This window comes from Myotis lucifugus, unplaced genomic scaffold (genome assembly GCF_000147115.1).
Source record: "Myotis lucifugus unplaced genomic scaffold, Myoluc2.0 scaffold_87, whole genome shotgun sequence".
Taxonomy (NCBI): domain Eukaryota; kingdom Metazoa; phylum Chordata; class Mammalia; order Chiroptera; family Vespertilionidae; genus Myotis; species Myotis lucifugus.
The window spans coordinates 3,765,250-3,836,785 of record NW_005871135.1 but is presented as its reverse complement, the minus strand read 5'-3'; the positions used below and the strand labels follow the sequence as shown (position 1 = coordinate 3,836,785).

At 44.0% G+C, this 71,536-nt stretch overlaps 2 protein-coding genes and 1 pseudogene across 3 annotated transcripts in view; 2 read left to right on the top strand and 1 right to left on the bottom strand.

Moving 5' to 3' along the window:
- The first annotated feature begins 13,264 nt into the window (after positions 1-13,264).
- Positions 13,265-50,090, top strand: LOC102418670 (N-acetyllactosaminide alpha-1,3-galactosyltransferase). 2 transcript variants are annotated; one of them, XM_006091114.3, is made up of 8 exons: positions 13,266-13,417; positions 25,444-25,559; positions 32,533-32,621; positions 35,404-35,439; positions 38,223-38,288; positions 38,774-38,860; positions 42,909-43,046; positions 47,615-50,090. In XM_006091114.3, the coding sequence occupies exons 3-8, from the start codon at positions 32,542-32,544 to the stop codon at positions 48,306-48,308; spliced, it is 1,101 nt and encodes a 366-aa protein (XP_006091176.1). In that variant the 5' UTR covers positions 13,266-13,417; positions 25,444-25,559; positions 32,533-32,541; the 3' UTR covers positions 48,309-50,090. The 2 variants fall into 2 exon arrangements, with proteins under 2 accessions (XP_023611715.1, XP_006091176.1); XM_023755947.1 differs by lacking the exon at positions 35,404-35,439 and having other exon boundaries at positions 13,265-13,417.
- On the bottom strand, positions 23,007-25,287 carry LOC102425144 (annotated as a pseudogene).
- A 7,842-nt stretch (positions 50,091-57,932) lies between the features above and the next one.
- The window catches only part of LOC111822959 (N-acetyllactosaminide alpha-1,3-galactosyltransferase-like), a 16,400-nt gene continuing 2,796 nt past the window's right edge, over positions 57,933-71,536 (top strand). The window contains exons 1-5 of the mRNA XM_023755949.1: positions 57,933-58,315; positions 59,019-59,101; positions 60,432-60,464; positions 63,619-63,669; positions 70,165-70,296. Of these exons, the coding sequence (XP_023611717.1) occupies positions 59,025-59,101; positions 60,432-60,464; positions 63,619-63,669; positions 70,165-70,296 (293 nt within the window). The 5' untranslated portion in view covers positions 57,933-58,315; positions 59,019-59,024. The remainder of the gene's footprint in view (positions 58,316-59,018; positions 59,102-60,431; positions 60,465-63,618; positions 63,670-70,164; positions 70,297-71,536) is intronic.

Genomic DNA, 71,536 nt, shown 5'->3' with positions numbered 1-71,536 from the left:
TAGGTGCATTCATAGTATAAATATAATTGTATTCGAAATGCATGCTTTCTACCCTTTATTTTTATTTTAGTGTTTATTTTACAGATATTTTAAAAGTATTTTTCCCTGGCTGGATAACTCGTAGCTCATTTGGTTAGCGTATTGTCCCATATGGACCCCCCCTCCGCCCCCCGTCAGAGCATATATAAGAATCAACCAATGAATGCATAAATAAGTGGAACAACAAATTCTCCCTTCCTCTCTCAGATCAATCAATCAGTAAAGTTTTTTAAAAGTATTTTATTTTTCTACTTTTTAAAGTGTAATTTATATACAATCCAATCCAACCATCTGAAGTGTTTACAAGTTTTGACAGTTGTTTACACCTTTGTAACCACCACCCAAAATAAGATAAAATATTACATCATCCTAGAAAGTTCCCATTTTCAATTGATTTTCCCTCCGCCCTTCTAGGTAACCACTTTCTGATTTTTTCACCACTGATTAATTTTGCCTGTTCTTGGGCTTCATGTAAATGGAATCATACTGTATGTCTCACATCTGGCTCATTTCACTGGACAAAGTGTCTTTTAAATTCGTCTGTGTTGTTGGGTATATGAGTAATTGGTTCCTTTTGGTTGCTGAGTAGTATTCTATTGTTTGGATGTACCATAATTTGCTTACTTAATCTCTTATTAATGGACATTTCGGTTATTCTCAATCTGTACTGTTATTTCTTATAGAATTCTTTTGTGGACATTTGCTTTTTCCTAGTAGTAAAATTGTTGAGTCACAAGGTATACCATTTTACATGCCATAGCAATGTATGTGTGATTATTCCACATTCTTGACAAGAATTGGTATTATCAGTCTTTTTTATTTTGACTGGGCAGTGGTATCTTTACCTTTTGTTTCATGATGAATTTTTAAGAGTTCTTGGAGAAGACAACATGAGCAGGGAGCAGAATATGAAATAAGATGATGGTGTGGAGGCTGCTAGGAGCCATGACCTGGGAGGAAAGCAATTAAATGATGGTTGGAACTCTGACTTTAGGAATAGGAATTTCTGGCTCAGGAGAGCTCTCTATATTACCTGAGATTTAAAGACCTGGTATTTGTACTCTGTAAACTAGGCAATTTCATCCAGACTTACCGCTTTAAATGCTACCTCATCTTTATCTCCAGTTTAGATCTCTGTTTGGGGCCCTCAACTCATTGTTTAACAGCCGTTTGTGCATATCTCTTCTTGAATGCTCAAAGGCACTAGAAACTCGGCAAGTCTGAAACAGAATTCATTATCTTGTGTTGGCCTTCTGTCACTGGATAAATAATGGAACCACTAGCTGAGAGACTAGTAAATAGAAATGTTTGAGGTGGGGAGATAATGAATTTAGTCCCAGGCTAAATTGTGCTGAGCAATCCAGGAAGATGAGGACTGGAAAATGCATTGGGCAATTTGGAGATTACTGAAGTAAATACTGAGAGCAGTTTCAGTGGAATGTGGGGCAGGCAAGCTAGATTGTTGATAGGTGAGAGAGAAAAAAGTAGAGATGATAAGTATATTCAACTCTTTCCAGAAGGTCAGGAGAAAGATCCAGCTATAGCTGTAGGAAAACAGAATGAAGGAGATAATTTCAGATGGAAAAGATAAATGAGATATGGGCTCAGGGGAAGGATTCAGTGCAGGAGAGGGAAGGGATGGACAATAGAGCAATAGAGGAGCAGGAGGGAATGAAGAGGGTTGGCTCTGAAAGGAGGATGGATGTTCCCACCTCTGAGATTAGATGTGAATGAATGAAGATGAGAAAGCTCATCAAAATTCCCTGTTGACTCTCCATATGCACAACTAATCATGACATGTAAGGTTTTTCACCATCTGCTCCCTTATCTCACATACAAAGTGTGTATCAGTTAGCTTAGTGCAGCTATGCTGCATAACAACGAACCACCCAAGTCTTAACTTGTGACCACAGAGGTTTACTCATGGTTCACATTACATGACAGCTGTAGGGCAGTTGCAGCTGCATGGTTTCTGTGGCTCTGCTCCAGGTGCCAGCCAGACAGAAGATCTGCTCCATTTGTCTTCTCATCACAGGACCCAAGCTGAAGGAGCTATTTGTTATTTTTGTGGTGAGAGCTGGAAGAAGAAGGAGGTGATGTGATACCTCTTAAAGCCTTCACCCTGTACTGGCAGACTGCCACATTTACCCATATTCCATTGGTCAAAGCCAGTCATTTGACCAAGTCCAAAAATCAATGGGTCAGAGGTATATACTCTGCTTATTGGCAGGGAATGGTACTTGGAAGCCATAATCCAGTTGACCACATAGATTTGTTAATAACTCCCTGATATAGATCCCCACTTATCTAAAGGAATCCCCATCACAGCCTAGGCTTTGGTACAATTGTTCCCGTTTCCACAAGCATGGCAATGTCCTTTCAAGTCTCTATATCTTTGCACACATGGATTCTTTGTCTGGGAGTCATCCCCCTACCTTGCCTTCCTGCATCTAAGTCATAAAATCTATGACCTAGTTCAGTTAATCCTACCTCTTTACCAACTCTTTAAATCGTTCTTTCATTTCCATCCCCACTGTTCCCGCTCAGTTGAGGTGCACCCCTCTCCAGCCTGGATCTCCGCTCTATGCCCTCTCTCCACTCCAGTCTTATGTTCTAGTACATCTTGTCACCGAAGTCTTCTTTCCAGACATCAATTGGGTTTTTCAGTCTTTCCAAGCCTCCCCCTGACCTCAGGATAAAACATATATTCTGATAGGTGACAGTCAAGGTCCTGAATGAGCTGTTCTCTACACTTCTCATCACCCTCATCACCTCACTCCTTAGAATTTCTGCTCCAGCCTCAGGGAACTACTATCATTCATGAAACCCTCTCCAGGTTTTATGCCTCTGGGCTTTCCTCCCTGTGCTTGGAATGCCCTCCCCATCTCCTCCCCAAACCCACCTGCAGATTCCTGTTCATCTTTCAAGACCCAGCTTCATCATCATCTTCTTTTCGAAACCAATCTCTTCATCCTGCCTCCCATGAATTAGGTACTCCTCATGCTCCCCCCAGCTCCCTGGGCATCTTCCAACACACTTCCCCAGTTATATTCTGTTGGGTGTCATGGAGCTGCTGGAGCAGCGGGCACACTGTTTGGGACCACTCCTTACTTGACCCACTGTGGTGAGTAAGTGTGGCTCTGGAGGCCCGCTGCCTGAGTTAGCATCCCTAATGACTATCAGACGTGGGGCAGGGCCCCTCACATGTAGCCCAGGCTGAAAGGGCTGCTGACAGGAGCCTTCCTTCCTCTCTGAGAGAGGGAGTCCAGGTGAGTTTGTTCAGGAAGTCAAAGAGTGATGTATGTCTGGTCCATGGACTGAAAGCAAAGGGGTTATCATCTAGTATATTCAATCCAGAATTATTTCTAAAAGCACTTCAGTTCGGAGTTGTGGGGCTGGGTGAAAAGATTAAGAAAACAAAAAAACCCAAAAACCCTCATAGACAGCAGTATGGTGATTACCAGAGGGGAAGAGGATGGGGGAAGTAGAGAGGGTAAAGGGGAGATAAATGGTGATGGAAGGAGACCGGACTTGGGGTGGTGAACACACAATACAATATACAGATGATGTATTACAGAATTGTACATCTGGAACCTATATACTTTGGTTAATCAACGTCATCCTAATACATTCAGTAAAGCCCCCAAAATACTAATTTTTAAAAATGTCCTTCAGTTCTAAAAAAAGGAAGTAAAAATATGTCATCTAAATCTCCAGCTGAAGAGCTGATCTGTTCAGCTTGTCCAAGTCCAGGGTGGAGGCCAGAGAACTCGGCCGCATGCCATCCAGAACTGGCTGCGGGACGTGCCCAGATGAGCTCCTGGGGTCATTGCATTATTTTTATTGCCAGAGAGCATCTTATAAAGGAGAGGTGTTGGTGGCAGCAGGGTGGAGATCGGAGGCTTAGTGCTCACATTTGTGAGCACCCAGGGAGCCCCACGCAAGCATTTGCAAGGGAGCTGGGTGAAGGGCGTGTGCTTCCTGTGGTTCCCTGAAGCCCTGTGACCTTGGCAGATGTGAAAGGCGGGGAAAAGTGTGGAGCTGCCACTTGGGCCAGGTCCTCACTGGGAGAGGGAGTGACCTGAGACGGAGGAGGAGAGCCCAGAGAGAACACGTCTGGGAAGTCGGAGGAAGAGAGGGTTTCTTGGTGCCTGTGGTCAGCATGGTTGAATGTTGTCATGAGGTTGGATGAGAGAATGGGCCCTGGGATAGATCAGCAGGTGGCTATGGGTTGACAGCAAGACCCTGGGGGAAACAGAAAAATAATGATAAGATTATTAACATTAGAGTTCTCTGCACTAGTGGACAGTTTAAAAAGTGAGATCATAGATTCGTCTTGCTTGAGCCTCACAAAAACCCCATGAGGTCTGTAAATTGGGAGTTATTTTACATATGGCGAAACTGAGGCTTCAAGTTTTAATGTTTTGGCCAAAGTCTTTCAAGAATGAAGTGGCAGAACTGAGGCAGGAGAGCCCTGTCCTGACTCCAACCATAGTGTGGTTTGGAGACTTGGGTGAGGTGCAAGGGTTGGGGGATGGTTTCAAAGGTAGAGGCAGCTTCAGAGAAAGATGCTTGGATACAGATCCATGCCCAGCCCAGGAGAGGGCCCTGCCTGGCGCTGCTCGGACAGGATTCAGTCAGCGAGAGCACAAAGCAGCAGCCGGAAGAGGCTGCGGAGAGAGGGGCTGGGACTTGTGATTCGTTAATACAGCTAATAAATGTTTCAATTCCTTCCCGGTCTGGGCGCTCTTGTCTTCAGGAGCCTTGCTTTAAGTTCCCGGACATGGCCCCTCGTAGGGTGGGACACTGAAAAGAGCTCTGAGCTGAAAGTGAGCTGATCTTGTCTCACCCCGTGCTGGTGCTGCCAGCGATGGGAACTGTTGCAGCCTCAGTTTCCCTGCCAGCAAAATGGCACGAGGCTGTGATCTAGCGAACTTCTCTCTGAGCAACACCTGCTATTAGACAACAAGTCCAATCCTGTAGGAAATGAACACTGAAACCAAAAGCCTACAAGGAGAAGCAGCTGTTGTGCCTGGAGGGATCCCACAGTTTTGGCCCCCACTCGCCAGTTTGGGCACCTGTTCCAGAGATTCATGTCTGAATCCGATATTTATTCAACATTCACCAAGCCACCATCATACATTCACTCACTTATTAACATGCCCGGAATTTATTGAGCACCTGCTATATGCCGTGCTAGAGACCGGAGACACAGCAGTGGACACAGTCCCTGCCCATCCAGGGGCTAGGATTTAGCTTGGGAGATGGTCATGAAACAACCAATTGCACAGCTGGAGCCGTGAAGGACAAGGGCAGAGTGGGTGTCACAGGGGCCAGGCTTGTGGAGGTGGTGGTCAGGGAGAGCTTCCCTGTGGAAGTGACCCTTAAACAGAGTTAGAGGGTGAAGAGGGAAGTTTCAGGCAGAAAGAAGAGACGGAAAAACCTGTCATTCTGACATTCCCCTGGCTGTTCCAGAAGCCAGACGGCCCTGATGACTGGAGGGGCACCGAGAGGACACAGAGGAGGGAGCGAGCCTAGGGCGATGGGCCAGTTGCCCAGAGGGGTGACTTTGAGTTTGGCAGCATCTGCATGCAGAAGTGCAGCTGCCCTCTTCTCTCCTCCCTCAGGGAAACCACACGTCCTCAAGCAGCTGGCCAGCTGCCCCTGAGAGGAACTTGCTTGGCATCTGTGGGGAAAGACAAGACACTTCTCAGACTCAGGGGCAGGATTTTCTTTAAGGGGCAAATGCTCCCTGAGAGCAGGGACTGAGTCTGGGCTTGCTCTCCGTTGACTAATTCTGTGGTTGTCTATAGAGGAGACAGCCTGGTCTTAATCAAGTTTCTGAACCGCTGACCCTCAATACTCTCATGGGGTCTTTTTTTATAGCAAATTTTTACATGTTAGCCAGAGCTGCGCAAAGGAAAGGAGAACTACTATTCCTATGTGCAGATTTCACTGAGTGCTTAGGAAGGCATTCTGCAGCATGAAAATACTCAGGAAACATTTGGGTTTGATATATGGAGCAGCAGATGAGAAGCTGTCCTGGTCAGAAATCATGGTCGCAAGCAACAGATGGAGATTCCAGCTCACTGAGGCAGAAGAGGCATGCATTGGAAGGATTTTCTGGTTGTTCACAGTATCCCTGGGACAGCGGGAGAACCAAGCTGGCCAGAACCACTAGAAGTCGGGCAGTAGACAGCATGGTTAAGGGTTCGCACAGGAGCTAATTATAGCTCTTGCTGCCATGGAGCTCCTGCAACATTTCACCGGCATCCAGACCTTCGTGCCACTTCCTTAGGTCACTCTCCTGCATTCCAGGCGCATCTGGGTTGCTCTGCTCTGGTGGTGGGAGGGGGCTCCTGGCACTAAGCTCAGCAGTCACGAAGTCCACCAAAGCCACCAGAGATGGGGGAGCCCGTAGTGCCACAGGATCCTGCAGGTGTAAAGAGCGTCCCAGAGCTGCAGTGCAGGAAGGAAGTCTGGGGACCTCTCGGAGCGGCAGCCTAGTCTTGGTCAAGTTATTAAACCGTTCAACCTCAATAGTCTCATGTGTAAAATGGGTTGGTGTGGATTTTAGAAGTAATTTAACTGTCTCCTGCCTGACGTGTGGCACTATTAAATGGCACCACTGTTATCATTAGTAGTAGTGAAAATAATAATAACTTCACTCTGCTGCTAGGAGAACAGTTATGTCCTCAGAGGAAGGAAGCCCAATGTGTGGCAATCTAGAGCAGTGGTTCTCAACCTTCCGAATGCTGCGACCCTTTAATACAGTTCCTCATGTTATGGTGACCCCCAACCATAAAATTATTTTCGTTGCTACTTCATAACTGTAATTTTGCTACTGTTATGAATCCTAATGTAAATATCTGATATGCAGGATGTATTTTCATTGTTACAAATTGAACATAATTAAAGCATAGTGATTAATCACAAAAACAATATGTAATTATATATGTGTTTTCGATGGTCTTAGGCGACCCCTGTGAAAGGGTCATTTGACCCCCAAAGGGGTCGAGACCCACAGGTTGAGAACCGCTGATCTAGAGGAATTCAGAGGGGACCATACACATTTATAAAGAGATTCTCTTTAGCATCCCTTTAAATCTCCTCTGGATACTCACAATAGGATTTAATTGATCAGAAATAAATACATGAATGAACCACCATTTTATAGACCTTGATAGTGTTGAAGAGATTCTTTGGTAGGAAGAGACAGGCCTGTTTAGAGATCCCAGATTTGCTTCCTCATGGTGGAAGCCTTAAAAAAGGAAGAGGAAAGTTCACACCTACGTGACAGGAGGCTCCTTGTACCGCCCCCCCCCCCCCACACACACACACATCTCACACCCTCTCGCTGGAAGAGCACAGACTGCTATAAACACGGGGCCTGGGTTCATGCTGGAGGCCCATTGTGCTGCTCCACGGTTCATGATCGGCTCTTTGAAAAATGAAAGGTGGTAGTTGTCACATTTCGTAATATAAGTATTTCCACCATAACCAGTCTCGAGCTGCTGCTGCCTGAGGAACCAGGAACATACTGTTATTTTCCTCTCTGCCTAGATGCAATTGAGTTCAGTGACCTCAAGAGTTTACCGTGTCATAAAACTATTAGGAAGCAATGAGTTTTGATGATTACCTTTGTTCTTAATAGAATTCATTTAGCTGTAAGTTTATATAACTTAATTTTTAATAATGGCTGTGTGAGTTTATATAATTTAATTTTTAATGATGGCTGTGTTTAACAACCTGCTTGCCAAATTCCTAAAAATTTGACAATTGGCCCTTGCAAGCCAGCATGAGCCAACTCCAGCACGCTACCGGGTTGCAAGGTCCTTGGGGACCCCGGAGAGAAACCAGCACAAATAGGCCATCCCCAAACTGCAGTGCCCTCACCTCACCGCTGTCACTGTAGCATGTCCGTGTCTTTTATTTGCTTTATAACCCCTTTCACCACCTAAAATTATTTCCTTATTGAATGATTTGTTAAATTTTAATGTTATTTATTTGCCAACTAGAATGCAAGCCCTAGTGAGAACAGAGTACTTCCCTGTTTGGTTCACCACTGAACACTTATGCATACAATAGGCCCTCAGTATCCTTTGGTTGACCCAGTGAATGGAGGTAGGGCAAGGAGCCTTCAAGGGTTCAAATCCTGCCTCTGCTCTAAAGTACACTTGCTTTGAGCCTTTTTCTTCATCTGTAAAAGGGTTTGAGCAGAAACCCCCAGTGTTCCCTTCAGCTATAAAACGTCTCTATATCTGATAAAGACCCTTCTGTGCAGCATGGCCAAACAGATCCTCCCCTGAGCATCTTCGAGGGTCGGAGCTCGCACACTGGTTCTTAGGTTTTCCTCTTTTCCCCTGTGGACCCTTTTAACACAGTGCAGATGGCTTCCCTGAATGTCCCTGCCTATTCCCTGTGCAGCCTCTGGGCTATCTGAAGGAAAGCCAGGCTGCCCCAGCCTGTTCAGTGGCAGCAGATATTGGGAGGCCCAAGGCATTTGCCACTGGGTGACATGCTCTACCTTGAACACAGAGCCCACTGGAGCCAAATGGGTGGCCCTTAAGGGCAGGACAATGTGTCTATGGGCAGCATGGTAGAAGGCCAGTCCTTTCCTCCTTTCTTTATTCCTAGTGCTCCATGGACTGATACTTTGGTAAAATACAATAACAATGAATTACTATCCGTTTCTGTGCCTCCTCGTGGAGGGACAGACAGCATCTGTCTGTAGCGCCTGTTGAGAGGCACACCCCTGGGGTCGTCCCTTGGGGATGTGGTCAGGGCTCCTTTCATTCTCACAGCAGTTGGCCTGGCAGAAGCAGGTATTGGAGTCCCTTCTCTTTGCAATCTGGGCTGGCACCCGGACCTTCCCGTTGAGGACCCAAGGGAGGTGATGCCACCCACATCTTTATGTTTCTGGGGGTCAGAGGCCAACAGTCCTGTCAGCCAGAATTATCTGTTGGGTCCGAGATGACTAGGTCCAGCCCCCTCTTTATCCGAGAGGTTCAGGGCAGAGGTAGCCACAGAGATACTGCCGGCCCGGCCTCTGTGTCTTACTGCTCTCCTCTCCTCTCTGAAAGGTCGTCCTCTCCTGGGGGAGCCGGGGAGGGGCCGGACCCTCCCTCTGCTACTGCGTCTGGGTGTGGCCTGAGGCTTTGGCCCTCAAACCTGGGGCACATCACAGGGTTTTCTGCCTTCCCCTATGGTTTCGTTTCCTGCCATGTTTGTCTCAAACTGAGATTCAGATGTGCTTTCTCTGAGGGATGGGGCTTGGACGTGGTCTACAAGGGCTCTCCTTGCCCTTCTGCAGGTGGTCAAACCAGGAAAGGGACCTGCTGCAGAACCAAGAGTAATTATAAAACAAAAAGAGCTTGCACTTCCTGGGCATTCACTCACTCCAGATGCTATTCTGGGAGCTTTACAGGGGCCCTGCCTTTTCATCAGTGTTACAAATGAGGATGCTGAGGCACAGCAAGATTAAGAAATTTCCCAGGCGCCGAAACCGGTTTGGCTCAGTGGATAGAGCATCGGCCTACGGACTGAAGGGTCCCAGGTTCGATTCCGGTCAAGGGCATGTACCCAGTAGGGGATGTGCAGGAGGCGGCTGATTGATGTTTCTCTCTCATCAATGTTTCTAACTCTCTATCTCTCTCCCTTCCGCTCTGTAAAAAATTAATAAAATATATTTTAAAAAAAAAAAAAAATTTCCCAGGCCACATGGTAAGGGAAAGGTTTGGGGCTCAGACACGGGCAAGGAGATGGTGCCCTTCATTATGGCACCACACTGCTTTCAGAGAGAAGACATCAGAGTGAGGGGGAGCTGGCACAGCCCCAACTTCATCCCCCTGGGAAACCCAGGCCCAGGGAGGGGCCGGAGCTTCCATTAGGTCACACAGGGGCTCGCTGGAGCCCAGGAGCCCTGCACTCCATCTCCTGCTGTGTCTTGGGGTTTTACCACCTTCAATCAATCATCAGAGTAGCAGTCTGTTACTCTGCAGGGATTGGAAGGTAAACCCTGTGAATGCACCAGGGTAGCGGCGGCCTGGGAGGCCCAGCAGACACCGACAGCGCCCTCCCCACACACTGTTTGTGAAAAGTCTTGGGCATGGAGCCCTGGCTTTAGCTGCAAAGTTTAGAAATTCTGCTCCCCCATCGGTGCCCCTGCTGCAGAGAAACTAGCAGCTATGTGGCTCCTGGATGTCACTTCCTGTTTGTGTGCCTGGGCTGAACTAAGAGCTCAAAGTGAAGGGCAAGGGGAGGGTGGAGCCTTCCTTGTAGGAATTACGATTGTTAGAGGTGGGAAGATCCTAGAAGATTGAGCCCAAGTGTTTCGTTTGATAGACAGGAAAACTGAGGCCCAGAGAATGTAAGAACCTGTCCTGGGTCACATAGCTTGCTGGAATCACAATGGTTTTGGGTTTGGTTTGGTTTATTTTCTTTGTTGTTGACTTTTTTTGGGGGGAGGGGTGGATGATAGAATCACAGACTGTGAGTTGGCAGAAATCTAACAAGGGCCCCAGCCACCTCCCATGTTTCAGATATGAGAGTCTGAGAAACAGGGTGGAGGTGGATGGAGAGGGTAGTACTTTCTTAAAACTATATAGAGTTGGCCTTTGAATCAATGTTTATGGAATCAACATACAACAAATACCATGGATTCTGTGACTCAAATAATCACACATGTGCATCCAGATAGGGGTTGTGCCCTAAAGGACAAGAACAGGGTGCTACCCAGGAGAATTGGGAGGCCCTGGGGAGAATTCCTTAGGAATGACAGTGTGGCTGAAACCAAAAGCACAGGTGGAAGGTGAATGGCTGTGAGGGGGGTTGGGAAAAGGTGTCCCAAGAAGAGGGAAGAGCATGTGTGAAGGTCCTGAGGCAGTATTCTCATTTTGTAGATGAGTTGGGAAACCTATTGTTTTTAAAGGAAAGAGGCAGGAGGTAAACAACTAACTAAACAAATGAGTTAGTGGCCCAGCTGGTATTTCCGGGACATCTCCCCAGCTCACGCCAGGGGAGTTTTAGAAAACCCTAAAACTGGCTGTTTCCTAACTGTGTGGCCTTGAATATACCAGTTAACCTCTCTGAGCCTCTGTTTCTTCATCTCTGAAGTGGAACCTGCTTTTCTGCTCTTGGATCTCACACACATTGCCTGTGAAAGGGCCCTGTGCCTGCCAATCAATGTGGGAGCTCGAGCTTCCCTCCCATACCTCCTCCAGGGCCTTCCTTGAACCTCAGGTCTGAAGGATCCTCTTTCCACCCCATTGTTTTACCGTAACCCTGCAATTTGCCACTCAGCATTAACTACACTTGGTACAAGCCAATGCCCTGCAGTGCCCCACCAAGACACGTGTAAATGTTGGACAGTGAACTTTTAGGACATAAAGAAGGAAGTTTATGAGCACCTACTATGCATCCAGCATCTTAGCAGACACTCAGGCAGCACCGTTTAACCCTCACAACAATCCTGCAAGGACAACTCTGCTGCGTGCCCTTCTTCCCACTGGTTTGATAAGGACACTGAAGCGCCAAAGGCCATATAGTCAGTGAAGGGCCACACTTGGGTGTAGCCACAGTGTCCTCCTCCTTGAGGCTACCTTTTGGTCTATCTGCCCTTGAGCCAGCCCTGAGCAGAGGGCGCAGGGGCCAGGGAAGGTGAACCATTGTGGCTTGGACAGAGGGCACCCTGGCAGGCAGACGCACTGGCTGCCCTGCAGAGCAGAATTCTTTAAATGTTAGTTCCACATTTCTCTGGGGTAGGGTGTGTTGGAGGAAATGGATTTGCATTGTTTATAAGTGGTGAGCCCCTTCTGGTTTCTGAATTCATTTTACACAAGAACATTTTCTGGAAACCGGAGGATAGAAATTCACTGACAATGTCACTCTCCCAGCTGCAGTGAGTTAATATCCTAAAAGAACATTGGCCATCCCCACTTTTCTATAGTTTTCTTTCTCCAGTTTGTGTTTGAGCTTTTTCAAGCCAGATAGTTTCCTGGGAGGCTTATTAGAGGATTTATTTTGGTTCCGTTTTTATTTGAAATTCATTTAAATATATACGACAACAACTAATCTTAGGAAGGAGGACCACTCTGCCTGTCATTTCTTTTGACTGAGCGGGTTGGGGCATACTTTAGTTGGCATCCTTGAATATTGGCATCCTTTTATTAATTAAGTACAGAAAGTATTGCTTACACTTACATGAATTACAGCAGTGCAGTTTTGGAAAGTGTCAGAGAACCAGCAGATATATTTAATTAAATAGCTTTTTTGTTTGGTTTTAAAAGTAATATATTCTCATTGTAGAACATTTGGAAAAAGCAGAGAAGTAGAAAGGATAAAGTGATTGCTCTCATGATCTCATTGCATAAAAATTCATCACTATTACCACACGACTGTAGTTTATTGTGGTAAAATATATATAGCATAACATAAAAGTTACCATTTAAACTCTTCTGCTCTGAATTTGACTGCTCTAGGTAACTCATCTAAGTAGAATCATACATTTTTTGTCCTTTTTTGTGATGGCTTATTCCACTGAACATAATGTCTTCAAAATTCTCCCATGTTAAAGGGTGTGTTGGAATTTCCTTCTCATTTTGTAGATGAGTTGGAAAACCTATTGTTTTTAAAGGAAAGAGGCAGGAGGTAAACAACTAACTAAACAAATGAGTTAGTGGCCCAGCTGGTATTTCCGGGACATCTCCCCAGCCCATGCCAGGGGAGTTTCAGAAAACCCTAAAACTGGCTGTTTCCTTACTGTGTGGCCTTGAATATACCAGTTAACCTCTCTGAGCCTCTGTTTCTTCATCTCTGAAGTGGAACCCGCTTTTTTTTTGCCTTTGGATCTCACACACAGGCTGAATAATATTTCATTGTATGTATGTGCCATATTTTGTTTATCCATTCATTCATCAATGGGCATTTGAGTTGTTTTCTACCTTTTTGGCTATTGTGAATAATGCTGGTTGGGCATTGGTATACAAAAACCTCTTTGAGTCTCCTTTGAATTCTTTTATATACACACCCAGAAGTAGGCTGCTGAATTGTATGGTAATTTTATGTTTAATTTTTCGAGGAACCACCACCCTGTCCAAGAATTTTGATGTGTAACATCTATAGTTGAGATCATAGTCTATGTACAATTTTGTTTCTGATTTTCTCACTTAATTTTCCATTTTATTAACTATTTCTCAAAAACATTGTTTGTTACAGGTTGCATAGTATTCCATTGCATTGCTATGCCATATTTCCCCCCTCCACTCATTGATTTCTGGATCACAGCAAAATATTTTAAATGATGATGATAAAATAACTTGCTTCTGGTAAACAGCCTACTGGTCTCTGTTCATACTTGTTTGAGAAATACTCAACAAAGGTAGGTTCCTGCCTTTAAGGAATTAAAAAATTTTTCCTTAGAGATTACTGGGGGTCATCCAAGTAAGTGGTTTTAAAAGTTCTTTGTAGCCAGGGAAACCTGACTACAAACAAAATACCAGATAAAAGCACAGTGTGTGATAGCAAGCAGATAAAAGGAGAGAAGATCTAAGAAGGGTGCATAGGGGCTCAGAGATTTGCTCTCTCTGACCTTTGCTTCTCCTCTCTGAGGGAGAGTCTGGGAGATCTAGGGAGATTCTGGGGTTCTCTGGCACACAGTTTGAAAACCACCAGTCTGATCCAGCACTTGAAAGATGGGTAGAATCTTGAGAAAGAGGGACTTGCCTGGGGTCAAGTTCATTTTTGTACACTTATTAATTTTCATCTCTACACAAAGCAGCCACTGCCTGCATGTTGGAATCACTTTGGGAGCTTGTTAAAAATACGGGTTCTCAGGATTCTTCCTTCGTCTCCAAAACGGGGGATGTGGAAGTGACCAGGACTGGAGCCCCCAGCTCCACAGTCCACACTGGCCTCTGTGGGGTGCTCGCCATTCCAGCTCCCTGCATTTACAGGTGCTTGCCCTTCGACCCCACCCATGGAACTCCTACTCATGCTTTGAGGCCCAGTTCAAAAATAGCCTCTTCCTCTTTGAAGCCGGCTGCACAGCCCCATGCAAGACTGCTGACTCCTTCCTCTGTGGCCCCAGAACACAACATGGGACATCTGTCTCCACTCACACTTCTTTCTGCTGTGTGTAATAGCTAATTGCTTCCAGGCCAAGATCCCTGACTAGAATGTTAGTTCCTCTGCATTCCTCACAGTGCCAGGCACACAGTGGGTGCTTTGTGGTTGTTTGTTGACTGAACTTGGATCTGGTACAGCCCCATATTTGGAGGATAAGATAGCCAAGGCTCAGATTGTCAACAACTTACAGAAGGTCATTCAGCCCATCAGGGCAGTGCCAGGACAGGTACCTGGTTGTCCTGAGGCTCAGCCCTTGGCCCTGGCAAGGAGAGCAGCTGTCTGGCCTGAGCAGGGAGCACGGGCCCTGGCTACCTTGTCTCTGAGTCCCACAATAGCCCGGGTTGTCTGAAATCCAGAGGGCTCTGCCTGGTTTGTGATTGGTGTATCTGTTTGGATGTCTAGAATTTACTTTATAAAACTTTAGATCATAGTCTGTGTATAATTTCATATCGGTCATATACAGTAGGGAATACTATGTAAGCACTACCTGGACTGAGCCAGTGTGCAGATGCTAAGAAAGCAAGTCCAGTGGGGCGGGGTCAGCCAATCAGCTCTCAAGGATGCAGAGTCTGGGGTGGGGGCCAGCCAGCATCATAGCCGGAGGTGGCTGCTGCAAACCCTCCTGTTATCCCAATTTGCAATCAACAACTAATGCTTTTCTAATTAGTACACTGGGGGCTAACATTGTTTTTCAGTTGGGGAAAGAAGTGACTTGTGTATTATGATGAATGTCACACATGGGCTTACACTACTGAAATAAAAGTATTCATGATATCTATGTATTTATGATGTGTGGATGGGTTAAAGTAGCTAGTATTCATTCCCATCCTTGCATGAAGATGGGATAGGGTCCCTTATCCAGTACCAGCCAGGAACTCAGGGTTCTGTGGCATAGATGGGAGACAGAATCCTGCCCCTGGAACCCTAGCACTTGCCTCCACAGGGTTGCCTAACCTTCATAGTGCTGTGGACTCCTTTCACATCTGATGAAGCCTGCAGACAGTCCCTTTCTGAGAATGTTTCAAAATGGAAAAATAAAATGGGATTATAGAGGAAATGAGTCATATTGAACTATATAGTTATAATATTAATGAATTATGTTCATTATAATTTCAGCTCAAACTGAGTTGCTTCCTTAACTGTAAAATGGGGATAATTCCAGTACTTACCTCACAGAGTCTAGTGAGACTTGAATAATGAGTGTAAAGTGTTTAGAACATGGCCTGGCATGTAGTAAGCATTCTATAAATGGTAGCACTTGCTATTATTATTATTATTATTATTATTATTATTATTATAGATTTCTGCTCTTCAGGAGTTCACAATTAAAGGTAGAATGAAAGGTGTAGGACTATAGCCCGATGAAGGGCTAGAGAGAGTGAAATGGCTACTGACTGAGAGTGCACCATGCTTTTGTGTCAGCCCAGCTTGGGTCAGTTCTGGCTCTGACCTTAGCTATCTGAGCATGGGCAAGAGATATCCCCTCTCTGAGCCTCGGTTTTCTCCCCTGTAAAATGGGGATACTGGTAGAATCTACTTGATAGGGCCACTGTCAGCTACACCTCCTTCCCTTCCATCAGCCAGTTAAATCATGTGTCCCTCATTAGCCACATCTCCCTCCTTAACTTTCTGTACTCCCCCGTCCCCCTGCCAATGAATCCAGCGAATTGCCATCTCTGCCACTGTCCCTGGGATGCTGAATGGGATTGTGTAGACGCTCTGTTACAACCTCAGCAGGGTCGCAGGGCTGCTTGGCACCCTGTGTCCTGGTCCCTGGTCAGTGTCCTCGTCTCTTGTCTCTCAGTGCTCATGGCATCTGCTCCTAACCTGGGTGGCTCTCAGGCTGCTAGCCCCACCTGCTCTCATCATGCATCACCTAGCTTCCTATTTCATAGGAAAGTGAGGCCAGACAGAACAACACTCTGAACTTTATTCTCCTTTCAAATTTGACTGAATGTTCACCCATCTTTGGGACTTAAGGATAAAACAATTCTACAGGACAATGGGAAAGTGTTCTTGCCTCTACTTCACTTTCCTTTATTCTTGCAGGGTTATCATGATAAGGAGGGTAAAGGTTTTATAGGGAAGTGGGTAGACTAATATCTAGAGAATATTCTACTCTGTGTAAGATGGATGGAGTAGGTTATGCTGCAGTAACAAACAACCCCTAAATCTTAGAGGCCAAACCCACAAAAGTTCATTTCTGATTTTAATTAATATGAGCATCCTGGATCAGCTGGGGGCTGGTCTTCATTTAAGAAGCCAGGCTGATGGAGCAGTCACCTTCTTGAATATACTCCATGGCAGAGAGAAAGAGAACCCTAGAAGGTCTTTCACCGGCAATGAAATGCTTGGGCTCACTCCTATTAGACTAGTCACATGGGCCTATCCAACCACGAGGGGACCAGGAAATGATACCCTGCTGTGAAGGTGGAGAGCCGGAAATGTGTGGTAGTACCTTAGGAGTACCCCAAGTAGAGTATTCCCTCCGTGCCTAGCATGCTAACATCAACTCCGCAAGTTGCTGTAGTCACCGACCTGGTTGCGCAAACAGAACAGTCTCTAGGCTTTCCACTGACTGCCGAGAAGCCACATGGAGAGAGGAAAAAGTCCAAAGCCACCTCTCAGCCCCAAGTGCTAAGCAAAGGAACAATAAGGCACCTACAACTGCCAGTGTCTCGGCAAAGAATGCAGAAGCCAGGAAAAGAGAGCAGGTGATACTGCTAAGAGCTCTAGGGGGCTAGACCCATGGGGAAGGCAGAGGCAGTGGGGTCCAATCAGGGTTTCCACACCACATTCTTCATAACAGACCCATGTGATGTTTCCTAAGTGGGGCACATATTTTGGTGTTTTTACTCCATTTCTGAGCTATTTTATGTTTGTGTTTGAGTGAGGGATGTTCTTTCTAAATCGAATATCTGCAGTCCACACACAATGGTCACCTTTTTCCTGTGGCACTTCTGTGGCATTCCCCAACTTATTCAAGAGCAGTGTGGGTGGGGAAGGAAAGTCGTGTGGCCACCTTGGCAGTTGCTACTGGGGGTTTTCAGGTGGGCCCAGATAAGGGAACTCGGGAAGAAGACCGTTGACTGCAGTTTCCCAGCACTGTCCCTGCACTCATCAGTTTCCTGTGCTGTGGTTAAGAGGCAACTTGTCCTGGAGAGATGTCACACCTGGACACCAGTCCTGGGCTCCTCCTGTCCTTGCTGAGTGGCCTGGATAGGTCATTTCCCTTCCTTGGTGCCTCAGTTTTCTCATCTGTAACATGAAGCCGTTCAGAAGACAGAGGACATGCTTGAGAGGAGAGTGACCTCCAGCCACGTGGGCAAGGTGGCATGTGCGACTGCCCCCTGAGTCCTCCAGAAGTCCATGGAGCTTAGAGTAGGGAAGGCCTGAATGTTTGGGGGTCAGAGGACATTCACCTCAGTTTGCATGCGTTTGGTGGCAGGGAAGTTGTGTTCTGGGCTCAGCTTCCCACTAGAGGACATATTGGCTGATCCTTGTGTACTAGCAGTCTGAACGGTGCCTGGCACATGATAGGTGCCTATATTAAAGAAATATTTGTTGAATGAATGAATGAACAAATTCACACATTACTCCCTTCAACTCTGAATCAGTGACGTGCAGACTTTCTGTGGGGCAGGAGGAGATTGGAGAAATTCGTGGCTACAGTCCCAGATAAGTCACCTTGGGCAAGTCACCAGACTCCTGTGCATGTGGTGAGAGAAGCACCCACCCTGCCTCACAGGTTGTTGTAGGGGCTCCAGCTGGCGGGAGGATTTGAAAACACCTTGTGTAAAGGAGACGGGAACATAGTGGACTCTTTGTGGACACAGAAAAGTGGTGCCAGAGTCTGTGAGGTGGAGAGTTCTGGAATAATCATTAATGGGAATTGAATAGCTACAATTTATGGGCTACTTGCTCCAATACCGGCCCCATGCCAAGCACTTTATGTGACCATCTCATTTACCGTGGTCTAAGAGAGAGGCATTGTTATTCTCATTTTACAGAGCCCAGAAAATTTAAGTGATTGCCCAAGGTCATGCATTTTGCCAACACCCAGGCCTATCCCTGACTTCTATGGGAGCCTGCCTGCTGCCCCATGAGGAGGTGGAGACAGTCCCATCTCTTAGGCACCAGTGATAATAATACAAGTTGCTTCTTTCTAAGTACCTAGTAGGTGCTAGACACTTTACAGATGTTATTGGTCATCCTTTCAACAACTCAAGGAGTAGGAATTATTATCCCTGGTTCACAGATAAGTAAACAGAGGCTGAGAGAGAATGAAATGATTTATCCAGGGTCACACAGCAAGAAAGTAGGGGCAATAGGATTTGAACCCAGAAGACTGTGCCATTGGCCAGCCAGAGGGGCGCAGGGACTGGGAGCTGGCCCCTTGAGAGCCTGAATCTGCCTCTGAGCGGGAGGACAGGAAACAGCCTGAAAACTTTCACTTCCGCCATGTGAAATGCCCCTGGCTGGCTCCAGGCCTCTCATGTGTGCCGTTATAGCTGGGGAGGAGAAGCCTTCTTTAGAATTTGACTCTCAGCAGTTCTGATGGTAGCTGGGTAAGCCTTGGATTAGGCAGTCCTTCTGGTCTCCACCCAAGGCCACGCTCTCCTCTCCTCACTTCTCCACAGCCTCATCACGTGCCTACGGCTCAGGAAGCACCAACAGCTCCTATGCAGAGGGTCTCCTCCTGGAGTCTGTGACTGGGTGTGAAAGGTGATATCCCCAGAACTGGGATACACACTAGCCCAACCTTTCCATCCAACAGAGGGGGCAGGGTGGGAATCAACCAGGTGCACCAGAGAGCCACCTGGAACTGGTGGCAGAGCTGAGAACAGAACCTCTGTGTGTGCCACACCTCTTTGCCTGGCAGTCCTTGGGTTTCTCAGATCACTGCACCCTTGCCAGCACATGTCTAGGCCTCCTTCTCTCTTCCATAGGCAAATGGGGCCACAAGTGGTCCGATAAGAGTGCTGCGGGGGCAGGAAGGCAAGCTCAGAACCTAGACTGGAGTGAAGTGCAGCTTACCCAACTCTGCCCTGCAGCCCTCACGCTGTGTTCTGGCAGCCTTTCTAGTCTTCGCCCTTTTGTTCTGGTGTTCTGCTTCTGGGCTGTGCCACTCACTCAGGTTTCAGGGAGGTGCCCGTTAAGGACGCCCCGTTTTGCCTTCAATCAGCACACATCAGACCTGCCCACTCTTGCCTTCTGCTGGCAACTTCCAAATCGGGCTCCACCCTGGTTGTCTCTCTAGGATGTCTTTGCTGAGCTGACTGGTCCCAGCAAGTTCTTCAAACTCAACACATGTAGAAAGGAACTCATCAGTTTTCCTCTACTTCCAATTCTTTCCACTCCATTTTCTAGTCAACAACACCATCCACTCTCCCTCTTCAATCAGAAACCTGGAAACCAGCCCAGGCAGTTGGGCAAACTTGAGTGAGCTTTGGGATCCCCTGGAGACCTCGGCAGACACAGATTCCTGGGCCTACACTGCACGGTCTGATTGGTTGGGGCTGGGTGGGCTTGATCTCTGTATTTCTCAGGCTCCCAGGTGATGTGTTCACGAGCCACACTTTGAGTAGCACTGGCCTGGACTCATGAGTGTTTCACTCCCTTGATCCCACTGCCCACTATTATTGTTGATATTATGATTGCCATCAACTTTAGAAGTAGTTCACATGTACTGAATGCTTAGGTGCCAAGCACTGTACTAGGTATGCATTTAGCCTACAGAGATGTATGAGTGCCAGGTGCTATTATAGGTACTTTCATGTGGTACAAAACATACAAAAGTATTCGCCCATGGCTTTGACATTGTGGTAGAGCAGGGGTCCTCAAACTACGGCCCACAGGCCACATGCAAATACAAATATTGTATTTGTTCCCGTTTTGTTTTTTTACTTCAAAGTAAGATATGTGCAGTGTGCATAGGAATTTGTTCATAGTTTTTTTTTAAACTATAGTCCGGCCCTCCAATGGTCTGAGGGACAGTGAACTGGCCCCCTGTTTAAAAAGTTTGAGGACCCCTGCTGGTAGAGGAAGAAAGAAATTTAAAATGTAAATAAATAAACTACAAAAGGAAAGTCATTTTAATTCCAGGAAGTTCTCACCAAGAAGGTGACATTGATGCCAAGTTTGAAAGATAATAGATTTCATGTAACCCAAGATGTCCCTTCCTTTATTTCTCTCAATGCCGCTGTTTCCCATCTCAGTCCCTTGGTTCAGGTCTCCACTCCTTCACTTGGACATCAGCCAGCAGTCCCTTGGCTGGTTTCCTTGGCTGGAGATTTTCCTTCTCCCACCCACACTCAGCCTGCAGCCACCTAATTCTTCTAAATAAAGCAAATTATGTCATTACCATGGCCTAATGTCACTGAAGGATTTCTAGCATCATCAGGATAAGATGCACAATGGGGATTCAAGGCTCCTGGTGACGATTTTGCACACCCCCCAGCTTCTCTGCCACCTGCACACACCACCCACTTTGTCTCCATACTTCAACAGCTCTGAATTAGAACTTGTCAACTGCCTACTTTGTCCCCCAAACTTATCACCAACCCTCCCATTCTGTATCTTTCCGTTTTGCACAAGGGGAAGCACCTTCTGCCCGTCTTAGGGGAACCCTTCCATCCTCCCCCAAAGGTTGCTCTTCCTCCCTGTCCTTTCCCTCCTCTGAATCTCCAAAGCCCTTCTCTCCTTGACTCTGTCTCATCAAGGCAATCCCACTGCCCGAAGTGTACTCCGGAGTCATCTGCCTTTTCCTCTAGGACAGCCGTGGGCAAACTGTGGCCTGCGGGCCGGATCCGGCCCGTTTGAAATGAATAAAACTAAAAAAAAAAAAGACCATACCCTTTTATGTAATGATGTTTACTTTGAATTTATATTAGTTCACACAAACACTCCATCCATGCTTTTGTTCCGGCCCTCCGGTCCAGTTTAAGAACCCATTGTGGCCCTCGAGTCAAAAAGCTTGCCCACCCCTGCTCTAGGACCTCTCTAGCTGTCACCCTCTGGTAAGAAAGGGGTCCTTACACTTACTGACATCACTGCCTCACCTGAGGTTCATTCCCTGATCCACTGCAACCTGGCACCTGGCTACAGATGTAGAAACAGAGGCACAGAAAAGTTAAGTTACCCAGGATTGCATAGCCTAAGAGGCAGAGGTGGGGATGCAAATCCAGCCAGCCTGGCCTCAGGGTGTCTGCTTGTAACCACCACATCTACCACCCCTCATCCACCTAGAGAGGTGGGGATGATGGTTACCCCGACACAGAGGAGGAAACCAACCAAACTGCTCTGTCACATGCAAGCATCAGCCATTGTGTCCTTTGTGGCTGCCCTAAACATGTTTAGGATTAAACAAATAGTGACAGCCTACAACCTTTTGGTCTGTAGTGTTCTTTGACAAGAACAGTTAATCCTCGTATCCTCACAGGTAAGCCAGGTGGGGATCTTGACCTTCATTTTCCCCAACAAGAGGTTGTCTGGGATGCAAGCCAGGGTTCCCCACACCCAGGATGTAGCCTCCTTGGCCGCAACTCCCAGGCCTTGCAATCGTTTAACTCGGGGTCTGGCAGATGGGCAGATACTGAATGCTGGCTGCTATCTGACAGATCCAGATCCATGGCTGTTTAGACTGGAGGGGGCCTTAGTGACCCATTGAATGATAAGATTAGTCAGCCCTGCCAGGCACCTTGCTAAGCTCTTACCTGGACAGCCTCTGGCCTCCTTTGATCAGTAGAGCCATACAGCCAAGGCTCATTTGCTGTGGTTCTCTGCCTGTCACTTAAGGAATAGCCAAAAGTGTGTTCTCCTTTTTTGGGAGTCTGAGCATGAGAGTATGTCAGGGAAGGAGGAAGATCAGGTTGGATACTTTAGTTCAATTTTCCGCCTTCCAGTTTGCAGGCTCTGTCTAGCTGTGGTTAAACAGCCTGGAGTCCACTGCCTCTAGAACAGTGGTTCTCAACCTTCTGGCCCTTTAAATACAGTTCCTCATGTTGTGACCCAACCGCAGAATTATTTTCGTTGCTACTTCATAACTGTAATGTTGCTACTGTTATGAATCTTAATGTAAATATCTGATATGCAGAGTGGTCTTAGGTGACCCCTGTGAAAGGGTCGTTAGACCGCCAAAGGGGTCGCGACCCACAGGTTGAGAACCGCTGCTCTAGAAGGTCCCCTGGACGCAGCTGAGGGAAAGAGCAATGCCAGACCCACAGCTGGTGATGGTGAGCAAGTCACCGAGGCTGCCAGAGCCTCCCTTGTTCCCTGACCACCGGTGGGTGATCCCGAGGATCACTCAGAAAAGGAGAGGCTGCTTTACTGAAAAAATGGGAGACCCATCTGACCCATGATCAGTGCTTGCTCGTCAAAAGGACCAGTTTATCTTAGCCCAGCTCCTTAGCCTCCAAACTCTGTTATCTTTCCTATTGCATTGACTTTAAGTCCAGATTCATGGATGGATTAACGCAACAGATCTTCCCTGAACCCCTAGTGAGGTGCTTGGTGGCACTTGGTATTGGGACAGGGAACACAAGTGAAGGAAAAGGCAGGGCTGTCCATTATTCTGTGACCCTTGAGCCAGTGTCAGGGGAAGACAGAATGCCCAAGAGAAGGCAGCTTTCAGCAGGAAGGTCCCCGGCCATTTTTGTTTTTAACATACACATGGAAAAGTCCCATGTGTGATGAGTAAGTGGACATACCCGTGTAACTACTACCCAGCTCAAGAAACAACATAATCAGTCCCCTCCCAGTCTACCACCCCCCCCCCCGACTTCTAACACCATAGATAGGGTTTGCCTATTTTTGAACTTTAAAGAAACAGAACCATCCGGGGCTTCTTTCACTCAATGCTGTGCGTGTGAGATTCATCCTTTTGATGTTAGTAGCTGTCGCTGGTTCATTCTCAGTGCTGTGTGTCAAATCCCAATTCGATCACAAAGGATCTGCTTTCTGGAGTTTTGTTTTGTTTTTAATAACTAACCATGTTTAAAAAGCCATAGCCAGTATTGCAAAAACAAAACATTTAGAGTAATATTTATGAATGCAAGCATAAGTTATTTTTTTTGCCTTCTGTAATCATCTTTGCAATGCTAAAAGTAAGTTCCAACTGTGGTGCTTTTGAGAAGCTGCAGGTGCACACAGTTGACCTACTGATTTACTGTCTCAAAGTATTCTTTGGAAGCAGTCAGGTGTGGCTCGATCATAGGAGAATCCGGGGTCCAGTTTGCTAAGCAGACTTCTCCATGGACTCCCACAAACTGGAATGCTTTCACCAGGCAGAGGCCCACTGGGAGATCATTGACATTCAAATGCTTGATGACTCCATTGGGGTCAGTTAGGAAGAGACCTCTTAGTGTAAGACCGGGACCTTCTAACAGCACATCTTAGTCTCGGGAAGTCTGTTTAGTCAAATCTGACAGTAGCGCGATATTCATGCGGCCCCAACAGCCATTCTCCCTCAGTGTGGTGATCCAGGCTAGACGGCTGTAGTGGGGAATCCGCTGACCCTGAAACAACTTCACAGTTCTCATCATGAAACTCATTGGCTTTGTCATGAAAAGCAATAATTTCTGTAGGGCACACCAGGTGAAATCCAAAGGAGAGAATAAGCGGATCAAATACTAGTATTTCTCCCTTAAGTCGTACAGGCTTAGTTCTTTGAACTCTCCTTTGACAAGGCTGTACCCTTAAAATAGGGTGTGTGCTGAGCAAGGGATGAGGAACTAGTGCTAAAAGCAAATGTTGCTTGATTGGAAGGAAACCACAATACATTTGTCAAGCACATTCTTCTAGAAGCAGCAGGCCTAAGGGCTGCCAAGGCAGAGATACCCCCAGGAATGGCCCTCACAAGACTAGCCACTGAATTGAGCAACCTCCCTCACCTTGGGGAAAAGGAGGGAGGGGAGGACCAAAGCCTCAGGGAGAATGAGATAGGGCCTGTGAGGTTGGGGCAGGAAGCTGGATCTGGTCCACAGAGGGCTTGGGGTTGCTTTCAGTTTTGGGTGCCCTATTCATGTTCCAGTCCATGTCTCTTGGTGAGCTTATGTGAGTTTTATTTGGGATGCAGGCCTAGAGTAGAATGACTGGGTCATAGGTATGCATTTATTCGGCTTTGATAGATACCAGCAGGAAGGATTTAAGCAAGTTGTTAGAATTTCCAGACCCTAAAGCTCCTGGTCAACCAGCTCCTGCCCCAGGAGAGGAGCTGTGAAATGTGCTTTGGAGAAGAGTGGGGAAGATGCTGGATTAGGCAGCCCTTAGGGGTGGGGGTGGGCAGTCCTTGGCTCCTTCCTGTCGGGTTTTGGTCCCTCTTCTTAGTCTGGGGTTTCCAGACTGTACTCCTGAGAGGTGTCTGGGGCTACTTGGGAGGGGAGGCATAAGGGGCCTTTGAGCTTCACTTTCCTGCTTTGGCCACAGCACTCCGTGGACCTTTGTTTCACACAGCGGAGTTCTGAGAATGACTTCATGTGTTTTTGAGAGTTTTCCTGCGGTGTTTGAAAATGCATTGCTCTAAGGTCCCGTCCAGCTGGAAAATTCTATTTTGGGAGCAGGAGGTGGGTGTGGGAAGGGTTAAGCATTATTCAGCCAAAGAGCCAGTTGGCCTTTTAAAGTTCTTATAGCTCGGTTTGCAAAGCGGGAGATCTCACTCATAACATTCTATAAAAATAGTGTTCAAACAAAACAGCTTCCAAAGTCTAAAGCAGCGGTCGCCAACCCTGCGGACCTCACTTGCCAACCTTGTGGACCTCATGGACCCCCAGTGGCTGCTGGTTGGCGACTGCTGGTCTAAAGGATGCAGAGGCCAGGCTTCACTCTGAGGAACATATAGGCAGCATTTCAGCAACAGTCTTGAGGACATTGTACTTCCCCCATCCCTCTACATTTAAAAGTTTATTTTAGTTTAGTTTAGTTTCATTTTATATCTCCATTGGCTGTTCCTAATAGTAGTCACTTGGGGTTGTTTGGGTTCAGGACAGTTCCCATTTTTGCCAAGGAGTGGTGACGTGGGCGGGCCTGAGTGTCCCTTATCGAGGAGTGGTAGCCTTTCCCTCCTCCGACAGCAGGCCTAGTTTGGACTCGTAGTTTACCTTGATGAAGGGAGGCTGGGCTGTTCATGGAGCCAGAGAGATATATTCTCTGCCTGGCATGTAGCTCTAATCAACAGTTCGATAAACAGCTATTTCCCCAGGGGCAGCAGGGAACATAGCCTCTGGCTGCTCTGAGATTTGTCTGCCCCACTCTTCCTGAAACAGCTGTTTATTCTTTTGACAGGAGTTGGACCACAGCACCTTCCCTTCCTCCCAGCCCTGCCTCCTTCTGTAGAACGGAGCTCAACAGGACTTTGTTATTTTGCCTTTTACTCTGGGAGGAGAGAAGCAGACGATGAGGTATGTGAAATGTTGGAATGATCTACTTCTGCCTTGTTGGGGTCACTGGGGGAACTGTGAGCAGGCAGCAGTGAGGATCTACCTGGGGGAGGACCCTCGCTCTCCCCTAACCTCTTGCTGGTTCCCCCCCACTCAGTAGTTCCGGAAGAAGCCAAAGTCCTTCTGTCCCCGGCATGGGATCTAGAAGTGGGAGCTGGCAGTTGTTGGCTCAGGGACATCACTGTAAGTTTTCCTGGATTTGGCTTCCCCTGGCAGGACCTCTCGGGGCTGTGGCTGCAGCCTGGGGTTTTCTCTGCAGGACTCAGGATGACAGTGCCGGGGTCACGTAGATGGATGCGGAGCCCTCTCCGTGCAGTAGACTCTTTGTTTACCTATTTCTCTTGGAAAAATCCTTGCACAATGTTGGGATCATGCAGCAAGGCAAAGCTGGCTGGATCCAGGCTTCAGATTTCCAGAAGGGACTCAAGAAAAGGTACAACAAGATGTATCTCAGAGAACAGGTTGTACTGTTTGTGACGGCTGGAGTGACACTTAGCCATGTATTTAGTCTGAGACTTGTCTGTTTCCTCCGTCTGTGTTTACCCTGACCCTCATAATGAAAAACTTAACTGGAAACAGCCTTCTATGCACTCTGTTTTTCCAGGAGTTATACCATGTTTCTTCCAATGGGGAGCATTTCCCTATAATGCCCACCAATTTATTTATTTATGTAAACATTTATTTAATTATTTATTTTAGAGAGAAAGGAGAGAGAGAGAGACTGATTTGTTGTTCCAGTTATTTATGCATTCACTGTTTGAGTCCTCTATGTGCCCTGATGAGGATCGAACCCAAAACCTTGGTGTATTGGGACAACACTCTGGCCAGTTGAGCTACCCGGCCAGGGCCTACGCCCACCAATTTAGAGAATTTTTTGGGTAAAGCAGCACCCTCCCTCTTCAGCTCCAGAAACAGCCCCCTGTCAGGAGCTGGGCCTGGGAGTCATAGGGTCTGCTTTTCAAATTGGCATCTCCTTCTGGGTGAGCTTGCCATCTCAGCCTCCGCTAAAGCTCAGTTTCCTCAGTGGAAAAGCCACGGCACTGACCATGATGAGGGATGAACAGATGGAGTGAATGAGTGAGGAAGACCTGCACCAGGCACACAGGAGATGCCTGGGAATGGCAGAGGAGCCAGTACTCACCAGCTGGTCAAAGGGGAAGCCAGCCCCTCAATGAGGCTAGCCTAGCCCCAGATTGGCTAGCTTTGGGCCAATCACTCCGTGATTATCATAAGAGGCAAAAAGAGAGAATGTCCCAAAGAGACCTGAGTGATTAATCCATTGTAAGCCCTCATGTTTTCTGAGAACAGAGTGGTGAAAATGGTGGACACCAGAGGCCAATGTCCTGGACCTGAACCTGAGTCCCGGCTCTACCACTTCATGCTGTGTGACATTGGGCAAGTTACTTAACCTCTCTGAGCCTCTATTTTCATATATTTAAAATGGGGATAATTCTAGAGTGACTTCACAGGGTTGCTGTGAGGCTTACCTTGAGAAACTGCTGACAAAGTGGTTAGCCCAGGGCCCGGCCTGATTCAGTCTGAGAGCATCAAGTGTTGTTAGGGCCTGAAGCTTATTCAATTTTCAGGGTCTTCTTTAGAGAAAGAATGCAAAATTGCAAATACAATATTAGTCATGGAAATGGATATAGTTGACCCTTGAACAACAAGGGTTTGAATTGCGTAGGTCCACTTATACATGGATTTTTTTCCCAATAAATACTGTAAACATATTTTTCTTAAAATTTTCTTTAACGTTTTCTTTTCTCTAGCTTATTGTAATAATACAGTATATAATACATATAACATACAAATATATGTTAATCAACTGTTTATGTAATTGGTAAGGCTTCCATCAATAGTAGGCTATGAGTAGTTAAGTTTTGGGGGAGTCAAAAGTTATATGAAGATTTTCAGCTGCAGGGATTCAGCACCCCTAATCCCTTCATTGTTCAAGGGTCAATTTTATTTAGAATATGAGCAGACATATCACAAAAATTACAAAAACTGACAGATACTCCAAATAGGACAAAATCCAGACAACATCATAATAAAATGATGTGAAAACAATGTAAAAATGATTAGCATTATGTAGGTGTCTAATGCACCAGTCATATTTTGGCTGCATACTCTTGAGTTGCCTTGTTGTCTGACAGTGATTTTGTAGTATCATTTTTAATAGAGACAAAAGAAAGACAAACCAGTTTTGCCTCTAGCAGTGGTTAATCAGCGGTTGCTTTTTATTACTGAGCGTTTAGAAAAGTTTCCTTCAGCTTCACAACTTATTATTGGTGGTGCCTCATCTGGAAGTCTTTTGGCAGTTTCTTGCTCAGGTGGCTCCAGGCCAGAGCACCAGACAACTCAACTCTTGATCCTGGATGGGGTCGTCTGGAGGTTATGGGCATGAGGTCATGATCATCAAGACCCCTGAGCAGGGAGCAGAGCAGCATCTAGTTCAGCTTTTTCTCCTTTCGATAAAAGAAAGGGCTCCTGTGTGTTACAAGGTCCACCTAGGTTCAGTTGTTACAGGGACCCAGGCGGGTGTGCAGCCCTAGACCAAGCACCAAGGCTGGAGTGACTCCCCCAAGCAGGGGACATTCCTCACTTCTGGGAAGCATTAAGGCCTTCCCACCCCCCAACCCACTCTTGCAAGGGGCCTGTCGCCAGGCTTTATTGGCTTCTGGGTAAGTAGGCCTCTTGGCTCAACTCCTGTTGGCCAGTAATCTTATCATTTGATCGGTACTTGAAGGAATCTATGGGGCCATTGCAGCGAAATGTGCTCCACGTGGCTAAGTGAACTAACCTCTTACAATGAGACTTCCAGCCATGGTTGATTTCCAGGCAGTGGGGCAAATACGAGGAGCAGCTGGGCCCTGAGTCCTGGGCAGTGGTGAGGGGAGCTGACTGTCACAAGTCACAGTGGGGGTGGGGGTGGGCTTGCCTTGAGCTTCTGTGTGGTGCTGCCCTGGGGGCCCACTCGCCTCTCAGGTGAAGCCACCTCTCTGCCTTCAGAGCCACACATTAAAAAGTGTCATCACTGTGGCTGCCATCGGTGGAGCAATTACTAACCACCAGCACAATGTGCTTCCTACACACGGTCTCCTTTTGAACTTTTGAGACCCCCAGAGGAGGGTGCTTGATGCTGCATTTTTTTGTGTGAGTAGCGGCTCAGAGAGTTGGAAAACTTGCCCAAGGCCTACGGTGCTAAATGAGTCAGTGCTAGCCTCATTTCTACCTGGGATGTTGAATCTAAACATTGCAGTGGAGGGTGTGGAGGACAGAAGATAGTTTTTCCCAAGGTCTTTAATGCCCAATTCTCCTGCACCTTCCCCTCCCCTTACCTGTTCACAACACTTGTCACTCAGTCTTTGACTCCATCTCCATCGTCCTGGAGTGAGTGAGGCTGGAGCGAGCAGGGGATGGAGTCCAGGGCTGGGGGAGGGGCCACGGGCAGAGGAAGATTCTTCAGTTGTGGGAAGGTTTGGTTTCCTCTGCCACTGCTGTCCCCTTGCAATTCCGGCTCCTGGAGATAATGGCTTTTCCAGGGTTTCTGAGCTGTTACTCATCTGAGACCTTCACCTTTCCCCTGACATGAGATGAAGAAAACAAAAGAAAACAAGGTCCACGGTCCACTCCAATTCCTTTCAGAGAGGATTTCTGTTTGGAATCCCAGACCGAAGTTGTGTGTGTGTGTGTGTGTGTGTGTGTGTGTGTGTGTGTGTGTGTGTGTTGTTCTGTGTGGGACAGGTTGGGGGCGGGGGTAAGGTAGAATTAATTTATGAGCACGCTAGGGAAATAGAAGTGGAAAAGGAAGATGAGGAGGGTAAAACCGGAAAGGTGGAGAAATAACAAGCTTTACAAGGTGACCCTGCCCTTAGAAATGCCCCCAGGTTTTTAGCACAATCTGCATGTGTTCCAGGAGGTGGAGGTGTGAGTGGGGGTGGGGGTGAGGAGTGTGTGGAGTGGGGTGGGGGTGTGGTTTCATTTGTGAACCTGTGCAGGGGCTGAGTTCTGGGAGTGGCCCAGGAGCAGCCCAGTGGGAGGTAGGATGGATTCAGAGAGAAACAGGTAGCACCTGACAAGTGCCTGAGAGATGGTAGGAGGGCTCTGGTGGGTCTGGGTGTGGCTGAGTTCACCAAGTCCTCTCAGGGTTGGGGGCCAGGTGACCCAGTTACACGCTCCCACGTGAGGCAGGGTGTCAATATTCAGCAATCCTATTTCTGTGCTCTACCCCTTAAATGGGGAATTTAAATATATTTTATTGATTTTTTACAGAGAGGAAGGGAGAGAGATAGAGAGTTAGAAACATCTATGAGAGAGAAACATCGATCAGCTGCCTCCTGCACATCTCCCACCGGGGATGTGCCCGCAACCCAGGTACATGCCCTTGACCGGAATCGAACCTGGGACCTTTCAGTCCACAGACCAACGCTCTATCCACTGAGCCAAACCGGTTTCGGCTAAATGGGGAATTTAGACGCAACCCCATGTTTCCTAGTTGGTGACTAAGATAGTCAACCACCCAGCTTCAGAATTACACAGTTTTGAAAATTCTGAGAGACAGACACATAAGAGAAAGACTTTTAGACCACGCGCTAGCTGCCAAATGCCTAATTTTTGTCCAGAGAGAAATAGAAAAATGTTTTAAAAGACCCATTGGCCACCCTGCCAACCCTTCCTTCTCTGAGATGTGCATTCCAGATCCCAAGAATCACATCTACACCTACATCTAGTGCTTCGCTAAAGGATGCAATGTTGGCTCATTTGGGTAGCTTCCAATCATGATGAATGGCCAATGCAAGCAATCTATGAAGTCCAGAAAGAAAGGGCCTTCATCAATTATTTCTGATGTTAGTTTGCAAAAGGAAAAATCATCAACACTTTGCATGGAGAGGCAATTAGGGGATGTGTCTGATTTTGCCTCTCTCTCACGTAGGCCTCGGTGTTCTCTACCGTGAGAGTTTGTGTGCTTTTCTGTTTTACGTTTCTCACACTGGGAGACAAATTGCATTTGATCCTCAGCAGGTGGGGCCGATAAAGCCTGGGATGCTTATCCGACAGTGTGATGGCCTCCTCAGCATAGGCAGGGTGTTGTAGCAGGGCCCCCACCTTAAAGAAAATCGAAGTCTCCCACTCCCAAGGAGCTCTTCGTGGGGCTGCAGCATAGAAGAGATGGATAAACCTTTAGAGTCCCTAATCTACATCTCCCTGCACTTTACTTTTTCACATGATCTTATCCCAAAAACCTCATTCCTCTCCATCAAATATGTTTTGAGCTCTTCCTAAATACCGGGCACTGGGTCCTCCCGGCAGCCTGTTTTATGGACACCAGTAATAAGAACGAGCATTTTTTGGTATATTTATATGGTTCTAGGCACAATACTAAGTATTTTATGGACATTATCTCTTGCAATCATGGCCATTTTTATCCCCACTTTAGAGACGAGGAAACCAATTTAATATGATCCGTTACAGGTTCATAATCCTTTTTCTGAAACCCTAGGGCCTGGAGTGCAGAATTTTTGTGGTGCAGATTATATATCATATATTATGTGAGAACCCCAGTACAGCAGCACCAAATAATAAAATGCATCAATATCTATGCAAAGAGACATTTAAACAGTCTCAGTAGGATAAGGATTATGAATAGCCTCATGTCAGTGAGGGCCATGATGCCAATTGAATTACAAAAAATGTTTTTTGGTTTTCAGAGCTTTTTGGAGACATGGATAAGGGACTGCCACGTGTTTAGGGCTCCCCAGTTTCATGTGTATCTGAGCCCAGTCTCCAGTCGCTGCCCCATTCCAAAGCCTATGTGTTTGATCACCATCCACACTTCTTTCTTTAAAGTCTAATTGACTTCTCTCATTTTTAGCACAGGCCATTGCTGCCTCACTTCCCCAGGTCTGCCCTTGCCCCCACATTCATTCCCCACCCCAGCACTCCCCAGCTCTCAGTGGGGCCTCTGAATGAAGTTGGATCAGGTGATACCCCAGCTTTAGATGCTTTTGTGGGTCCCCACCCCCTTTCTGCACCTTCCCAGGCTCTCTCTGCCCTGCCCACCCCGCCCTTGTTCCAGCTACTAAGGTGAGAGAACTTCACTATTTATTCTCGTTTAGGTTTTTGCTTTTGTCTTTTCTTCAAACACAAGAAGCTTTTTCTCCTGTCAGTGTTTTCTCCTATCATAGTGGCTGTCCGAAATATTCTCATCCCTTCTCATGGCACACTTTTCACCCCTCTCTATCCTGTTTTCATTCCTTCAGAAGCTTCAGTCACTTCCCCAGTGAGGTCTTCCCCAGCCACTTGAATTAAAGTACTTACTTCCCAACCTGCTTTTCCCCACCCAGCACCCCTCCCCCCTCAAACACAATTTCACTCAGCAATCAAGAATACTCATGCGCTTACTATGCACCAATCGTTTACTTGCTGTGGGTGTGGAGGGGAAAGGCTGGGTGGGGGTGGGAAGTGCGTGAGCCTAGATTGTCAAGGACTGAGCGGTTTCCCCTCTGAGCACAGGGCATGTAGTCAATGTATTAAGGGAATCAAAGCCAGGAAATGGATGGTTCCTTGCAGCCACTTGCCAAGAGGTGGGTGATCTGAGTACTGGCCCCTGGCAGCCATGGAAACCACTTCCAGTTACTCCCTCATGCTCCCCATTCATGGCAGACCTCATGATTATCCAGGTACTTTCCCTTCTGAGCCCCAAAGTGGCCTTAGCGTCCTTCCCAGCATAAGAGCCCTGTCAATTCATCAACCTGGCCTGATTTGCCATTGCAGACCTATGCAATTTAAGGTAGAGCACACTTCTTAGCTCTAGTTAAATATTCATAAACATTTCCTTTTAGAGAGGATATAGGTGGAAGCATTTCTTAAAAACCGTATCTTGCTCTGGATTTATTGAGTCTATTTTTCCCCTCTTTTTCTTTTCTTTTCCCAGGAGAAAATAATGAATGTCAAAGGAAAAGTGATTCTGTCAATGCTGGTTGTCTCAACTGTAATTGTTGTGTTTTGGGAATATATCAACAGGTAATTATGAAACATGTTGAAATGATGTAGATGAAAGTTACTCTTATCTGCTAGTGTTAGCCAAGTCATCAGGTTGAATTAAAGGTAGATTCCACCCTTCCGGTGTCCTTGAGCCCTGAACTGTCTTTTTTTTTAAAAAAAAATTTTTTTTCTTTATTGATTAAGGTATTACATATGTGTCCTTATTCCCCCATTACCCCCCCCCACCCCCCCGCCGCCCCGCCACTCATGCCCTCACCCCCCTGGTGTCTGTCCATTGGTTAGGCTTATATGCATGCATACAAGTCCTTTGGTTGATCTCTCCCCCTTACCCCACTCTCCCCTGAACTGTCTTTATAAGCATTCAAGCTCCAAGCGCCTTCTGGCTAATTCACTAGCTTCCTTCCAAATGTCTTGATTTTTGTACTTAGGCAGTTCTTGGCAGGCTAAGCACAGAAATAGTAAGGTCTTATTAAGCCCAAAATGTAATTAAAATTATCCATATGGCCAGATACAGAAATTACCTTTAAGAAATTTCAGACGCAAGTTCCATGAGAAATCCACCCTGGTTTTTGCAATCCTGGATATTTGCAGAGTTTAATGGAGCAACTCAAGTTGTTGACTTTTGTTGCAAAATACACTTGTGATTCATTTGTGCCTGGCTGAAACTTCTTTTCTTTTCTTTTTTAACTCTGGAAAGCAAAGAGAATTAAACATTCCTGAGTGCATTCACCCAAAAGCACTGCTTCTGTGCTTTTGGAAACTACAATGCCTCAGATTCCAGCTGGAGAAGCTTCTGATAGAAAGAGGGCTCCACAGGCAGCTGCAAAAATGCACGATGCCTTTGACTTCAAAGGCCCTGGTACAGCTCGTCCAAAAAGTCCATCGTACAGCTCTAGGCAGGGAGAGCTGTCCAGGCACCATTAATACACTCATGGTGAAGTGTTTTAGTAGCCCCCACATTCACCATGACAGCCTAGATTAACATGCGAATGTCTTCCAATTCTTAAATTCTAAGATGAGCCAACAGGACCATTGTGGCTACCAAAAAAGGAACTGCACCTTGAGGTCCATCAGTAGAAGAATTGCTCCAGAATTTGGGAGTCTTCCCCCTACACCCTGGGGTGCTGCATAATCTAACTGCTTTGGGAGTGTCATTCTTAACAACTCATTTTAAGAAAAACAAGATGAGTGTGACCAAGTTAGAAGGCCTACAAACCAGGTCTTTCAAATTGAGGAAACTGGGGGTACTTAGTCCAAAGAAAAGGTGAATCAGAGTTAGGTGAAGGGACCCCGAGCCTCCTTAGGTGCTCCAGGGCTGAGTCTGGAGTAAGGGCTTCCTGGGGCTGGTCCTGTGCCACCACTTATCTCATCGGTGACTTTGGGCAATTTACCCAGCCACTCTGTTCCTCATTTTCCCTATTTTTAAAAATGGTGATAGTAACAGTACCTGCTTCATAGGATTGTTGGGAGGATTAAATAAGATATTGAGTATAAAGCAGGTGGAGCAATATCTGGAACTTCATAAGCACTCAAGAGATGCAAGCTGCTATGTTCATCTTCTTCATCATCACCATCACCATCGTCCTCTACTCCAGAGGCAGACTAGGACAGGGGATTTTGGCAGATGGCAGGAAGCTCTAGCAGTTGGAAGAATCCAACAGAACAAGTAACCTTTGGGGGTCCTGCCCTGAATTAGGATGCTTGTGTGGGTAACCTTCAAGCTGTGAGTGCTTGATTGGATAACCATGGTGCTTTGAATTGCAGCCAGAGTTGTGCTTCCATATTTTGAGGGTTCACAAATTAAATTATTGGAGCCAAAGGCACAAATGTGCACAACGAGGGTCATTTTGCAGTGCTGGGCACAGACTTTGCTCAGTAGTCGGGGCAGGTTCTGGCTGCTCTTCAGGGCCATGTGGCACCCAGACTGTGGCCACATCATTCCTCAATGTGAGGAGTCTACTTGAATACCTGCAAGGTGCTTAAAAGGCAGCAGATCCTTTGCCACCTTATGAACTGGCTGTGTGATGATTTGAGGTGAGCTGAGGGCACTAACTTTAGACAGGTGGGCGGTGATGGGCTAAAAAGGATTTTAAAATAACTGAACACATCAAACGATTAGTAAATAAAACTGCTGTCAGCAGAGCATCTGAAAGAATGTTACCTAGGACAGCGTTTGATTTGAAGCTTGATGGAAAAAACATCTTAGAATTTTAGAGCCAGAGGAAACTTTAAAAGTTACAGTAAACGAATAATGATGATGATGGCGATCATGCTGACAGCAGCTACCAGTTACTGAGTGTTTGTTTGCGTGTACTAGGAACTGTGCTGTGCACTCCCTCCAGCTCTTAGTCCAAGTTTCTAGATGAGGGAGGAACAGTGTGTCTCTGAAGCTCTGAGCTGGATGCGGCATTAGGCTCTGCAGTCATTTTGTTTTCTGGGGGAAGGTAAATCCTGGGTGAGGGCTGGCTGGGCTGTGGTGTTCCTGAGGAGATGGCAGGAGGGAGCCCATCTGTGAGCCTCTCTCCCTCGTTGAAGCCACAATGAAGAGCTGTCGTCTTTTTATTTACTAAGATTTGAGTCTCCAGAGACCTCCTTGTTCTGGGTAAATATGGAAGTGACTGCAGTGCAACTTCCCAGTCTCCTGTGGTCATTGGTTTTAACTCAAAGGAAGGTGGAAACCTAGGAGTAGCTAAAACCAGGCTCTCAACTCAGCCCGGGGCTTCAGTGATAATGGCTGCAAAATAGCTTTTCTCAGAATTAAAAGTAACATGATATGTTTTTCTTTCCCCTTTGCTTTTAGCCCAGAAGGCTCTTTCTTGTGGATATATCACTCAAAGTAAGTGCTTTGAATTCTAGATGTCTCTGGGACAGCTCCCACGACCACTCCTGCACCTCCTACAGTCAGTTCCTAACATGGCAGCTGGTGATGGCGCTGTGCTCAAAGGTGGAGGGCAGAGGCGGGTCCCCGGAGATCTGGAGAGCATGCCTCTGGCCTCCTAGACATGCCTTTATAGAGCCATGGCTGTGTGTTGCCCTTGCTTCTTTCTCATGAAGGGTCTCTTTAAGTGGTGTCCTTTGGAACATTCCTGCCTTCCCAATAAAGAGAGTCAGGGTGGATAATGGTCCCTTCTGCTAAATTTCTTTGGGACAAAGGATCATTAAAAACCGTTTGGAATTCTGATGAACTAGTGGGTGTATTATTATTATTATTACTAGAGGCCTGGTGCACGAAATTCATGCACGGGGTGGGGGGTGTCCCTCAGCCCAGCCTGCACCCTTCCAATCTGGGGCCCCTTGGGGGATGTCCAACTGCCGGTTTAAACTGGCAGTCAAACATCCCTCTCACAATCCGGGACTGCTGGCTCCCAACTGCTCGCCTACCTGCCTGCCTGATTGCCCCTAACTCAGGGGTGGGCAAACTTTTTGACTCAAGGGCCACAATGGGTTCTTAAACTGGACCGGAGGGCCAGAACAAAAGCATGGATGGAGTGTTTGTGTGAACTAATATAAATTCAAAGTAAACATCATTACATAAAAGGGTACGGTCTTTTTTTTTTTTTTAGTTTTATTCATTTCAAACGGGCCGGATCCGGCCCGCGGGCCATAGTTTGCCCACGGCTGCCCTAACTGCTTCTGCCTGCCAGCCTGATCACCCCCTAACCACTCCTCTGCCAGCCCAATCGACGCCTAACTACTCCCCTGCCGGCCAGATCACCCCTACTGCCCTCCCCTGCTGGCCTGGTAGCCCCCAACTGCCCTCCCCTGCAGGCCTGGTCTTCCTCCAACTGCCCTCCCCTGCTGGTCTGGTCGCCCCTAACTGCCCACCCCTGCTGGCCTGGTCGACCCTAACTGTCCTCCCCTGCAGGCCTGGTCACCCCCAACTGCCCTCCCCTGCTAGCCATCTTTTGACCACACAGAGGCAGCCATCTTTGACCATATGGGGGCAGCCATCTTGTGTGAGGGCCTGGCAGTTAATTAGCACATCCCCTCCTTATTGGCTGTGGGTGCCACCATTTCTGAGGGCAGGACAGTCAATTAGCATATTCCCTCCTTATTGGCTGTGAGCACTGCCATCTTTGAGGGCGGGGCAATCAGCATATTCCCTCCTTATTGGCTGTGGGCACCACCATCTTTGCGATGGAGTGAGGGTCAGTTAGCATATTCTTCTTTATTAGATAGGATTATTATCATCATCATCATTGCCAGTAAGAACTATGTAAGCCTTCATTTTTCTATCTTTGGCTTGGTTGCCAGGAAGCCCAGAGCAATGTGGTTTGCTTAACTGCTTGTACTTCCCTCAGCCTTCATTTCTGATACAGCTTATCTCGTGGCATTAAGTCTGGGTTTTTATGCTTACAAAATGCCATGGGATCTTGGCAGTTTTCCCAAACCTACTCAGCCAATATTTCAGCTAAATGAAAATAGAGGTAAAACCTTTATTCTTGAGAGTTGCTGGGATGACCAGGGTCATTGTGAAAATACGTACCTGAATGACTAAGTAAATGTTTCTCTTTCTGTTCCCTCTTGTTTGTTTTATTCTGGTATTATTTCCCCAGTTATTGTAACTGTAGTTCTTACTCATAAATCATCTTAAATGCTCCCTGAAAGTAGATGAGCTTTCAAACAGGTTTATTAATATTATCATGTCTGTTCACGTTTCAGCACTCAATTTGTCCAAATGAAAGGCCTTACATCTCCTGGTTTCCCATTTCCCCTCCCCCAGAAGGCCCCTACCTTGGGGAGACTCTCAAGATGAGTGTGGAAACTTCTGCATGTGGGTGGGGAAGGTGGCTTCTGATTACAGGTTTCTGAGTTTCTGGTTCAGAGACCCTCAGATTTCTGCAACACATTAAAAAGATCATACGCCATAATCAGGTGGTATTTATTCCAGGGATTCAAGGTGGGGACAATAGCTGCCAAACAATAAATATGATGCACCACATAAGCAGATTTCCTGAGGCTGTAACTGCTGACTTTGTAGCAACCTGAGTTCTCCTAGTTAAAGCAAAAGAGATCATTCTTGGACAGGTGCGCTGGTTTCTTTATTAAGATCACAACCTGTTACATTTATTTTCAACTTAGAAAGCTCTTTTATGTATGCTATTTCATTTAGCTACCTTCATGGTAGGTTTATTATTATTATTATTATTATTATTATTATTACTATTCAGGGTGGGGCAAAAGTAGACTCACAAATAAACTTACTTTTACCCCACCCTGTATTAGTATTATTATCTGACTTTTCAGAGGAGAAAAATGGAGATTCAGAAAGGGAAAAATGGCCTATCATAGCCATACAATAGTAAGTGGCAGATCCAAGACTTGAGTTTATGTATTACTGTCGTCCCCTCCCCCCCATCATTCTCTTTCTCTCCTCCTGCCCTGCCGGGGCTCCCTGGATGATGAGCGAGTGCAGGAGCTGTCCCAGGAGGAGGTCTGGGCACTATCAGGCCTGGCCTCTCCCATTCACCTGGAGCAGCTTCACTTCTGTTTGTTTTACCAGCCGGCAGTTTTAAAAATTTTGTTTAATCATTTTCTGTCATAAAAAGAATTTGGAAAAACCCCAGTCTGGGACTGCCTCATTTTCTAAAAATGTTTTTCATCTTTTTCATTTCTTAGAAACCCAGAACTTGGTGACAGTGGCAGTCAGAAGGGCTGGTGGTTTCCGAACTGGTTTGAAAATGGGTAAGGCTATGAGACGCTGGTCTGTGTTTCCACCGACTGAACATGTTTAGAGTCCAGATAAACAGTGTCATGGCCATGGCCGTCTCAGTCACTCATGTTTCTGGCTTATTGAAATCATATAAGGAATCTATTTCATGGTTGGGAACGGAACCGTAAAGGTTTTTGTTTTTTAAGTTGGGGGTGAGTGGGGCTTGGGCTGAAGTTCAGGTTGTAGGAAAGATTATCATAAGATAAAATGTCCTTATGTGGACTATTTGATAAAATTCCCCCGCCCCTGAAATAATCTGAGGGCTGTTGTGTCTTTAAACTGCTAACTATGCTGTCTTGGATCATCATCACAAAGACGGGTACTGCGCCTTTTTATCCAAAATATGTCCTTATGCATAACCATTTAGTATTATGAACCTTCTCCAGACAGTCACTGACTTCCTGACACCGTAGATGCCCTCCCTGCCTTATTCACCCTGCTTTCCCTTTGTACATAGGACCCACAATTCCCAAGAGGAAGAAGACATAGAGAGAGAAAAGGAAGACAACGAAGAGCTTCAGCTGTCTGACTGGTTTAATCCAGAGTAAGAGGGTCCCTTGTGTGCAGCAAATCCATGGGTCAGCGGGAGGTGGCAGGGGGCTGTGTAGGCAACAGTGCCACTGAGAACATCTCTCAGTGGGGAGACAGAATCTTAGACCTTTAACGACAGATTAGATGAGAAACAGAGTCTGGATGTTTTGACTCAATTGCTGGAACAATAACATGGTGACTGGCCAGTGGTAGCAGGTGAATCACAAAATACTCGGCTGTGGTCTCAGAGGCCACAGCATGTTGTGGAAAGCCACAGGATGGAGAGTCAGAGCAAGAAAATTCTCTCTGAGATTCAGTTAACTCATCAGTAAAATGGCAACGGTGATGCAAAATCTCAGATCCATTACTCAGATCCAGTTACTCTCCATTACTACGTTCAGATACTAGCTTAATGGGTCAATACCAGCTTTTTAAAAAAAATTGAAATTAAATAGAAAATCAGAGGGTATAACAATGGGGATTAGGTTTTAACTTATAAATTTGGGGGAGGGGGCACACACAAGCAGTGTGTCCCATCTGTTAGCAGTGCCCAAGCTCAGCAGAAGATATATGGTAGAGATGGAGGATGAGAAGCCATCAGAATACAGGTGGCAGTGGGATCTGTAAGCCTGAATAATGCCACCCTCTGATGAGGGTGGCACACTTTCACGGTGACACTTGTGCTTTGCTGAGCAGGATTTGAGTGGCGGGGTCAGGGCTGAATTACTGGGAACAGAGAGGAGGGTCAGATGAGGGCCACCAGCTGTCATTCTCTTCAGTCTCCCCCATGCATGGCTCAGCTTCTCTCTAAAGGAATGGAGAGCAGATATTTAAAGAATATTGGTTTGAAACGGCACCAAATTTAAGCCTTCTCAGGGCACCAGAGTGCGTTTCTCACATAAATGACTAGACCAACAATGGAATAAACAAATAAATATATTTATATAACTGTATTCTTTTCTGTAAACTACCTAAAACATCACAGTATGTTGTGTACACATTTCTACATCAAGATCTCTCAGCTTCTTTGACACCAGATCCTCGTACTTTTCCTCCTACTCCCCATTCTCCCTTCTGTCTCCTTGACAGGGGCTTCTCCTTTCCCGCCTTCACAGATTAGAGCTTCTGGAGGTTGAGTCCAGTATCCTCATCTCTTCTTTACACACCATCTTCCATGTGCTCTCATCCATTTCCAGGGCATTAGAGACCATCCGTGTGAGACTGATTCCCATGTATATCATTAGCCCAAAGGTTTCCTCTGAGCGCTGACTGTGTCTAACTGCCTGCTTGATGTCTCTGCATGTCTCACGTGATCCCACCCCACACTTGTTCTCCTCAATTCCCATCTCAAGCCAGGATCTGGGACAGCTCTCCGATTCAGCCTCCTCCTCCACCCATCCTACAGTCTAATTCATTAACGTGTTCTGTTAATTCTTTCTCCAAAATTCTTCCCACATCATCTTATCTGCATTTCACAGCCCTCACCCTTGTCCCTGTTGCCATAGGCTCTTTGCTGGGTCTCTCCAGCAGCTGCTGCCTAGAAGGAGTTCACTGAGTAATGTGTGCATTCCACATCTTTGTTGACCTGCATGCACAGTTACTGGACTTTTAACACTTCCTCCCCCCAACACTTGGATAGATACCACAATGTTCTCATAAATGAGTACATACAATGAAAAAGCTACCAATCTCACAAGTAGGTGTAGGTTTTGGTTCTGGAGCCCTTTTAATTTGTGGGACGCCTTTGGCCTATACTGGTGGACTTGGTGGGTACCCTGCTTGGAAGGTTTTGGGGGCAGCTCCGAGTCCTTCCCAGCAGCACTTCCCCTCCTTTTAGAGTCCCATCTTTGTGACCTTGAACCTCTTTGGCAGTTGAGAGTGGCAAAGGCTAGCTCTGCTCTTGCACATGTGTGGCCTGACCTGTCACTTCTTGTTTGCAGGAGGGAGGTTTTGGGTTTTGATGACTAAGACACCTTGATACAGAGGTTCATTCAGGAAACTGATCTCATCCTGTCCCCCATCCCCTCCCCGCCACTGCCTGTAAGTCATCTGGCTCCTTTTCTTAGGGGCGCTGACATATTGGACTTGCCAGTGGAATTTAATAGTTAACAGATGGGAAATAGGACATTTTAATTAAACATTAATTTTTAATAGTGCTACTTTTTTTTTCCTGCTCAAAGAATTTTCCCAACCAAGTAACGAAACTGAACACTGGTTTTCTGACTCAGTCTTTCTAGAAGTTGTGGCCTGAGTGGTCATGCAGTTGAGGAGTGTGTAGCAGGCTGGCCACCTGTCAGAACTGAGATTCTCAAGAGGTAGTAGAGGGGGGGGGGGTTCTCATTTCTCTGATCCCCGTGCTCAGCACTGGGCCTGGTAAAGGAGAAGGAACTTCCAAAATGTATATCGAGAGATTGAGTGCCCTGGTCTGGCCCCTCCTATAAATTAAATGGCTAAAGACCAAGTTCCTTTCTCCTATCCTACCCCTACTTTATTTGTAAAATGGAGATGATGATAGCATCTATTTTATAATCCATGGTAAGGATTAAATGAGGCAGTGAAAGTCAAGTACTTAGCCCCTGTGTACCATAAGTATTCAGGATACCAGCTCCCTTCCTTTCCTCCTCCTCCTCTTTTCCTTTTTTAAGAAATTATTATTACCTGCCTACCAGATGTCCAGCTCCTACACAACTGCACAACTTAGGCTGGGTCAGAACTGTTAAAAGATCTTTGACAAGCTAAAACAGGACTGCAGTGAGGTGACAGTGCATGGGAGATTTTAAGTTCAGAAATGTTGGCTATGGAACTATAAGCAGTGTGTGTGTGTGTGTGTGTGTGTGTGTGTGTGTGTGTGTGTGTGAGAAATTCTGTCATTCAACAAAGCTGGGGGTTTTGTGTGACTAAAAGCATCACATAAGCTTCTAAAAACAAAAGGGGGAAAAGTGCATTTCTCATTCTGCAGTGATAAAACTACTGAAGTAGCTAAATTGAGTGTAAGTAATGGCAGACCCAGGTTTTAGCCCCAGCTTTATCAGCATAGCAGGTAAATGTCCACATAAGAAGTGATATAGGGTGGTGGCTCAGGGCGCAGACTCCAGAATTAGCCTATCTGGGTTCAAATCCCAGCTTTGCCCCTTACTAGCTATGTGAACTCAGGCAAGTTATTTAACCTCTCTGTGTACAGTTTCCTCATTGATGAAATGAGAATCAAAATAGCACCCACCTCTGAAAGGTGAAGCTCTTAGTACAGTATCCGGTCCCATAGGAAGTGCTCAGTGTGTGTTAGTTACCATCATCGGTGGCCAGCTATGTGGCCTTGAACAAGTTAACAAACCTTTCTGAGCCTTGGTTTTCTTACCTGTACAACGGACATACTACATGGCAGGCCTGTTGCAAGGACCAGAAGAGAAAATATATGTGAAAGTGCTGGCACAAGTTAGTGCAGAATCCAAAATAGGCCCATGGTCTGAGCTGGGTGCTCCAGCCTGGGCTATAGGGGCCTCTGCTGGGTCCGTTCTTTTTTTTTTTGGGGGGGGGGCGACTCTCTCTTTGTTTGTGAAATAAATAATAACACCAGAACCCCCTAGTCTGGGGCCCTCTTGGGCCTCTAACCAGGTTCCTACTCAGAAATCCTTTTCTGGTGAAAGGCACATTGAGATGGTTTTCTCTCTTTCAGCTCATTGCCCCTTTCTCATCGCCCTGTGTCAAGGATCAGGTCCTTCTTAGGCTCAGATGGTACCCACAGGGATAATAACACCCAGAGAGGCCACTTGTGGCTTAGGAAAGGGCTGAGGAGATAGGAAAGGAAATTAGGAGGAAAAAGAGAACAAGGAAAGCAGGAAAAGGGAGAGGGTCTGAGATGAGCAGGGAAGATCCCCATAACAGCCACAGCCCCCAGGGGCACCTGGGTCTCCCATCCCACACCTGGAAGAGGCTGCCCCTGAAATGTCTTATGACCCAGTCAGGATTCAGGGACAGTGACTGTAAATCCCAGCCGAGCCCACAGCCTCTGCCCCACCTCAGCAAGCCGTCCCCACTCACAGGACTCTGTGTTTTGTCACCAGGAAACGGCCAAAGGTGGTGACAGTGACTAGTTGGAAAGCACCCGTGGTGTGGGAAGGCACTTATAACAGAGCCATCTTGGAAAATTACTATGGCAAACAGAAGATTACCGTGGGTTTGACGGTTTTTGCTATCGGAAGGTAGGTGTCACTATTAAACTTACCTTGACTTCTTGTTCCAACTGTCAAAATGTTTGTGAGGGTCTCCCTGGGCCTACAGAGGCTGTTTATGACTTGTTTGAATGATCAGATGGGAGGATGTTATAATGGGACCATTTCAGTCTCATTTCTGCTGAGATCCCCCAAAAGATGAGGACAAACACCATAGTCGGTGAGTGGACTCCTTCCCACCTCAAAGTGAGGTCTCAGGATATAGGTAAAAATGTCTGCTACACACACTGAGCCCAGAGTATACAACTCACCCACAGCCACCTTCACCCCGATCTCCATGGCTTTCTCTGGACATTCCAAAAATGCCAGTGGTTAGTGCATTATTCTTTCCATGCTTTCAAGACCCAGGACCAAGGACAGAAGCCCTTACAGCAGGTTCTCAGTGATCTAAGTGTGGTTGGTGGTTTTCCACGTAGGAGCTGGCTGACCACTCTTCCTTCGGTTCCTCCTGGAGGACTTAGGGCCACAGAGATTTGGCTGGCCAGAACTTCCTCTTCTAAAAGTTGGATAGGTTCCTCTTTCAGCTTCCATTTCCTTGTTTAGAATGTTTCTCCCCAAATTTCAATCATTCTTACTTGAAATTGGTAGCTTGTAATATTGGTTTTACTAGTAAAATATAATGCATTTTGCTCTTTTGGAGATTTTTCCCCCAAAAAACAAAAGCAAAAGTTCAATTTCCCTATTTCCTTCCCATCCCCACCCCCCAACCCCATTTCCTGGCTTTCTCGTCAGTACCTTTTCTGAAAGCCATGTGGAATGTTGACCCCTTTGCCCAATACAAAGAGTTGAAGGTCCAGGTTGACCTGAGCTCGAGCTCTGCCCACCAGAGCACCTAAAGGAGAGTTCTGTAGACCTGATAGTTCTCCTAAGTCTTCCAACCCAGAGGTCAGAAGCCATCGCTGGCACCATACCGATTAAGTCCTAATGCCATTGACTGTATTGATTCCAGGGACCTAGGTAGCATCTCTAACAGAAAAGGGTAACTAGTTTTGACATTTTTACTAGAAGAATCAGTATTGTTGAGTTGGAAGCCAATGCTCGCCCAGCTCACCTAAACCTTTGGCACTAGAGGGGACAAGCCAGCCATGCTGCAGGTTGATTTGATCCTGGTGTTTCTAAAGAGAACAGAACTGCCCCACATGACTTCAACCAACAGTTATGTCAACGAAAGAAACATCTAAACCTATAAAGAATTTGTATAGGATTTTATTTGACACAAACTGATGACAATTGCCCAGAAGCAAGACCTCAAATGTTCTGGAGAATGACAGTTTTGCAATTTCTTTTATGCATTTGAAAATAAGGAGGGAATATAAGAATATTACATGAAGGTGGAAGAAAGCAAGGTGTACGGGATAGTTAAGATTATGTGCTCTCTTGAGGGTGGGACTCTTATTTCAAAGGTGTGTTAACCTGGTTGCACAGAAACAATAGACACGGCTTGCTTAAGTTAAAAATAAACCTTTTACTAAAGAAGTTATATACTTGGGGCAAGACTACCCACCATGATCTATCCAGTTAGGAATTTATGATCCAATACAGGTTTACCTTCTGTATAGCCCCTTTTTTTGTCCACAGTTTCAACTCTCCAGAACTAAAGGGTAAATGGCATATCCGGTGAAAGCCCTGTGCTCTCCGCTCTGAGGCAGGAGAGGACTGTATTCATCAGCAATAAATCTTCACTAGAGTGGATTTGGACTTTTAGGAGGTGTGATGTTTGGTTTATTTTCAAATAACAACGCAGCCTCAGTGCTTCAATCTCTAAACAGTGTTAGACCACACAGTGGCTCACGTCCTCCCCCAGGATTGTCTCTCAGCTTCAGGGTACTATAATTTTTTCTTAAAGGTACAAAACACCAAAGAATTTCCTGGCCATCAGCCACAGAGCCATGCCAAAGTCCTTCTTTATACTGCTCAGATACATGTTCTCCATTTAAAGACTCAATACTGTAAACCCTTAGGTTTCTAGCGGCCACCATTATAAGTACACTTTAATTTGGTAGTAAAGAAAAGGATCCAAGCAGTAACCAAAGTGAAAAGTGCCAGTTATTATTACTCACAGGACATCATGATTGGCCAGTACTGTGATCAGCCCATTAAACTCAGTCCATATTCATTGAGCATAAGTCAGGGGTTTGCATGAGTTAGGTCAAGCCATCTTTCTACTCCTTCCTCTTCTCTCTGATCCCCATGGCTTTACAAGAGAGTATGTAGCTGGGTTACAGAAGACATCAACATGATATTTTTTGAATGAACAGACAAATATCTAAAATAACACTACACACTTACTAGAATGCCAAAAACCAAAACACTGGGAACACCAAATGCTGGGAAGTAATAGGAACTCATTGCTTGTGGTACTACTACTTTGGAAGACAGTTTGGCAGATTCTTCACAAAACTAAGCATACTTTTACTATGCAATCCAGCAATTGTGTTTCTTGGTATTTATCCAAAGGAGTTGAAAACATGTCCACATAAAAACCTGCAGACAAATGTTTATAGCAGCTTTATTCATAATTACCAAAAGTGGGAAGCAGCCAAGATATCCTTTAGTAGGTGAATGGGTAAATAAACTGTGGTACATCCAGATGGGAATATTATCTGTATTAGTGACACAGACGAAACTTAAGTGCATATACTAAGTGAAAGAAAACAATCTGAAAAGGCTACATTTTGTATGATTCCATACTGTATAACATTCTGGAAAAGATAAAACTATGGTTATAGTAAAAAGGTCAGTAGTTGCCAGGAGTTGGGTTGGGGGAATGAATGAACAGGTAGAACACAGGATTTTGGGGACAATGAAAATATTCTGTATAATACATAATGGTAGATACATGTCCTTATAGATTTGTCCAGACCCATGGAATGTACACCAAGAGTGAACCTTAATGTAATCTATGGACTTGGGGTGATAATGATGTGTCAATGTATGTACACTGACTGCAACACATGTCCCATCCTGGTGCTGAATGGTGTAAGTGGAGAAGAATGTGGGAGAGAGGAGGGACAAGGGGAGTATAAGGAAACCCTGTGCTTTTGTTTAAAAATTTTTGAAAACATATTTTTAAATTGATTTCAGAGAGGAAGGGAGAGAGAAACATCAATGATGAGAAATACTGATCAGCTGCCTCCTGTATGCCCCCTACTGGGGATCGAGCCCACAACATGGGCAAGTGCCCTGACCAGGAATTGAACCGTGACCTCCTGAATCATAGGTCTATGCTCAGCCACTGAGCCACACTGACTGGGCAGGAACTCTGTGCTTTTAGTTCAATTTTTCTGTGAACCTAAAAATGTTGTAAAAAATAAAGACTTTTAAAAAGAGAAAAAATAGTTTAAATAAGGCTAACTCAGAGGTTGTTTGCTTTGATATTTGGATGGAACTTATTATGGTGGTATCTGGTCAATGGGTTGGAGTTTTGGGTGATCAGTGGGAGGCTCACAGAGTGAATATGTAATATGAAAGGATATCCATGTCCCTTTACCCATTCTCTGGGTTCCAGAATGGCAATGGTTCAGCTTAATGCATCCCCATAGAACCCAAGGGTCACATCATGGTGCATCTGATAGAGTAGTAGCAACATTGGGATATGTAGGTTGGAGTTTTTGAGGGAGGCTAAAGGATTAGCGCCCCCTGATGTTAGTCAAAGGGTGTAAACTTCTAGTTATAACATGAGTAAGTTCTGGGGACCTAATGTATAGCCTGGTGATTACAGTTAACAGTACTATATTATGTATACTTAAAAGTTGCTAAGGAAGTAGATCTTAAATATTCTTACCACAAAAGAGAAATGGTAATTATGTGACGTGATGGAGGTATTAGCTAACTAAGGTGGTAATTATTTTGCAATATATAAGTATATTAAATCAACACTTTGTACACCTTAAACTTATACAGTGCTACATGTCAATTATATGCCAATAAAGCTTGGAAGAAAAAAAGAACTCACATCCCTTTTGCCTACCCAAAGTCTAAACCAAAACAAAGGGCTAAGTAAGGCAGATGGTAGTAAATACCATCTTCATTACAGTTGAAGCTGGTATTGGAGAATGTGGCTTATATCTGTAGGCTCTAGGCCTCCTAACATTGAACCACAGAAGTAGAAAGACTCAGGCAACCAAGCAGCTATTGCACTAGAAACTCCAGGCCTCTGTACATCAGAGCGGTGCCTGTACCACTAAATATCTTATAAGGCCCAAAGCATACATACTATCTCCAATACATACAGTTTCCAAGAGCGAGAGGAGAGGAAAGGAGGGGCGGGGGGGGGGAGGGGGCTGTTCATGGCCAGTCGCCTTTCCAAAATTAGCAGTCAGATAAGTCCCTCCACTTCCCCAAGGCAGAGTGACTGAACAGTGGAGAGCAGTCAGGAATGTTACAGTAACAGATGTCTCTCCACATGAAAACATACATCTGCGATGAGGAAAAATAGTTGTCTCTTGAACTTCAAAATACAAACAAAATGATTAGAAAGTACATGGTCTCCTACAGAGTCCCAGAGGTTACATTTATCCCGTTCTTCTTTGTTTCAGATACATTGAGCATTACTTGGAAGAATTCTTAACATCTGCTAATAAGTACTTCATGGTTGGCCACAAAGTCATATTTTACATCATGATGGATGATGTCTCCAGGTTGCCTTTGATAGAGCTGGGTCCTTTGCGTTCCTTCAAAGTGTTTGAGGTCAAGCCTGAGAAGAGGTGGCAGGACATCAGCATGATGCGCATGAAGACCATTGGGGAGCACATTGTGAACCACATCCAGTACGAGGTCGACTTCCTCTTTTGCATGGACGTGGACCAGGTCTTCCAAGACACCTTTGGGGTGGAGACCCTCGGCCAGTCAGTGGCTCAGCTACAAGCCTGGTGGTACAAGGCAGATCCTCTTGAGTTTACTTATGAGAGGCGGAAGGAGTCTGCAGCCTTCATTCCGTATGGCGAGGGGGATTTTTATTATCATGCGGCCATTTTTGGAGGAACACCCATTCAGGTCCTAAACATCACCCAGGAGTGTTTCAAAGGAATCCTCCAGGACAAGAAAAATGACATAGAGGCCGAGTGGCATGATGAAAGCCACCTAAACAAGTATTTCCTTCTCAACAAGCCCACTAAAATCTTATCTCCAGAATATTGCTGGGATTATCAGATAGGCCTGCCTGCAGATATTAAGACTGTCAAGGTATCTTGGCAGACAAAAGAATATAATTTGGTTAGAACTAATATCTGACTTTAAATTGTGCCAGTAGGTTTCTGAATTTGAGAGAGTATTCTGGCTACTTCTTCAGAAAAGTAACACTTAATTTTAACTTTAAAAAATACTAATAAAACACCAACCCAGCAATTACTACTCCTCGTAACTTTCAGCCTTGTAATATGGGAGCATGGATTCTGGTAATCAGATGTGAATTCCCAATGATTTCCTATCTATTCTGGGTTTGGGGAAAATATATCAGATGAACTTAAAAAAAAATTTTCACAGGCCATAAAAAAGCCAGAAACACTCTACATATGTCAGAATGTACTGGAGAACTGGAGAAAAGGGTGCTGAGTCTAAAGCAACATAGGTTGCTTTACAGCAGAACTTGCAGCGAGGACACAGTCTACCTGGCAATCCTCAAATGGTTTCAGTAGCAGACCACTTCAGGCCATTTTGTTGTATGTGTGTCTTTTTCTCAGGATGTTGTTTGGCTTCTGTGCAAAAGACTTGTCGAGATTCCCAGTGGTTATGATGGTGGTAAATGTTTGGAGTCACAGGGAATCTGAAGGAAGTGGAAACAAAGCCTCAAAGTGAGTTTGCCATGAAATAGGAGAGAGTGGAAAGATCATGGTTGGGCATTGGCACCTGAGAGGTCACAGGAGATGGATTGGCACTTAAATATAGCATGGATCCAGTTGCTAAATGGGACAGGGATAATGTGGATGGTCTCCAGCCTCCTTAATCCCAAGACAACCAGAGCAGAGGGGACTTGAATGGAAGATACTTCTTTGTTTTGCCCAAGTCACATTCAGTCTGCCAGATTCTGCAACTGTGTCTTCAGATCCTTGGCCAGAAGAAGTGGATGGTGTCAGAGAAGACAGAGGCCTAAAATGGACTGAAGAAGCTTGCAAGGAATTTTCCAGACAGGGGCTTCATGACAATCATCAGCAGCAAGTCCAACTGCCACTTGCTCCAACCCTCAGAGTTCCTCAGCCTATTGTACCCCGTTTGGAGGGCTGACATCAGGAATGGATAGGAGGAAAAACCCTCCCTCCAAATAACCTAATTTTCCCCTGCCCCATCTGCACTACTGAGGTGTAACAACCAGACACATTTAATAAAATGGTTAATTGATTTGATATCAAAAGCAGACAGGATGGCAATGGGAAACCCAGTCCTCATAACTGAACAGCTTAACATTCAATTCCCTTCTCTAAGAGAAGTTATAAAATCCTACCTATAATTTAAAGTTAAGCAATTCAATGTAAAGGAAGTTAGAAGGCAACATTTACATATTTATATTTTGCTTGTGTTCCAGTTAAAGTCATGTTTCCTTTTTTAAGTGATATATTTGAAGAATCATTGCGCTGGCTTGACGTTCAGCACACTGGGCTTCTCTGATCAATTGAAACCTACATTTTCCTACCATTGCACTGTGCCTCCTACTCTTCACTTCTTGCCAAAAAAATAATCACAATGCAGTGAAACAAAACAAAACCAACAAAAATCCTGAAGAAGTGGACTTTAAAGGAGATTACACATTCACCAGGACTCTTGCTTCTCTCTAACTCAAGTTTTCTGAAATACATCCTAGAGTAGGGAAAGTTACTGGTTTAAGTCTGGAACCAACAAAATTATCTATCCTGAAAGATTAAATGGCTGATGTTTATGTTTGAGGGAATCTTGATTTTTTTTATTCATTTAAATTTTAATCCCAAACAAACTCAAGATTGTCATGAATAGTTATTCTTAAACATAAGAAAATAAAAATAAAACTCCTGATTTACAATTGAATAAATTATTTTCTCAGTATATTGTTGTCATGGATTGTGCATTTTCTCCCAAAGATATTCAGAATTGTCAATTCTAGCGTTTTAAATTCTTAGATTTCCAAAAGTCCTCATGTCCTTCTAAAAATGTGGACTTTTACAAAGATAGAACATAGGTGAGACTTGCAAATTTTTAAAACAGATGCTCATGCCCTAGCCGATGTGCCTAAGTGGTTAGAGCTTTGGCCCACACACCAAAGGGTCGAGGGTTCTATTCCTGGTCAACCTAGTAGACCATATCTGGATTGCAGGTTCGATCCCCAGTTGGGGTGCAGGTGGGAGGCAGCCAATTGATGTCTCTCTCTCACATACATGTTTCTCCTCTTCCCTCCCTTCCACTCTCTAAAAATCAATGGAAAGAATATCCTTGGACACCAAGGAAGCATCATTAGAAGCTCTCAATTCCTTTATTAGGCATTAAAGAACTTAGTCGATCAAAAACTCTTCAGAAGTAGAATGTAGGTCTAGACCAGTGGTCGGCAAACTACGGCTCTCGAGCCACATGTGCCTCTTTGGCCCCTTGAGTGTGGCTCTTCCACAAAATACCACGTGCGGGTGCACATGTACAGTGCGATTGAAACTTCGTGGCCCATGCACAGAAGTCCGTATTTTGTGGAAGAGCCACACTCAAGGGGCCAAAGAGCCGCATGTGGCTCGCGAGCCGCGGATTGCTGACCACTGGTACACTCATCATATAGCCAAGTTTGAGAAGCAGTCAACAAAAGCTGAGCAAACAAAGGCACAGGGAAGTTAAGGGCTAAAGGAGTGTAGGAGGGAAGGGTGTCTGATGAAGTGCAAATAGACTTGGAGGAAATGACTTTAAATTGAGTTTTGAAAGAGAGAGGGGATCACTGTGAGGAGTAGAGATGGAATGAGACTTCAGAGGGAGGAGCAGCAGATGTAAAGCACAGAAGACTGTGATAAAACTTTTACAGAGACCCACACAAATGGTGCGAAAAGTAGCAAAAATCATGAGAATGCTTTGGCTGGATGAGGGCTCCACATTCGCTCAACATGTATGGCTCTCTTTCTCCTTCTCCCAGCAATGCTTGGTCTCTTTTACGGAGTCTGTGTGATTTCAATGGAAACTGGTGCCATCGTTGGAGCAAGAGATCCAGACTAAGCCAATCAGCACCTTTCATTGCTTAGGTGGCAATGATTGATTTGGGGGTGGCAGGTGACCTAAACTAGCCCAATCAATGTGAATCTCAGGTCCTCAGGAAATGAGGAAGCATGTAACATTGGGAGCTGCTAACACCTCTGGTGACCACAAGGGAGGTCAGCATTAGGATGAAACTGGCAATAGGAATGGAAGAGCAGAGAAAACTGAAGGGAACACAGTCCTTGATGACAACCCTAAGCCACTGGCTCCAGTGGGCTTTTTGAACATGTGAGCCAATAAAGTACCATTATCATTTAAGTCAGTTGGAATTGAGTTTTCTCTTATAACTGAAAATATCCCCCACTGAACCTTCTAGAATAATTAGTTCCTTATAGGCAGGCCCATAGTCTGTCGTTGCATCAGCTCTAGAACCTGTTATATCACCTATTTCAGGGGCACTGCTTAACGAATATCTACAAGATGAATGAATGAATCATTATATATACTCCCATCATGTCTCAAAGAAGTGCTTTTTAACTAAATTTAAAATTTTTTCATTATGAACTCAGATACTTTTCTATCTGGCACCTGGAAATTTTCCTCCTGTAGTACACAGTACAGGAACTCAGGAGGGGCAGCTTGAGCTTTAGGCTCTAACCTGCATAACGTACTGGGTTCAGTGCTACTTAAGGTCAGTGGTGCATGAGACAAATTTGCTCCATCAGTATAGAGCAGTGATTCTCAATCAGGATGATTTTGCACCACCACCATCACCACCTCCACTCCCACCCTCGCCCTGACCCCGGGATACTTGGCAATGAGTGAAAATATTGTTGGTTGTCACAACTTGGGGGTAGGGATGGGGAGGGTACTACTCACATCTATTAGGTATAGGCCAGGGGTGCTGCTAAACATCCTAAAATGCACAGGAAAGCCACCACAACAAAGTAGTGTCTGGCTCAAAATGTGATGAGGTTGAGGGACCCTGCTGTAAAATCCCTTTGAACTTCATTAAGAAAGAAATATAGGAGAGCCAATATGCATAATACCCACCTGTCTATACCCTGGAATTAGTCTTTGATGAGTGTCAAAAGCTTCCAACTCACTTCTTAGTCCTATAACATTCACAGCTGACAAAAGAAGAGAGCAGTTCCCTATACTGGACACTGGAGGGCAGGAATTTCCAAAGATAACACTTACTCTAAGCAACTGCAGTGATTAAAAACATGTTTTCTGGACCTGGTGAAGACTGCCCGTTTGTAGAAATAGCTATGGATTTTACATATAAATGAAAATAGCTATAAATATTTAAAGTATGGGGCTTTGAAAAATCAGCCAAAGTTAGAACACACTTTCAATGAATTGACTGTAATTGTTCAGAATAAAAGGTGGTTATGCTAGCTAGGTGTTTTAGTTAAAGACATTTTGGTTGCAAGGAACTGATATCCCCTAAACCCAGAAATGAATATTGAGAGGCTACTGGAGAGTTCCACTGAATGCAAGGCAGAATTGACAACCAGGCAGTGGTGCACTGAAGCTGGTTCTTTCCTGCTGGGAGCCTGTTGCACGTAATACTTCCCAACTCTCTGTTTAGTGCCTTCACTGTGGTAGCTTGGTATTAGCCATGGTGGGAGTATTTACACCATGGGAATAAGCAAACACTAAAAATCAGGTCTCTTTTTCCTTTTCTTTTCATCTTTCTTTTTTTAGGAGTTGGTTGTGTAGAATTTTAGTTGTTCACATCACTATAACCAGCTCATGAAGAAGTGCCAGTGAAATTCAAGGGCTTCAACAGCAGAAAAGAATGAACTTCCCCTAGAGCAGTGGCCGGAAAAATGCGGCTCACGAGCCACATGTGGCTCTTTGGCCCCTTGAGTGTGGCTCTTCCACAAAATACCACGTGCGGGCGTGCATGTACAGTGCAATTGAAACTTCGTGGCCCATGCGCAGAAGTTGGTATTTTGTGGAAGAGCCACACTCAAGGGGCCAAAGAGCCGCATGTGGCTCGCGAGCCGCAGTTTGCCGACCACTGCCCTAGAGGTCTGCCAATATGACCCAGCTCCAACTATTTCCAGACTCAGAGTTTCTTCCTTCAAAACTCTATATTCCTGGAAAAGAAAACCCAAATGGCACAGCAGCCACTCCTGCTCCCAGCAGCTGTGCCATGGGGTAGAGGTTTATTGGAGGGTGGATTATAATATAGAGCAGTTTCTCAGGCAAGGACCTATAGTTATGAGCTGAGTTAGATGCCTCTAAAACTGTCAACATTTCCACCTAGAGCTGCTTGGCTATCAATCATTTCTTCCCACACAGGTAAAATATGTCCTGCTACCATAATCCAAAAACATTATGCACTATTCTAGCACAGCCCCCTCTCTGAATAGCAGACCATGGAATTCATGGATAATGCCAGAGTGCCAGGCTTCTCAGAGTCTACTATCTCCACATAATAACTGTTTCTCCTTTGGTTATTTAGCCCATCTAACTATTCTGCAATCCATAAAATAAATAATAAATCCAGAATACACCCAAACACTATGAAGTCAAGACAAGGAAGGAAGAGGGGAAATTTTTTAGTAACTCTAGAAGAAAATGGTTATCTGCTCAAGGGGCATTTCCTTGCTCTAGAATTCAGTGGGCTCCTGCTGTAAGTTCTCAATCAAGGCCAGCCACAGTCTACATCCATCATCACAGTCTACTTCAGACCCTTTGAACTATGTAAGATACAATTGGTCATAAGAGGTCCAGTGGCAGAGCAACTTGCCTGCAACCTAGACCAGTGGTGGAGCTTTCTGTTGTCCAGGGTCCCACTGGAAGTCATTGCTTTTACAGTTATCAATCAAATGGGAGGCAGCTGGATACCCTCATGTGTGGGACACTGCCTCCAAAATCTAAAGTAGCCCAAGAGAGTTATGCCTCTCTCTTATTTGTAGCAGGCATAAAGTATTGGTTCTTAAATTGGCTGCATTCTGGAATTACCAGGAGAGCTAATATTGATGCTTGGTTTTGACCCCAAAGAGTCTGACTCAATTGGTATGGGGTAGACACTGGAACTTTAAAAGCCTTCCCAGGTAGGCCTTGACGTGGTAGCTCAGTTGGTTAGAGCATCATACTGATACACCAAGGTTTTGGGTTTGATTCCAGGTCAGGGCATATATAAGAATCAATGAATGCATGAATGGGTGGGGCAGCAGGTCGATCTCTCTCTCTCTCTCTCTAAAAATCAATAAGTTTAAGATAACCTTTTAAAAAATACATTTTTAATTGATTTCAGAGAGGAAGGGAGAGGGAGAGAGACAGAAACATCAATGATGAGAGAGAATCATTGATCGGCTGCCTCCTGAACATCCCACACTGGGGATCAAGACCACAAACCAGGCATGTGCCCTGACCGGGAATTGAACCGTGACCTCTTGGTGTATAGGTCGATGCTCAACCACTCAACCATGCTGGCCTGGCTAAAAATCAATACATTTAAAAAGTAAAAAGATCTTCTGGGGAGAAAAAACACACACCTTTCCAGGATAAGAGGATTCTGGGAATATGGTAGAATAGGAAGCACCAGGAAATCTGTCTCCTCAGCTAGACAATAATTGCACTGGCAAAAATCTGTTTGATGTAACTATTTTGGAACTCTGGAGTCTATAGAAACTTGAATGGCAAACTAAGGTTAATTTCAACTCTTCACACAGTAGCAGCGACTCATTCTCCACTTCCAGCCATCTGGTAGGCAGTTGTGCATGTGTTCCTGGAGCAGTTTGCATGCAGCTTATGCAAGCCAGGGTGGGCGTAAAGGGCCCTCTCCTTCACATATCAGGAACCTGTGCTCTGATTGCTAAATGTTGCTTCTGATCATGGAGGTACAGACAAACAGGCAGCAGCCATTGGTGTTGCACCTTCTCCCATTGTTGCGGTATTTTATGGAAGAGCCACACTCAAGGGGCCAAAGAGCCACATGTGGCTCCCTTTCCCCTCCAGTTGAGGTGACTTCCAGTTGAGGTGACTTCCAGGGGGTTTAAAGTGCCAGTGCCCCTTTGTTCTCCCTTCACTTTCTGTCAGAGACCACCTATCGTCTTCACTAGCAGAGAAGAGTAGAGACCCCCAAAGCTAGTGACCTTTGAAGCCCTAGCAAAGGTCGGAGCTGTGCACCACCCAGTTAATCTAGATAATGGTAGCTGAAGCATCATCCCCACCTTAATTCACTTAATTCCTTAGATACTCATGTAAATCTTTGTTGACTATTGTTGATTAGATATTCTGCCTATTTCTGGAAATTGTCTGCTGATGAGCTAATCTGTGTGTCATTGAAACCTCCTTACCCTAGGGCTACCCCAGATCAAATAAAAGGTTGGAGCAGCCTGAGCATCGGTGGAAGTCCTTCTGGACTTGCCCGCCTGGTCCCCCAATATTTCCAAATTATCTCATCTCTTCTCTCTCTCATTTGTGTGCGGCTCCTCTTTCAGACCCGAACCCTGAACCACACAGGACGTGGAGGGAAACACACTCGACAACTTTCCCTCCTTTGAAGGCATATATTAAAGAATAGAACATTCAAAAACAACTACATACATGGGGAAAATTAGTAAATGACTATGCATACTCAGGGAAAGGCTCTGAAAAGACCTTATGTTACACTTGGGCTGATCCTTGGCACAAAGACAGCTTACAACAACCAAAAAGGCAAAATCAATGAATGAAAACGAACAAAAAACAGCTAAACTCGGGGGGAGGGAGATAATCTTATTTACAGAGTTACCACAGTATTAGATTCAAATGTAGAATTTCAGTTAAAAAAATCACAAGGCATACAAAGAAACAGTAAAGTATGGCCCATTCAAAGAAAAAAATAAACTGTTCTCAGAAATGACCCTGACAAAGACTTTAAAACAACTGTCAAAGATGCTCAAAACTATAGGATGATTGGGAAAAAGAAAGTCAAGAAAACACTGTACAGTAGTTCCTCGGGTTACATCAGAGATCAGTTCCTGCGGCGTGACGTAATTCAATTTTCGCTGTAAGTCGGAACCCACCTACATAAAGCACCTACGTCAGTCACATGGAACACATACACAGCAGTAATGAAGTGAAACAGTAAACAAAATTTAAAAGAAAGATAAAAATTCCTGACTTTTACTTGTGGTAAATAAATAATAAAAAACATAAAGCACATATGTACATACATCAAAATGATGGAACTTTTTTATATATATAAATAAATGGGAGATGGCAATGTAACCACGAAACGACGTACTTCAAGTCCTATGTAACCCGAGGGCTGCCTGTATAAACAAAATGGAACTATCAATAAAGAGTGAGAAAATAAAAAAGAAATAATAAAGCATTCTAGAGCTGAAAATTATAATAATTGCAATGAAAAATTCACTAGGGGGATTTAAAAGCAAATTTGAGCAGGCAGAAGAAAGAATCAGTGAAGTTGAAGATAGGACAATAGAAATTATTAAGTCTGAGGAACAGAAAAAAAGATAGAAGAAAAGTGAATAGTGCCTCAGAGACCTATTAGATGCCATTAAGTGACTCAAAGGGGCACAAGAAAAGTTATTGGGCAATGGAGGTTTTCTATATCTTAATTAAGGTGCTTTTTACATACATGTGTGCATGTGTAACAAAGCCAGTAAAGTGTACAAACAAACTATTTTTACTTTAAGTAAATTATACTTTATGTCAATATATATATATATATATATATATATATATATATATATGGCTAATATGCTAAGTGTCTGACCATCTGACTGGTCGCTATGACATGCACTGCCACCAGGGGTCAGACACTCAATGCAGGAGCTGCTGTGACGCGCACTGGCCATTTACAGAGACACAGCACCATGGACCTGGTGCCGACAAAGCAACACTCGGCTTCCCCCAATTGGGGCACAGGCCCTGCCACCACCCCAGAGCGACACCCCACCAAATCGCAGTCGATACTTCCAAGACCCCTATGGAGCAAAATGTGGCCCACAGCCCAGCCCAGCCCTGAAATGGTGGCTATGGGCGCCAGGTAATGATGTCACATAGCAATGCCTGGCTTCCTCTCCCTAGCGACTAGCCTCCTTGCAGTTTCTTCAGCCCAGGAACACAACTTGTTTTATAGCCAGGTGGAAACATTTTATACTTTAACCAAATGTCTTTGAAGTGTTTTCCCATGCCTCATCTCATTTGATCCTCACAGAAGTCCTGGAGTAGGTAGATAGGAGACTCAGTGGAATCCTATTTTCTTTTTATTAGCTGGAAAATGGAGATTTAGAACGCTTAGAAACTTGACCCAACTGAAAAGAAGTAATAAATGGTGGACCATGAAAATGACTTCAGGTTTTCTCACTGTGCAGAATATAGTCAAACACTGCTGCAGTTAAATATTTTACCATTTGTTTTCCCTGCATGATCTACAATAATAATCTGCTTCGTGTTGATATTTACTGCTGAGTTGCTGACAATTACCTGAAAGAGAAGTTGGGGTGCTTCACTGGGCTGGAAAAAGTTTAGCTAAATCAGAAAGCAGGTCTAAGTTTATCTATATATATAAAGCTCTTGCTGGTACCAATTGCACGCGTGTTTCCATCTGTCATTGTCATTCATGAATTTGGTTGACATGTCTATTACAGAGAAAGGGTGAATAGCGATATTAAAATATTTCTTCTAATTAATTTCCTTTCAATGTGCACAAATTCATGCACCAGGCCTCTAGTATATTATGAAGCTTTAAAAAACCGACAAGAAAGAAACTTATATGATCCTACTTGTTTTTTAATGGGACAAAATCCAGTCCCCTGATAATGATAAAGAGAAGTTACAAGCATGTGAATTGTTATGATTGCAAGTATCTAGTTATTTCATCATCAAGAGAATCTGATGACATCATCATTCACAGAAGACTGAAATAATAAACACAAAAACTGGAGAGTACCATAGAACCAATATTAGGTTATCTGATTTATGATTTTTCAAAGGTCTTAAAAGTTCTTGCTTGAAAACTGTCTGCCCTCTTAAGATTCTCCATATGTCTTCCCAAACCACTATACCATAAATGTTAAGTCTTCAAGGAAGAAACTGTATAAAATTCCTGCATGATCTTAGGAAAACAAAAGGTAAGAGTTTGTCTCTAATTTCAACCAAATTAAGCCATAGCCAATTTCTTTTCTGCACACAACTTTATTTCCACAGATTAAATATTACAAAGGAGTTTTATAAACTTGATGGCTGAAATTCCAAGGTCAATGAACAAATAATCTAAAAATTATAGTTTAGCCTCCAGTGAGTGCTCTGAACCAATTATATATTCAAATACTTTGAGAAGGGGCACATATTTTATACTGTTATCAGTTCTATCACCTATCTTAGAATGATCAACTTCATAAGATTATTTAATTACAAATAATTAAGTTTTCTTTATAATTATACAACTCTTTAGAGTCCAAGTATTTTCATAATTATCTCTTTTCTCTGACACCCCATTCTGAAAGAGTTAGGAGAGGAAGTGGTGTAATTTTTCTGTAGAAAAGAGTCCTTTGTACTTTAGAGAAGATGAATGAAGTTTATAAGATCTCTTGTATCAAGACCAGACCAGTTAATATCCTACCACTGGGTGGATAGTTCAAATAGATGGTGTCTCTTCACTGACTCAATTCTATTTCCATATAAAGCAACATCCAATGACCAGAGGTGCCTTAAATCCCAGATAAAATTTATTAAGTCATCTAGTTTAAGTCATAAGAGACAGGATTCAACACAGCTTATTCTCTATACATTGTACTTTATTTAATCTACTTTAATGTTTCTTTTTCCTCCTAGTAAAGAATGAGATACAAAAGAAAAATTCTATTATTATTCATTTTATTATCTCTATGGGCCTTGCAAAGAGAGTATCGATTCAGGTAACTTTAAAAAATAATGAATATTTTATTTTGGTGTTTGGTTTAAGGATCTGGTTATGTCAGGAAGGTTATAGGTTCATCCCCTGAATAAATCAGCATGCAACTGTATCAATCCAAATACACCCAGATATATCCAAATGACATCCAAATATGTCAGCATAAATATTGCCTTCAGCATAAAAATTCTTTGTTTCTAATGAAGTCAGAGCTAAATGTAATTTGTGTAGGCCAATATGTGTGAGGAGAAGCAATGTTAAACTGCCAAGACAGTTACTGTATAATTATGGCAATGTAATGTTAGTAAATATTATGGAGAAATTTGAGCCATTTTTAAATAGGTGGCATCTTCTTTAAGTGACATCCTTAAGCCTACCTGGTTTTGTTCAGTGGATAGAGCATCGGACTGTGGACTGAAGGGTCCCAGGTTCAATTCCTGTCAAGGGCACATGCCTGGGTTGTGGGCTCAATCCCCAGTAGGGGGCATGCAGGAGGCAACCGATTAATAATTCTCTCTCATCATTGATGTTTCTATCTCTCTATCCCTCTCCCTTCCTCTCTAAAATCAATAAAAATATTTTTTTAAAAAGAAACATCCTTAATATTGGTGTCTTCAGGCACTATGTATGGTATTTGCCCTCCACATATTTGAGACAAGCAGAAAGATTTCATTTGCTATTAGCAAATTTCATTGTTTTAATGATAAGTAAGTTTTTCTCATTTGTATCTAAAAATAGTTATTTTTTAAGATATAGCATATGAGTAATATTTATCAGTCAAATCACCTCAGTAACTTTTATCATGTTCATTACTGTACTCTACAACCAACAATGTACTTGGCATATAGTATTGTGTCTTGGTCCATTTGGGCTGGATGGCTTATGAACAACAAATTTATTTTTCTCAGTTTTGGAGGCTGGCAAGTACAAGATCAAGGAGCCAGCAGATTTACTGTCTGGTGAAGGCCTGTTCCTGGTTCATAGAGAGCCATCCTCTCACCATGTCTTCATATGGTGGAAGGGGTGAAGGAGCTCTCTGGAATCTCTTAAAAAGGCATTCCCATTCAAGAGGGCTTCACCCTCCTGACCTAATCATCCACAAAGGCCCTACCTTCTAATACTATCACATTGGAAATTAGGATTTCAACATATGAATTTGAGAGGGACACAAACATTCTGTCCATAACAGTATGCGTTCATTAAGTATTTGGTAATATTAGGTAAAATTAGGTAATAAAATGAATAGATTGAGTATAACTCTAGTCATCTTAAATGTGAAAACCCTTTATATAAGTTTAAAAGTAAATAAATGTGTTTTTTTTATTTATCCTAAGCACAAAGAAACTACAGAGGACATATCAATGCTGGTAAGTACTTATAAATATGCTATGACCTCTTCTTTGAGGACAAAACTGGTTAGAGGGCACTGAAAAACCTGCAAGTCCTTGGTTCCTGCAGGCAAGGTAAACCAAAGCAGTTTTACAAACACATGTTGGAGATACTCGTTTAAGGTCAGAATACTAGGAGTCAAAGAAGAGCAGACTGACAAAGTTGCTGCCTCTGACAGAGGAGTGGGAAATGGTGAGGGGAACGAGTTACAGGAATCAGAATTCAGCCTGTAGGAATCTTGTGCCTTTCAAAGCTAAGGGCAACACACAGGAATCAAGTTTTGGCTAAAAGACTCTCAGGAGATTGCATTAACCCTATGCCACCTACCAAATCATGCCATCAGAATGTGTGCAGAAAGGAAAACTTCCCCAAATACTGCGCAAGATCTAATATCATTTATGTTCTTCAATTTCTTCTAGTCATGGGAACCCACATAGTGAAGTGAAAGCAACTTTCCTTTCTGATGCTTATTGTGTCCAGGGGCCTTGTCTCTCTGATAGTTCTTTGATTTACAAGACCCCCACTAAGACCATGACTCCATACTTGGGTGAGCTGTGTTATGCATGAAAATAATATAGTAAGAAGGCTTTCATGTGCTAGGCAGAGTATATTTCCCCTATAAATAGCCATGACTAACAGGGGCAGTAACTTTCAACCACCTGAAAATAGAGGAGGAATGGGTTAAAATGTTTTCTGGCAAAATGTATTCAATGAAATACAATCTAACAATTGTTCTATTACCTAATCAGAATTCTATAGCCCTATCATACTAATACTCATCATTCAAAGGCATCGTTGTCAATGGAAGTGGGTGTTAGGTCGAATGCCACAACTCATTCACACTTCTGATGTTGCAGCTACTCTTATCTGTGTACTAGGCACAAAGACAGTCCCCTGGGCATAAGATTTAACCCTATCCTCTTGTTAACTTAGCCCAGGGTCAGCTCTCCAAAGGTATCCTAGCCAGGGTGCCATTAGAGTGCATAACAAGGAGGAAAAGTAAGGACTCAGGCAGTTTCCACCCACTCTGTGATTATGGACAAGATAATAACTCTTTGTGCCTTATTTCCTTATCTAGTAAAATGGGGATAATAATAATAGTTCCTATCTTATAAATATGGATTACGTTAGATAATATTTAGGAAAGTATTCAATATGTATTAGCTTTTTTTGGTTGGATGATGTCTTTAATTTTTTCAATTATGGTTGGTGTATTAGCTACTAATGAAAAGCATCTAACATCATCTAGCAGATCAGAAAATATTTCCCTTAAGAAGGGATATTTAAAATGAGGCCTGAAGGTGATGTGGGAATTAGCAGGTTGAATCTGTGGCATGCTTAAGGAAATAAAATTTAAAAAAGGAAAAGGCCAATGAGCCTGGAAAATTATAAGTGCAGGGCTAGGTAGGAGATGTGGCTGGACAGCGTGAAGTGTGAGATCACGGAGAATATTATGGCCATTTAAGAATGAGGACATCATCCTTAGACAATGGGAAGCCACTGAACTTTTGTTAAACAGAATAATGACATGGTAACACTAGAGCTTCAGAAACATGATACTGGAAGCAGAATGGGTTGAAAAGGGCACTGCAAGGATAGGCTAAAAGGGTAACACGTTGCTCATTGTAGGGAATGGGAATATGGAGGTTCATTATATTAGTCTCTTCTTTAAAATATTTTTTTAATTGATTTCAGAGAGGAAGGGAGGAGAGAGAATTTGTGTACCTTTGAAATTTTTGCACTAAACAGTCTTTTTAAAGTGTACAGTGAGACCAATTAGGAGGCTATTGCAGTAGCCCAGATAAACGATGATGGTGATTTGCAGTCATGTGGTGGCAGGGAATGGAGATAAGGGATGGATCTGAGAGATGTTTTGGAGGTAAAACCAGCATGGTTTAATGATGAATTTGATGTTGGGACGTAGGGAGTGCTCTGAGTGTAGAATGATTCTCATATTTCTGCCTTGCCATTCCAAGTGGATCCAGAGAGGTAAGGCAACATATGAAGAGGCCCTACTTTGGGGAAGAGATGATGACTTTAACATCTTCATTTTGGAGTGTCTGTGTAAACTTCAAAAGAAAATTTCAGAACACAGTTGGATATATGAGTCCTATAATCCTGGGAGAAGTCTAGTTGTACATGAAAATTTGACGCCATAGAAAAATGCCCAAGAGAGTGTCAACTGATCAAAATAAAGGGCCTCAGAGAAACCCTTCTGCAATTAATCAAATCAAGGCTTCTGAGCAGGATATTTAAGGCTAACCTTAAACAGAAGTAGAAATATATTTCCATTGTGGTAGAAGAGCAAAATATTCAGCACTATAGGTAAATTTGTTGTTGTTGTTTTTAAAGCTTTTATTTTTTAAAATATATACTAGAGGCCCAGTGCATGAAATCCATGCACGGATAGGGTCCCTAGACCTGGCCCCCACCTCCCCGCCTCCTCCTTCCCTCACTCCCTCAGCACCCTGCTGCTGCTGCTGGTGGTCAGCACTCATCATAGCAAGCAATCGAACTGCTCTCCCGGTCGAACTCCTGAGCTCCCGGTCGAACTCCTGAGGGGACAATTTGCATATTAGCCTTTTATTATATAGGATATATTTTATTGATTTCAGAGAGAAAGGGAGATGGAAAGAGAGACAGAAACATCAATGATGAGAGAGAGAATCATTGATTGGCTGCCTCTTGCATGCCTCCTACTAGGATCGAGCCCACAACCCCAGGCATGTGCTCTTGACCAGAATCAAACCTGGGACCCTTCAGTCTGCAGTCTGACACTCTAACCACTGAACAAAACCACCTAGGGCACTATAGGTAAATTTGGATGTGAGGTGGAAGAAAGTTGAGGGAGTTTTCATCTGATGGCTACTATTTTCCCTCTGAATTAGAAGAATAAGAATGTGAACTATGGAAACAAAGATTTCTGGGCAGCACACAGGGTTAAGTTGAGGTTGAAAATCATGATTTTTCCATGCCACTATTGCCAAACTTCATCACTGTTTTTCTTACTGCTTCGTGCTCACTTTGCATTCTGCATCTTATTATAATCCAACCCATGATTTGATAGACACTCAAGTTATCTCAAACTCTAATAAGATATAGTGTGACTCTTTGCATTATTTTTCTCGATAGGTCTGTGAATACTCAACCAGAATTAAATCTATCAGGCTGGTTTTTCCCCAGGTAAGAATGCCAAATCTAACATGTGAAATTAATCCATAGATTGCTCAATAGAAGTTAATGAATGGCAACTGCCATTCCAAATGTGGGAGAGCAGATGGATCTTTGGTTACATTTAGAAAAATTAGCAGTGGACTAGACCCATTGGGAATGGACATTGGGACCTGCATCCTCCATGAATGAGTGTGCAGATAACAAAAACTCAAAGGTCCTAGAATGATGGCAGGTCAAAAGAGTAAGGGTGTATTAAGGGGGGGAAAAAGGTGTAAGGGTGTATTCAAGACCATTTGGTTGATTCTTCTTGTTTCATCAATGAGAGAACCAAAGCCCAAATCAGATAGATGGACTATCTGTGTACTTCATGTTTAATACAACAGCTTTCCCCTACCCTCTCTGTCTCCATCTTCTTATTCTACCCATCTATCTTTCACTCTGATGCTATAGGGTTTAGGACTTCACCTAATTAAAATTTGAAAGGAGATATCTGTTTAAGAAACTGTGGTACATCTACACAATGGAATACTATGCTGCTGTAAAAAAGAAGGAATTCTTACCATTTGCAACAGCATGGATGGAACTGAGAGCATAATGCTAAGAAAAATAAGCCAGTCAGAGAAAGATAAATATCACATGATCTCACTCATTTGTGGAATATAATGAACAACATAAACTGATGAACAAAAACAGATCCAGAGACAGAGAAACATCGATCAGACCATCAAACCTCAGAGGGAAGGTAGGGGAGGGTGGAGGGAAAGGGGAGAGACCAACCAAAGCACTTGTATGCACGCATACAAGCCTAACCAATGGACACAGACACCAGAGGGTTGAGGGCATGAGTGGGGGGGGGGAGGGAATGGGGGGATAAGGACACATATGTAATACCTTAATCAATAAAGAAAAAAATAAAATAAAAAATAAAAATTTAAATATAAAAAAAGATTATTGATATAGTCCCATAAATGGGACTGCCCATGAACCAGTTCTTTTAGTTTGCATGTTTTTAGAAATTTGTCCATTTCATCTAGGTTATCTAAGATGTTGGTGTATATGTTGTTTATTATATTTTCTTATAATCCTTTTTAATACCTGTAAGGTCTATAGTAATATCCCTACTTCCATCCTGATTTTAATAATTTAAGTCATTTCTGTTTTTTCCTTAGCCAGTCTAGTTAAAGGTTTCTCAACAAAAATGTTCAAAATATGGTTTCTGAAAATAATCAGTGTCAGAAAGTGTACTTTTGTAATGATCTGGCCATTTCTGATAATCTGTTCCACAAAAGAATCATTTTTTTCTTTCACCGATTCTATCATTTTCCTTTCTCTGTATCAGTTGTCTCTGCCCCAGTCTTTATTATTTCTCCCTTCTGCTTGTTTTGGGTTTAGTTTGTTCTTTTTTTCCTAGTTCTTAAGGTAGAAAGTTAGGTTATTGATGTGAGATATTTCATCTTTATTGATGTGAGATATTTCCTTTTTTCAAAAATTATAAATGTTTACAGCTATATATTTCCTCCTGAGTACTGCTTTTCACTGCATCTCATAACTTTTGGTATGCTGTATTTGTATTTTTACCCATCTCAATATATTTTCTCATTTCCCTTGTGAGTTTTTTCTTTGACCTACTAGTTTTCTAAGAATGTTGTTCAATTTTTTCATATTTGGGGATTTTTTCAGATTTTCTGCTACTATTAATTTCTAATTTCAGTCCACTGTCAATGCAAAGATGGTTTGTATGTTTCCAACCATTTTAAGTTTATTGAGATTTGTTTTATGGCCTAACATGATCCTGGAGAATGTTCCATGTGTATTTAAGAATATATATTCTGTTGTTAATTAAAGTGTCCTGTGTGTGTCTGATTTTTTCTGCTGTCTGATCAAATCTGCTGTTGAAATCCTGTAGTTCTTTGTTTGTTTGTTTTTTGTTTTTTCATTTTAGCTATCATACTTCTCAGTTCCAGAAATTCTATTTGGTTCCTTTTCATAATTTCTGTCTCTTTATTTATACTCTCTACTTGTTGAAACAATGTTCTCCTGGTTTCCTTTGGTTCTTGGTTCAAGTTACCTTTGGCTCTTTGAGCATATTTAAAATAGTTGATTTAGAGTCTTTGTCTAATAAGCCCAATGTCAGGGCTTCCCCAGGGACTGTTTTGTTATTTTTTTTTCCTTTGAATGGGCCATACATTCTTTTTCGTTGCATGCCTCATAATTTTTGGTTGAAAATTGGGCATTTTAAATATTATGATGTACTCATTCTGGAAACCAGATTATTTTGTTCCTCGGCCTTTGTTGTTCATGCTCATTGTGAGTTGCAGGTGTTTGTCTATTTAGTGACTTTTCTAAACAACTTTTTAAAGACTGTATTTTTTGTCTTCTTTGGTCTCAGAGGTCTCTGTTCCTTTAGTTTGTAGTTAGGTAATAATTTCACAGAGATTCCGTAAATGCCTAGAGCTGGAGTGGAGGAGATGTTAGAGGACAGTAGAAGAAAGACAAAAAAAGGGGAAAGGAGGACGAGGAAGAAGAGAAGCAGGAGAAAAGAAAACTAAGAAAAGAAGAAAGAAAATCTCAGTCTTTGAAGACTGGCTCTGTATTTGGACTCTCCTTCAACACAGCCCAGATATTTACAACTCTGCCTTAGCCTTCACTTCCTCCTTGCACTCTGCCTGAATAGCAGCAAGAGATTAAATCATTGGGTCTTCACAGATCTTCTTCTGAGCAGGCATCATGGGATCTTATCAAAGCCCTCACTTGCCAAGGAACTCTCTTGCAAACTTTTCCTCCCAGGCTTTCAGCATATTTAATTTTTATTCCAAAACCTAACCTTTTGCCCCAGGTGGCAGGGCTTTGGTCCTTTTTAAAAATATTTTCAAGGAGTACCCTCCACTTAGTCATTTTTCCATTTTGAGAGTTCAAAATTAAGTGAAACAGTCAGTCCTTCAGAAAACTCTTAACAAACACAATTCCTTGGGAATTGGGTCCGCTCTTCTCCCTCTATAATCAGACACTTACACTGAAAACATAATTTGCTGTTTTCAATACAACCACCATATGGGGAGCAACTTGGTACAAGGCTAAGTTAAAAAATATCACATAGCTTTCCTACTCCTCCATATTGAATCATCTTTTTCTCGATTTAACTCTTGCTTGGTTGCTCTAAACCTTTGGCTATCCTTCGGAGTTTTGACAAAGTTGATTCTAGCAGTACGCAGTAACATTAGTACTGAAAACACTTGAGATTATGAAAACTGGGAAATTCTGTGTTCAAAATATGGTTTCTGAAAATAATCAGTGTAAAAAATACTAGGACCATGATATTTTGTCCAAATATAAGATAAATTATTACTCAAAGATCTTGGAAACAGTATAACTAATCTGTAAGCGTACTTTTGTAATGATCTGGCCATTTCTTTTTTTTTTTATAATATATTTTATTGATTTTTCACAGAGAGGAAGGGAGAGGGATAGAGAGTTAGAAACATCGATGAGAGAGAAGCATCGATCAGCTGCCTCCTGCACACCACCTACTGGGAATGTGCCCGCAACCAAGGTACATGCCCTTGACTGGAATCGAACCTGGGACCCTTCAGTCCGTAGGCCAAGGCTCTATCCACTGAGCTAAACCGGTTAGGGCGATCTGGCCATTTCTGATAAGCTGTTTCCCCAGTTTATCATAACCATCAAGGCTTGGGGTTAACAGATGGTAGGTCACTAAGGATGGAAACTGACCCAGGTATAGGTGATCTCGTCCCAAAGTCATACACTTGCCACAGTCCCAATCAGCACGATTGTAGATGACTTGGGTTTAGGGGGGTTGTGGTGGTAGAGAGACAAATTAGTGGTTGCTTCAAATGTGGCAATGAGCAGGACCACAGGGGAGCCATTTTTGCATGCAACAATCTGTCCTCATCCCAAGGAATGAATAGGCACTTTAGAACCTTATCTGCTTTCTGAGCCAGGATTCAACTACTCTGAGATCGGCTGGAGGTAGTGAATAGAGCTCCTCTGGACACCTGCAGCCACTGGTTTCATGGGAATGAACCATTCAGGACAGAAAGGACAGTGAGATCTGAGAGTGCATCTGCTTCTCAGTGGAGAGATCTCCCAGAGCCCAATCTCCTGAAGAAACCTACTTCAGTCCAGTCCTTCATTCAGGGCCCAATAGCAGTTGAAGCAGCTCTGGCAGGACTCCCAACAGAAATCAACTGTTCCATCTTTCTGGATGACCTGAGAGACCCTGTCACCATTGAATGTGGGCACAACGTCTATAGCTCCTGCATCCAACAGTCCTGGGCTGATGTACAATACAGGGTTCCTTGCCTGTATTACACATGCCAAGAGAGGTGCTTGAGGAGCAACACCCAGCTGGGAAGGATGATTGACATCGCCAATCTCCTCCAGACCATCAGGGGCAAGAAGAAGCAGCAGGAAGAGAGGGGTTTGTGCAAGAAGCACAACCAGGTCCTGACCCTCTCTGTGAGGAGGACTTAGAGCTGTTGTGTCCCATGTGCACTCAGCTCCCTGTCCACCAGGGCCACCAGGTGAGGCCCATGGGGGAGGCTGCCTGTCATCACAGGCTGAGGCTCTACAGTTACATCAGTAAGCAGATGACCCACGTTCAGAAGTTAATAAGCATTCAAAGCAAAAAACTCATAGAACTGAGAGAGAAGGTGCAAAACAGGAACAGAAATTAGCCTCTGAATTTGAGTCTCAATTTGCTGGGGTCCAATCCCAGCGGGTCCAGGGGTCCCCAAAGGTGTGGACGGAGTCGGCGAAGAAGGAATGACACGAAGACAGCCTTCAGTTGATCAGCAGCCTAGTCAGGACCTCTAGCCAGGATCTCCTGCCAAAGTTCTGGTCGGAGTTCTGGTTAGGAACTGACGAGGATCTGATGTTTATTGTCTTGTTACATCTGTATTTATACCAGCCGATTTTAATCCTGTCAATTTCTATTACAAAGGTTAGGGCGTTTCTTATCTCCATTCCAGGGAGTAAAGATTATGTAGCTTAACTACCCGCCTGGCACTTAATTAAGGGATTGTATCCCCTCCCTAACCTCAGGGAAAAATCCCCACCTGGGGAAACAACCTTTTTGGAGAGGTGACCTTGGTTAAAACACATGGCGCTAAAGAGAGCAAACATATTAAGAACAATATGCTATATATGCCAGGTCCCTTGAAACATATGCTGTGCAGATGTTTCTTTCCTGCAGCGACTGTGTCAAGCAGCAAGGATGGACCGGCTCCCGGCATCAATTTATAGAGTGAAAGCAAGAGGAAGTTCTCTCAAGGCTAGCTGAAGAAGAGAAGGACATTCAACAGAAACTCATTGCAAACACAACTGCATTTTCAGGCCATCTTTCCAACTTCAAAGGTGTACAAAAGGAGGTGGCAGAGAAGAATGTGATGCCAGATGTGAAATTGCTGATGGATATCAAGAGTGTCCTCCACTGTTGTGATAACCTGAAACCCCCAGCTATCTATTGGTGCCAGTTAAGGAGAGAAGAATTTAGTCTTCCTCCGCAGTGTTCAGCCCTGCAGAAAATTATAGAGATTTAGAGAAGTTATCTTGGATCCCAAGACTGCACATCCTAATCTACTTGTGACTTAGGATAAAAAGTCTGTGAGATTTGTGAGGAAAAAGCAAAGTCTTTGTCAGAATCCAAAGGGATGTGCTGTCGACCCAGTTGTCCTGGGTTCTGAAGGGTTTGACTGTGGCCAACATTACTGGGTGGTCCAGGTAGATGACAAGCCTCAGTGGGCTGTGGGGGTTTGAAAAGACTTCCTTAAAAGGAAGAGAAAGCAGCACCTGCCAAGACAAAAGAACAGATGTTGGACGATTCAGCTGCAGAATGGTGATTATGTGGCACCAGGGTCTGTTCCTGTCACCCTTGTTCTGAAGGAAATGCACAGAGGGATTGGCATCTATCTGGACTATGAGTTGGGTCAGGTTTCGTATTATAGTTTGAATGACATTTGAATGACATGTCTCACATCTATTCCTTCATGGATACATTTTCTAAAGTGCTAAAGCTTTACTTCTATATCTGATATGACTCCAAACCTCTTACAATCTGTGCTGTAAGAGATTAGGAAGGATGAACTGTGACTTTGCTTCATTTTCTTCCTGTGATTTATGGACAGTATGTAGCATTTTGTATAACTATCAGTGACTCTAGCACCGATAAAGAATATTATTTAATGCTTATTTGACTTTACATACATGAACAATGTTTTTCTTATTTTGTTTTCTATTTTTTTAAATTTTGTTTCAATAGCAGTAGAGATGTTGTGGGAACTAACAGATGTGGGGGTTAACTGTCAAGTGTTTCCAGTATAAATTGTGTATAAAGTGTATAAATAAAGTGTATAAATTGTAAAATAAAAAAAAGGCTTAGGGTTAAAAGGAAATGCTGCAATCAGACACAAGATTTATATATAAGTAATATCTACTACAATGTTATCAAAAGGCATTTTGTTCATAAATCTTATGTCTTTCTTACAGAGCATCCACGAATGCAACTACCAACTGGTTAGCTCCAGTTGTGTGGCATGGCACTTATAAAGAAGAAGTACTGGAAAATTATTATGCACATCATAAAATTACTGTGGGGCTGACTGTGTTTGCTGTGGGAAGGTAGGTAATACTATGTATCCTTTACATTCAGGCCTTTTATTGTAGAAAATTAGATATTATCAATAATTCCACCTAAAAAATCTAGAAAAAGTAGAGCAAAATAAAGCCAAAGCAAGCAGAAGTAAGGAAATAATAAAGATAAGAACAGAAATCCATGAAATTGAAACAGAAAAGCTATAAAGAAAACTCATGAACAAAAAGCTCGTTCTTTGAAAAAAAATTCACAACCATCCATTTATTTTCTGGCAAAGAAAAAAAATGACACAAATTACAAATATCAGGAAAGAAACCAGTTATATTCCTCAGACCTTCAGATATCAAAAGGTTTATCAGGGAATACTACAAAACACTCTACACACATACATTTAACCACTTAAATAAAATGGGCTCTGAAAACCACAAACTACCATAACTTACCCAACATGAAATAGATCATTTGAATAGCCCTATATCTACTGAGGAAATAAAATTTATAAATTTAAAATCTCCCAAAGTCTACAGGTCCACATGGTTTCATTGAAGAATTCTACCAAATATTTAAAGAAGAATTAACATCAATTCTATACAATCTCTTACAAAAATCAGAAGAGGAGGGAACACTTCCCAATTCACTTAATGAAGCAAGTGCTGCCCTGATAGTGAAATTATACCAAAAAAGTACAAGAAAGTATTACATAAAGTTGAACAATGTATCTATTATTCATTAAAATTATAGTTTTTAGTAACATGTTATTAAATAGATAGTTATCTATATATATAAAAGGCTAATATGCAAAGTGTCCCCTTGGGAGTTCAACCGGGAGACTGGGAGTTTGATCGCTCGCTATGACATGCGCTGACCACCAGGAGGCAGCATGGAATGAAGGAAGGCCCTGGCCAGCAGCCGGGGAAGGGAGGCCCTGGCCGGTAGCTGGAAGGCCCCAATTGGCCCTTATCGCTGGCCAGGCCTAGGGACCCTACCCGTGCACAAATTTCGTGCACTGGGCCTCTACTTTTTTATAAAGAAAATCCACAGAAAGAGGAAGGAAGAAAAAGCCCAGCTGGCGTGGCTCAGTGATTGAATGTTGACCTATGAACCAGGAGGTCATGGTTCAATTCCCAGTCAAAGCTCATGTCTGGGTTGTGGGCTTGATCCCCAGTGGGGGGCATGCATGAGGCAGCCAATCAATGATTCTCATTATTGATGTTTCTATTTCTCCCTTTTTCTTCCTCTCTGAAGTCAATAAAATTATATTTTAGA

Coding starts and splice junctions, on each gene's coding strand:
- LOC102418670 (XM_006091114.3), top strand. CDS start 32,542: ATGAATGTCAAAGGAAAAGTGATTCTGTCAATGCTGGTTGTCTCAACT. Junction 32,622..35,403: donor TTTTGGGAATATATCAACAG/GTAATTATGAAA, acceptor CTTTGCTTTTAG/CCCAGAAGGCTCTTTCTTGT. Junction 38,861..42,908: donor TCTGACTGGTTTAATCCAGA/GTAAGAGGGTCC, acceptor TTTTGTCACCAG/GAAACGGCCAAAGGTGGTGA.